The sequence below is a fragment of the Gossypium raimondii genome, chromosome 6 (assembly GCF_025698545.1).
Source record: "Gossypium raimondii isolate GPD5lz chromosome 6, ASM2569854v1, whole genome shotgun sequence".
Lineage (NCBI taxonomy): Eukaryota > Viridiplantae > Streptophyta > Magnoliopsida > Malvales > Malvaceae > Gossypium > Gossypium raimondii.
This window is the reverse complement of record NC_068570.1, coordinates 7,572,082-7,644,170: the sequence shown is the minus strand read 5'-3', so window position 1 is coordinate 7,644,170 and position 72,089 is coordinate 7,572,082. Positions and strand designations below refer to the sequence as shown.

General features: G+C 32.5%; 3 protein-coding genes across 5 annotated transcripts; all 3 read right to left on the bottom strand.

The window, feature by feature from the left end:
• Nucleotides 1-2,549: 2,549 nt before the first annotated feature.
• Nucleotides 2,550-5,871, bottom strand: LOC105773879 (uncharacterized). Its single transcript, XM_012596057.2, has 6 exons — nt 5,535-5,871; nt 5,304-5,437; nt 5,084-5,198; nt 4,880-4,994; nt 3,779-4,684; nt 2,550-3,089 (listed from the first exon to the last, which is right to left on the bottom strand). The coding sequence occupies exons 2-6, from the start codon at nt 5,402-5,404 to the stop codon at nt 3,037-3,039; spliced, it is 1,290 nt and encodes a 429-aa protein (XP_012451511.1). The 5' UTR covers nt 5,405-5,437; nt 5,535-5,871; the 3' UTR covers nt 2,550-3,036.
• A 23,226-nt stretch (nt 5,872-29,097) lies between these two features.
• LOC105773942 (actin-related protein 6) lies at nt 29,098-31,545 on the bottom strand. Its single transcript, XM_012596162.2, has 8 exons — nt 30,795-31,545; nt 30,465-30,672; nt 30,316-30,379; nt 30,128-30,212; nt 29,973-30,023; nt 29,818-29,880; nt 29,586-29,717; nt 29,098-29,493 (listed from the first exon to the last, which is right to left on the bottom strand). The coding sequence occupies exons 1-7, from the start codon at nt 31,478-31,480 to the stop codon at nt 29,588-29,590; spliced, it is 1,287 nt and encodes a 428-aa protein (XP_012451616.1). The 5' UTR covers nt 31,481-31,545; the 3' UTR covers nt 29,098-29,493; nt 29,586-29,587.
• A 10,042-nt stretch (nt 31,546-41,587) lies between these two features.
• On the bottom strand, nt 41,588-50,831 carry LOC105773057 (topless-related protein 4). Of its 3 annotated transcripts, none has more exons than XM_012594669.2 (26): nt 50,665-50,831; nt 50,380-50,469; nt 50,072-50,251; nt 49,798-49,911; nt 49,533-49,691; nt 49,269-49,446; nt 49,065-49,188; nt 48,635-48,750; nt 47,845-48,016; nt 47,589-47,698; nt 47,428-47,497; nt 47,246-47,319; nt 47,021-47,116; nt 46,842-46,937; nt 46,008-46,135; nt 45,659-45,893; nt 45,410-45,574; nt 45,216-45,308; nt 44,924-45,070; nt 44,384-44,494; nt 44,078-44,257; nt 43,671-43,799; nt 43,490-43,585; nt 42,900-43,088; nt 42,461-42,627; nt 41,588-42,334 (listed from the first exon to the last, which is right to left on the bottom strand). In XM_012594669.2, the coding sequence occupies exons 2-26, from the start codon at nt 50,457-50,459 to the stop codon at nt 42,136-42,138; spliced, it is 3,408 nt and encodes a 1,135-aa protein (XP_012450123.1). In that variant the 5' UTR covers nt 50,460-50,469; nt 50,665-50,831; the 3' UTR covers nt 41,588-42,135. The 3 variants fall into 3 exon arrangements, with proteins under 3 accessions (XP_012450123.1, XP_012450124.1, XP_012450125.1); XM_012594670.2 differs by having other exon boundaries at nt 47,845-48,013; XM_012594671.2 differs by having other exon boundaries at nt 47,845-47,965.
• Nucleotides 50,832-72,089: the final 21,258 nt, after the last annotated feature.

The following is a 72,089-nucleotide window of genomic DNA, read 5'->3' as shown; positions in this document are numbered from 1 at the left end:
TTTGGTGGAATAAGAAAACATAATCTCTCACGAATTATGTATAATTTGCAAGTTATTTATCTTTGTAAAACACCTCATAAAACTTTTTTTCTTCAACTTCATTTGTTGAGAGGTAATTCATCCATTTTAGAGAAGTTTTTGAAGTGTTATCGTCTGTTGTCGACAGATCCTTTAATAGGTTAGTATTGTCCTCTAGTCGAGCCAAGATTTTGTCTCCTAACTCTGTTGAGGGCTCGAATGCTAGAGGCGAGGTTCACAAAGAGGGAGTTCCTTGTCGGATCGGATCATGCGTTGCACATGCCACTTACCGCCTGATCAAGTGGTAGTACATATTCCCTTAGAGGCAATACAAGGGGCAATGGTTTAAACCCTACCGGTTGTGCAATACTCTAGTCCCCTTAGTAGGTGGCTGTATGCACTGCCTAATCCAATCCAACGAGGAGCTTTCGCTTTGCAAACCCTGTTTTTGACACTCAAGCTCTCAGTTGAGATAGGAGACGAATCTCTTACTCAATCCATGGATAATACCAACCGATTGAAGAGTCTGTTTGCTCTAAACGGACGACACTTCAAAAACTTCTATGAAAGGAATACACCTTCCCTCAACATCATTACATTTTTTATTAATTTATCTTTTTAGAAGTTAATAATTTTTTTCTTTAATTATTTTATCTACATAACTAAACTTTTATAGTTCAGTATAGTCATAAATTCTTAATTTGTACAAATAAAACAATATAACATATTTAATAAATAATCTTACATTCGTGTAATCTTATTATCAAAAAGATATTATTTCCATGAATCAAATACCTCCAAAATAAACCTATAATCAAAACATTACATCCATACTACTCTGCATCACACTATCCTATTCTTATTAAATATTATAATAAAATGTATTATACTTTTTTTAAATATCGAAGAAAAAGAGTCATATTTTTTCCTATGTAAAAACATTTTCGGTAATAATAATTTCGAGTGTGATTCGATGCTATACTTTGATACTGTTTAATGAGAGATTTATCCTTCTACTCTCAAATCCAAGGTTATCAATAGTTGAGTTCAAATCAAGTTCAAATATTAAGTGTTCAGCATGATCATGAATCTACTATTTTTGCTTCTTATGTTTTTTTTCTTTGTTATATTATAGAGATATTCATTGTAAATTTATTATAGAATTTATATCGTGAATTTTCATCAAATAAAGAAAATGATAATCATATTCCAAAAAGTAAGAATCAAATCGACAAAATTAAAAGACGTGCATGTATTATTGCTTTTTATGCATCTTTTATTTTATATTCTTTCACATGATTAATTATAAAGTTAATAAATCTAACAAGTTCAATTAATCAATGAATTAATTAATTTATCATGAGTCAATAAATTCAAGTAGTCAATTTATAAGTTTATAATGTTTCAAATTCATGGTAGAATAGTTAATTAGGATATTGAATTGATATTTTAATTCCACTAATTGAAGGTTAATAAAATATGATTAATAGATTTCTTCACATGAGATTTAAGCATTTTATTAAAATAATATTTTAATTAAAATCATTTTATTTAATAAATTATAATTAATAAAATAGATATAATTTTACTTAAAAATTTAAACCATATATTATTATAGAGAATTAATTTAATAAATAGCATACTTTATAACCATGGTAAATATTGTTGTTACAAGTGAAAAGTTGTTATAGAGAAAAAAAAAAACAAAAAATAATTTTCTAAAAAATTGATGTTATAGCGAAATGCTGTTATAGAAAGAACTGACTGTGTTTGTTGTTGTTTGCTTCTTTATTCTACTGCCTTTGGACAACCGTATGCATGTACCTTTATACACACCTTTGGCCTTTGCAATGAATTATTGTGCTCACATGTGCGTAAAAAAAAAGGGGGGGTATCCTAATCTGAATATGAGAACATTACAAAGACAAATCCCAATGGGACCATCCAGAAAATTTGACTTTGGATTCCGCTACTTCCATCACCCTTGCCCATTCATACCCTGTTATTTCATTATTAACGGTTTGTGATTAAAACTTTGGAGCCTCCACTTGGCAACTACTGTCATGCATTTAACCTCCTCAACATACTGTGAAAAGACAAAAAAAGAAAAGAACCTACAATGCAATGCAACAAGCTCAGACAATTTTCTTGGCTGGAACCCACAAAATATGGCTTGCGGCTGGGGAATGGGAATGGCTGCCCTAAAAACAAAACAAAATGAAAAGTGGAATAACCTGTGGTTGGATAAGGGAAGTTCCTCGTGAATCAATTAGCTGATGTTACTGTCATGTAATGACATAAGGTGAAGAGATGAAAATATACATACACACACATATATATATTTATAAATATATATATATATATATATATAAAAGAAAAATGGAAATCCTCACCAGAGCTCAGTCATTGTCTTTTTCACAAAATTGGGAGAGAATGAGATGGCTTGTCAACCACATCTTTAAAGCTTGGTGGAGTCAGTCACCCCACCACACATCACATGGGGAAGAGTTTACACTTTACACACTCTACTCTTTTGAGAGGAATCTCCGTCAAATTTAAAGCTTAGAGAGGTCCAAAATCGGATAAAAATGGTAAAAAAAGGCAACCTACCTTCTCTTAGAAATTTAAAAAGGGAACCACCAATTCCCAACGTCTTTAAACATGGATCAAGGGTGCTCACCAGCATTTGCCTTGTTCTACACATCACAACCCATAACAAAGTAATCCTCAAATAAGTCCTTTACATAGGTAACCATCTCAATCACAAAGGCTAATGCATAAAAGCTCATTCTACAAAACACCCAACACAAGTCCGCAACCAAAGAGTCTTCTAGTATGCATTTGTGCCTCCTAAAAACCTAATAAGTTGAATGTTACCCAAGATGAGCATCTGACTACTCAAGTGTATCACACCACAAAGGCATGCATGTGATCCTTGCTCCCAACCCAGCGCCATATCCCCTGCATCAGCAGTAATCCATTTCCAGTCCTTCAAGCTACCTCTGTTTCTTACAACGCTTAGATTCCTCTTGCCATCCTGATCTCCGAGAAGTGATATAGCAAATGCTTATCTACATCACAGAAGTGACAAAAATGTAGTGGCTAATTCCTTACCTAGCAGCAAACTACACAGGAAAATAGGGCTCAACCAAACCTAATGCCAAGAACTAATAAGTACCCTCCTGTGAATAACTCTAGAAGCATTCATATCAACAAGAAATTCTAGTGCTACAAACAGGCTAAAATCAACCCTTGACCATTCTCCGAAGGCAAATAGGAACATGAGCTCTGGATGTTGGATATATCCTTTGTGATCAACACTTTTCTCTATGTTAGTTCGGGTATATATTTCACACCACTTTATAGTTTCAAATAGCTAATTAATTTGTCTACAATGCATATATTTTTCGTTCATTTATCTCCAGATCTTTGTAAATCTAGAAACCTACAACTCATTCTGCACATGCTGAGAAGGTAAAAATATTCCTTTTATGGTCCTCAATTGATCAAAAGTTATTTATACTAAAATTTTCTAAGTAATTAGACGTGTAATGAGAATTAAATCATCCAACTATTAGATATCAATCATGCTCATTTTATTTACAGTTCATTCTCTGCTGCATCCCAACAATGCAACTTGTCAGCACTTACATTTTACAACATCTATTAGAGAATAAAGATTGCAAGCAAGATTCACTAATACAATCAAAAGATCATTAATTTTGAAGGGCAAGCTACAATAAAACTATTGTTTACAAACCTGGTCCATGTCTTCTATTATTAGATGAGGACCCTGGTTGCTTGCAAAATTGTTCATCTTCTGAGTTGCCTCCAAATGTTGCCTTACGCTTTCTCGTTGCTGCCCCTACATTATGACCTTCATTTTCCATAAAGCACTTTCTTGAAAAGGATTCAAAATGGTCATTAACAGTCCTCTCTGGAAAAAAGGGGATCTCTTTACTCTTTTGTTGAAAAACATCACTAAGTTTGCCCCCATCTTGAGTGTTGCTGGGACCAACATCTGTGGTTTCACAAAGTGACTTCTTTTCTACTTGCATACAAGGGTCAGAAAATAGACCCAACCGCAAGGACAAATCACATTCTTTCCCAAGTAACTTCTCATCAGTGTGTCTGATATCTTGCAGCCCAATTCGCTTACCACCAATATCAACATTGGAAGAGGAAAAGAAATTCTGCAAGGAACCCATTTCAGCTGGCTCTAACACGGATGAACCAATAGGTCTCCCAACTATTATCGTATCAGACACTAGATTTTCCTGCACTGGAGAACCTGTTTGGGACTCTGCATTTTGATAGTGAATTCCATAATAAAGGGGGTAAACTTGACCTGAGTTCGATGGACTGTTAGTTTCCATCCTCATCAATTGGTCATGGCCAGATGGGCAATTTTGAGGTAGAAACGGATAATTATGACGGTTAGCTTGTGAAACCGAAGTGTTCGAATTCACATTGGTTGCTATTCTTGCAAGCTGACTACCAGACTGAACCGGGGATAACTGAGGACACCTATCCTCACTACCGTTATCCAAAATCCTAGGAGTTGCAGGAACAGTTTCGGGTGCTCTTGGCGTAAGGTAAGTCCTAGGATTACTGTGTCGTTGGCTCCTTGAAGCTCTCACTGGATAGCACCCCAGGTTAAGGGCCGCTAAAACAACATATATGTGCTACAATCTATCAGTCCAAATTGTTCTTGAAACAACTTTCAAATTGAAAGCTTCATTAAGTTGTAGCTAAATGTAGATAAATAAAAAATAAAAAACGAGAAAAAAACCACAAACATAACAATAAACTCGAAACCAAGAATTTACCACAGAAGAACATGAAAAGAAATCTACAGTACCTTCAACACAAGGTGGCAAAAGCTCTCCTGTTTCAGTGCTCTCATCTCGACGGATAATCGTGTTGATGGCATCATTAACACGGTCCCATAAGGTTTCCGGGTTGGTGTATTCAGCCTAAAAACCCAATAAGAGGGGGGGGAAATTGAGTCCAAAGAAGTAGATACAAAATAAAAAGATCCACAAATTTTAAAGAAGAAAAGAACCTCAGAATTGGCTTTGGAATACATAATCTCCTCGGCTTTGACGATGACAGTAATAATTTTATCTTGCCACTCCTTATTCTTTTTAGTAGCTGTGCTATGAGTTTCAATAGCTAGCCTAAAATCAAACACATGGCGGGCAAGGAATTAAACCCCCCCAAAAGGTAGAAATAATGCTGATTAAAACGTAACAAAATTAAGGAAAACAAAGAAGACCCAGAACCTTAAAATCTGCTGAATGATGGAACCTCTCATGGGTTGGTGTCTTTCGCTATGCCAAGCTCTTCTTACACACTCGTAAGGTCTAGGGCCTGGTCTCGGCATCTTTGATCTTTCTTCTTCAATGGAAGACAAAATCTAGAGACAGAGGAGGAAAGAAGGAAAGGGAAGAGATATATGAGGCTAACCGAGAGGAAAGTAGGAAAAAAAAGGAGTGAGACGGTAGTGTTATTACATGGGGTTTGATGGAGATTAGTCAATTTGTTTATGATATCTTTTGGCGTTTCTTCTTTTTTCTTGAATTCCCAGTCTGCAAATCGAGAGAGAGATCAGAGATGGATGGGGCCTTTCCTCTTTTTTTCTCTTTCTTTTGGGTAGGGAGCAGTACAACATCCAACAGGAGTGAAAGAAATAGCTCATGCCTTTGTTTATGCCCCCCAATAATTTAACACTTAACCATTGTTTTCACTTTACAGTCAGCTTTTGGGTCATTTTTATTGATAATAATATGGTTTTGGGGGTTGGGAATCCAAATCAAACAAAACAACAAAAGTGTTCAAGTCGCCATTAAAATCTCCCTGGCAATCGCCTGCCTTTGCCCCCATCTTCAACCCCCCTCGCCTGCCTATGCTATTAGTATTGGCACATTAACTCCTCAATCTCTGCTCTGCTTGTATTAACAAGAGAGTTATTATACCACCACCAATGACAATACAGGCATAATAGAAAGCTACCTGAGATACATACTCCACCCGCTATAGATTGGGAGATCACTAGAAGTCCTACTTCCCGATTTAGTCATCCAAGCAGGCAGAAAGTAGTTATTTAAGGAGGCTAACTACCTACCTCAAAATGTAGCCACCACCCTCTCCTCCAGACATTCGGACTTCTACCAAGAACATGATCTTTTTAGTCACTAAACTCATGTGAGTTTAGCTGCTTCGTACATTGAACAAGAAAGAATGACATAACGTGTTTCATCACAAACATTCTCGTCACATCGAAGACATTCGCTCCACGTATCTCATAATAATGACCTGATTGCAGGTCTATCATGTTAATGTTACCTAACACAGGACCTCGCCTATAAATAGCCCCCAAGATGATGATGATGTAGAGATCGACTCTCCAGCACACTTGCCTACACTTTGTCAATTTATTCTCAACATCCACTTCCACCATCTTCACTTTTCTACTCTCCGGCTCTTTGCCCTGACAAAGCGAACTGGCCTCCGTTAGCACCACCACATCCTCTTCCATCTCTCCTTATTGATCCCACACATTAACAAAAGTATTAGTTCCATAATAAATTCTATTAATATTTAATTTCATTCCGAGCAAAATAAAAATAAAGTAATTTAATATTAAAGTGCATCAAATGTCACATCAAATGCTTTAAATAGATAGATAAGATACATTAATCATTTTTACATCATGGTTTTGTTTGAGTTGCTACATGGTTTTGTTTTCATTTGCATTAATTAAATTCTCATAAAAATAGGAACGTAATAATTAAAATAAATTTCCCTTCATGTGAAACTATGAATGACTAAATATATTATTATATTAATTAAAAATGATGACGTGGTAGAAATGCATTAATGATGGAATTGAAAACAGAAACACGTAATTGAAGAAATAAAGTAGTTGATTTTACTTAACCTAAGAGTTGATAATGTTCCTAAAAGATACCATTCATTCAATTTGGTTTAAAAACAACTAGATTGAACATCCCTCTTATCCTTAAACAGCTATACTACTCATAATTAATAAATACAAGATTGACAAAAATGAAAAGCAAATGTGGGTGAGTTTGAATAGGTACCAAAAATCCCAAAGTTGATTTGACTTGCCTCCCAAAAGATGGTCTTTTCAATTTCTTCATTCGGAGCTTCTATTCTATATTCATAATTCAATCCTTTTATAAAATAATAAATCTTTTTTACATTTTCTTATATCATAATCTTGACTATTTCAACTTTATTTTTTAATAATTTATTACAAAATTATTTTCATCCATAGATATAATATTTATGAATTTAAAAAAACTTCTAAATTCATTATATTACTATATTGATATTAGAAATAATTTATCAATACATTTTCAATTAGTATGTTATAATAACAAAAATGCAACACGTCATCCCTGACCTACACGTTAGGACCAAGTTTGGAGGTTACATCAAAATCTTTAAGGGAAAAATCAACCTTTAAATATTTTAAAATTTGTCATACAGAAAACATTTAACTAGCTAAACCAACATGGAAATCCAAGCTTACAAAACCATAGTCCAAAATAAAACATACGTTAGTTCAACTTTTAAACAAACAGTAAACTATCTACAAAATAGATATGACCGAGCTCCTAACACGCCGAGCCTCCTAAGTTTGTGGGTTACCTACAATTCAGTCAACAAACAGAATGAGTTTATAACTCAATGTGTGTAACCGATATTATGCAAGACAACAATATAGATATAACAATAATTGCCCAAATTCAAATATAGAATTAGAAACAGATGATACACAGTATTATCGTAACAGTTCAAATAAGATAAAGAACAGATCAGATATAGATGCAAAACATATCAGAATTAGATACAGTTTCCTACCCTCATCCGCTACACACTATCTTCAACCATCCTAACACACCATATAGGGTATCAAGGACCCATCCCGCCTTACACACCAATTAGTGTCGGTATGACACATTTTAGAGTGATTACAGACTAGCTGTCAGATCAATATGCGATAAATCACCATAATCATGTACAAAATTATGGCTTAGCCACTCAATTTAGCAGATTATTAAAATGTCATCACTTCCTTCTTTATACCATTCCCACCCAATGCAGATGCAGATTACAGATATCATATATCAATGATATACATACAATTATCCAAACACAATTCACAATCAGTTAATATAGATCATTGTCATTTAACAATTATCACATCAATTGTACAGCCTAATTCAGATCATACGGACCCTACGGAATGCCTACATTCTATTTGAATGACACTTAAAGCCCTAGGGAAAATTTTAGTATTTTGGCTCATACGCTCGTATGGATTCACATGCGTGCGGATTCACTGGCACATGGTTGGGTGGCTCAAAACAGTGAGTTACACGATCTGGCACATATCTGTATAACTCACAACCCCTCACATGACCTGGACACAGGCCCGTGTCCTTTGCCCGTGTGACCCTAAATTCAAAACAGTGAGTTACAAGCTTGTGTGACCCAAATTAAAAACAATAAGTTACACAGTCTGGACATACGCCCGTGACCCTAGCCTGTGTGCCTCTAATTCGAAAATAGTGAGTTAAACGGCCTACCACACGGCCATGTTTTACAACATTTGAAAATCATAGAAAATCGAGTTTTCGGTACACACCTGATGTAGTTTTAACGTAGAAACAACAAGAATGGCTCCAGAACCTCGTACGTAGTAGTGAATTACGGAACTAACGTGTTGGAGAAACGTCTCTCGTAAGATCTTCGCACAAAAACTTTCTAATTGACGCAACAAACAAATTAGGTCCTTTATTACAACCGACAACAAGATTACAATAGCAATCAAATGAGAGAAAAAAAAAGAAAACGAGAAAAATAAAGTAAACTAAATAAAATAAAATAAAATGATTTACTCAAAAGCGTTAAAATATTTCTTCATTACATGCACAAGGACTCGAACACAAAACTAGAAGATATACAAAAGTTTAATCATCAAAGTAACAGGCTCATTCTTAATACAGATTCGCACAAAAATAAACTTAAGTCCAACGTTCAAGGATAAAGGTCAAATCAAACAAAATAACAAAATTCCCAAAAGTGAGATTTAAACCTCTAACCTCTAACACACAAGCAAAGCACTTAACCATAAATACAGAAACTTAATTATATAATTTAACAAATAATACTCAAACTTTTGGGGCGTTACAAAAAAAATAATATTGATTCATGTGACATCATAATTCTTTTATGAGTATAAACAAAAGTAAGTGCAAGTACAAGTACATGTCTAAGCAACTAGAAAGTAGAATCCGTTAGAAACTTTGATTGTTATACTTTGTTGTTCTATTATATATTATAACATCAAGTATAACAATTGTTTGAGACAATCAAAGTTATTTGATGAGTTGAATTTTTTTACTTGTATATGTTTTTTTGTATTTTAATTAATATGTTAATTAGGCAAAAATGCCTCTAACCTCTAACACACAAGCAAAGCACTTAACCATAAATATAGAAACTTAATTATATCATAATTTAACAAACAATACTCAAACTTTTGGGCGTTACAAAAATAATATTGATTCATGTGACATCATAATTCTTTTATGAGTATAAACAAAAGTAAGTGCAATTACAAGTACATGTCTAAGCAACTAGAAAGTAGAATCATTAGAAACTTTGATTGTTATACTTTTTTGTTCTATTGTATATTATAACATCAAGTATAACAATTGTTTGGGACAATCAAATTTATTTGATGAGTTGAATTTTTTACTTGTATATGTTTTTTTTGTATTTTAATTAATATGTTAATTAGGCAGCAAATGCAAAATAATTGTTGTACAAAGGAACTAGATAAAAAGAGTTTTGAAAGCTTATCTAATGGGAAACATTTTTTAAAGGATGTGAAAAGTTCAAAAATGCATGGATTCTATCCTTATCTCAGTTGATTAAATTACATGCTATTTAAAAATTTGGAGGGATAATTTTTTTTTGGAGATCTTAAATTGATTTTTGAAGGATGGACTCTATCCTTAATTTCAAATTAAGATAAAGTTTTTCACAACTTATTTATAGGCTGCTTATTCACACTTAGGGTATGCTTTTTGGGCGTTTCACTGTATATTTTGAGAGTTGATTATGATGTACTCAAACGCTATTACTTAGTTATTTATTAAAGAGTTATTCTTAATTATAAAGTGAAGTTTTGAGAAAGTGATTGTAACAATTTAGGGACAACTTTGAGACTGCAATTTGTAACAGCCTGATTTTCAGTTGTGTCAGAAACGACGATTTCGGAATCTCATTTTCGTAAATCAAGTCCATAAATATTAATATTTAATATTTATGAGGCTATTATAGAAATATATTAAAGTTGGTCCAATAATTTTGGCGATTTGCTAGTTAATTAAAGTACAATGATTAAATTGTAAAAGTCTTACCACAATAGATTTTTAATCAAAATGACAAATTGATCATTTTAACTTTCCAACTGGTGGTGGATGAGCTAAAATCCACTAAACTTTGGCTAATCATGCTTATGGTTTTATTACTTAAAGTTTAATTAAATTAATTAAGATTAATTAATTAATAATTAAAGTATAAAAGAAAAATTAAAACAAACAATAGTCTTTTTTTTTTCTTCTATTCATCTTCTTCACCGAAACCTAAAGAAAGAAAAGGATTTCAACCTTCTTCACATTCGAACCTTTGATTAATAGGTAATTTCAAGTCTTTTTTCTTGTAATTTTTATGTTTTTGAAGTCATGAGAGCTTGATTTAGCTAGCTCATGTACCAATTTTTAAAAATGTTAAAGTTTTTGAAAGTTTTCATTGATGATTTCTTGAAGAAATTGATGTTAAATTGTTAGATTTTAAGCATAGATGTGAAAAGGACTAAGTTGTAATGTTTAATTGTTAGTTTTTGAACATAAGAACTAAAGTGTATAAATTTTGAAATTGATGTGAAATTTTGTAATAATAGATAATATAGGGTCATAAAAGGATGTTATTGATATTGGTTTCAAAATCGAAGCTCAAAATTAAAAGATATAGTTATTTCGGTTTTAGGGACTAAATTTTATAAAATGCAAAAATTCATGGACATTCAAATATGAAATTGAACTGGTTTATGCATATTATAGGATGTTATAAAATGTTTTATATTGATAAATTGAATCGAATTATTGTATAGATCGATAATTGAACCAAATCAAAGATAATTGAGGAAAAACAAAAATTGTTGATTAGTCCTTAAAGTCTCATTTATTGCCATTTTTCCAGGTAAGTTCATATGGTATGATTGTATTTGAATTATGAATATGTGTATGTTTGGTTGTAATTTGAATTGTTTGCGATTTGGTACAAAAGGTGAGATATAGGTTAAATTGTAAATAAATGGTTGTGTGTGTTAAAGATGCACGAGTGAACATAATAAAGGATAGGATACAATTGACATGCCAATAAGGTTATATGCGTGCTTGTACATGATACGTGATTGTAAGAGATAATTGATTGTAAGAAGCTCATTAAAGATTATATCAGGATCCAGCATTTATTGTGAATCATCAAGTTTTATATGTCTCTACGGAGACCCTGGTGTGGTGGAGGGACGTATTGTTGTACGATTATACGAATGATTGCCTATGGGATTTTCATTTTGATGCCATGATGTGGTGTAGTTACTGCTCGAACGAACAAACTGGTGTGGTATAGTTACTTGTGTATTTGAATCTGTTCACTAGAGTTCATTGGGCTAAATGGTTAATGAAAAGTGAAAATTTGCAATAAAATGGTACGATCTTGATATGTAAGTGGCTAAATGTTGGATTGATTATTAGAATGGTATTGAAATATTGATTATAAGTGAACTGAAAGGTTATATGTTTGAATTACTATATGATATGGTTAAATGTTAAACTCATATTATTATTATGTGATTTGTCATGTTTAGGTAAACTTTACCAAGCTAAGTAGCTTGTTGTGTTTAGGTGTAAGTTAAGATAAGCTTTTCTTTAATACCTATGAACTTACTAAGCATTCGATATGCTTACCCCATTGTTTTTTACTTTCCCTATAGATTGTAACTTGCGGAATGTGTCCAGCGGGTCATTCAGAAGCTCACACCATCTCATTTTCAAATTCGTAGCTTTTCGATTGTTTTAAGTTCGAGTTTTTTAGCATGTACATAGGTGTTTTTATATGTTAAGTTGAAATGATAATGTTAGCTTACAACTTTTATAATGATTGATTTTGGTAAGGTTAATGCTTATATGAATTAGTATGTTTTTGGCAAAGTTAGTGCCTAATTGAATGTATAGGATTTGGTAAACATGTTTAAGATATGTATGTGACAATTGAAATGGTATAATTGAATGTGAATTAGTAATAGAAAGGTTAGATGAATTTTATAGTTGAACAAGTTGAAATGGTAATTTTTGTGCTAAATTGAACTTATATTGAATAGATTGAATCAAAATGGTTAAATAGTTTGTTTTGGTATGTCTTTAGTATGGTTTGAATCAAGTAAAATGGTGATTTGTTGTCTAAATTGAATAGGTTGTTTGGAAGCATTGAAATAGGTACCAAATAGTTCATTCTTACCAAAAACGAAGTCTACGTATCAACGAACAATCTTCCTTGTCGCAACGTTGGCCAACAGTGAGTCACGTCACGATGTCAAGTGGTCTGAGGTCACAACATGAAAAACTGTTTGGCGATGTCACAACATTGAAGAAGTGATGTCACAACATCAACCCTTAAATTTTAAAACTTTACAATTTGCTCTTAATTCGTGCTTGGGTCAACAAAAGAGCTTTCACAAGATTAAGACTCAATTTTGATTGTTTAACCATAAATGGATATGTTTGGTATTATATTACATATGCATGTGAATATTTTAGTGTGATTTTATTGTAGTTGCTCCAACAACTAATGTAACATCCTATAGCTCGGACTCGACGATCAGGTCAGGCAAGGGGTGTTACATAATTATCTATTGTAGTGAGGGTAGATTGTACTTAAATCAATAGTTCTATCAAATTAATTGTTGAGTTAAATCATTCTCTAAGCTAGGCTCCTCAAAGGTATGATTTTTGAATTCGAACTATACTAACAAACTTACTATTTTGATATTCTTTCTCTATTCCCTTATCTCAAAACAATGTTTTATTCTATTTCTTGTTATAACAACAAAAGTACAAGAAGTTGTAACAAGGAAAAACCAAGGAAATTTCAATTGGTATCATAGCATAATTTAGATGATTGTAAAGGAGATATTGTGTTCAGTTAAAAGTCACGGAATCCATGAAGGAAGACAGATCAATTTCTTAAGTCTTGTTGTCAATTTTCTTGTCAAGTTATGCTTATTAAAAGATTCGTATGAGCGCTTTCATCATGTCAATAGATGAAAGAACATTGTTAGTAATAGAAGATGGATGGACTCGACTATGTTTGCTTCTATTGATGGCAAAGTACGACCAAAAGAAAGAACCAAATGCACTAATGAAGAACAGAGAGCTGCCCATAGCAATTCTAAAGCCCTAACAATTCTAAAGCCCTAAGTGCAATATTCAAAGGAGTTTATGTTAGAGTATGCCCAAAGACCAATCATGAGATAATTGTAATCACATACCTGTTTTACCTTGTTTGTTAATATAAGGCATTACAATTGTTATTTCAGTTTCTTTTTCTGTGTGTACAAATAAACTAGTTTAATAAAATCCTGAGAATAATATGATTATTCTTAAAATGTCCTTAGTCAAGTATTATTATGGGCTTGGACAATGATAATGCATTGAGAGTAATGTGTATTTGATTGATAACAAAATGTTGTCATTGACATAGGGATGTCAAAATCGATACATGAGTATGTGTTAGAGAACAACATACTAGATTGACCTGCTATGAGTATGGTTCTTGGATTATTATATGATAGTCACAACATTACTCATAGTGATAACTATGTATATGATCCTTAGACTTGAGATCATCATTGTCCCAACATAGTGAGTTGTATATTTTGACATAGTCAAACGCCTACCATAACAGGTTATACTATAAGTAATGATGTTGGGCATGTCGCAATCTATGTAGAGGGATATGGTTTATCAAGATAGGATTTGTCCCTCCTACATAATGGGAGTAATATCTTAGGCCTCTTGATGGTGTGAGACTAGAAATACATGGTCTTGCTCGAATAAGTTGATATGAGATATCGCAGTTATATGTTTATTGTAGTCTACTCAGAATATCAAGAAATATGATATTGAACTATACAAGTGTGATTATTCCATGACTTATATCCAATCTAGATATTAAAGATAAAATAATATAATACATGAAAAAGATTATCACAGAAAGGTTATGTTGTAACTTGGGTAGCAATGATGCATTGTTAGATGCCACTCATTGCTTATAATATTAGAAACGTTCTAGTATTACTACTAACATTACAAGAGCCTACAGGGTCACACCCTATAGTTGAAGCAAATAGAATCCAAATACATTTGGTATTATATTTAGTTGTCACATGAGTTAAATTAATTATTGAATTAATTTAATTTGATAGTTAAATATTGAACACATTATAAGTACAAGCTTGTTGTACACATATAGAGAACATAGATAAATTAATAGATGAATTTGATTCATACAAAATATTGATTGAATATAGTTTAAACAGTTATAATAATTTCATCAAAATATAAAAGGACAAGGAAATTGATTTTTTTTTGGAAAAAATATAAATTTTATTCTGACTTTCCATTTGTTTCTCTAAAAATAATCTTGTTTTTACCTGATATGTGTTATCAAACAAAAATAAAAGGAATATGAATCCCTGATGTGTTAGGGTTACCAAAACATAAACACAACTCAAAAGATCTAGTAGTCGTTCTTGAAAACTATCTCTGAAATGTTCAAAAGAATTTTGTTGTTCGTTCTTTAATTGGGTGGATTACATAGAGGTCGAGACGTTATTGTTGTGACTTGGAATCGACATCTTCTAAAGGGATCTTATCAACAACCTTACACGTCATTTTTCAATTTCAAAAGGTGTATTTTCGAGCCTTTTTTCAACTTTATTTGTTCCTCGTACATGGATCCATGGTTGATGATCGCCGAAATATTTTTTTCCGCTGCGCCACGGGGTGTACTGGTGATCCAACAATTTATATAAAGCAATTCAATGTGATTTCATTGTTTGAATCTACGATTGAGGCATGGTCAATTTTGTAGAACCAACATGAAGGGAATGTTGCCATTTATATACCAAAACGATAGATTTCAACAACAGGTTTGGAACCTCTTAGTAACAATTTGTAGCCACTGTGAACAAAGTACTCCCCAATAGTCTCCACGCACCACAAAATACAACTCTTCTACGAAATTGAGGAATGGGGGTGCACAAAATCAAATCTACCTCATTAAAAGAAAAATAGGTGCAAATTACATCTTGCTTCCATCTTCTAATTTTAGAGGCAATAAGGTTCGAAACCCAAATTAGATCACTGACCTGTAGTGATTGGATCTTAAATGGCTTAAAACACGTGAGCTAGTAGTTATCATACATTGAGATAAGAGTATCATTTCCAAGATTCCACCTCTCCCCCATCTCAACAAGGTCCTTCACACTCCAAATGTTGTGCCACAAAAAGGTTGTCTCCCTAACTCTACACTCATTAAATCTTTGCTCACAATACTTTTAAGACTAGCAAAGTAAGGGGCAGTTCTCTATCTTCAACGTCGCGACTTGCCATGGTTGAAGTCGCGACATCATGGTTTTTCCTTCAATGTCTCGACATGTCCCCTTCATGGTCAAGACATCACCCTTGCATTTTGAAAATTTTTCATTTTAATCCCTCTATTAACATCGATGTTTCATAAGAGCTTTTCTAAGCTCGTTTATAACCCGAATATAAATATATAATGTGTTTTATTAAGTATCAAAATGAATTTTTTGTATGACTAGTTAAATATTGAAATAGAATCGTAGTTGCTTCGACAATAAATGTGGCATATCATATCTTGGATCCAATGATCGGGTCTGGTATGGACTATTACATTTAGTGGTATTATACTGCTTAGCTAGGAAAGACACATTAAACTTACCCAGACCTCTAAAGTCAAATATCAAAATTCCTTAAGATCTCATAAAGCACTCTACAAACAACAATGAATCCCATTCTTACTATGGAATTTTTGCCACAATAATGCGCCAAAATGGTTTCCATCCCCTTGCACAATGAGTTCATTAATAAAAAAAAGTCATAGCATAAATCATAATCACTTGCAAAACATATTTAATAAAAACCCCCTTACCTCTTTGGAATAGTGTTTGATTACAACAAGTATTTATTCAACTCTACACTCTGTCCTTAAGACTTTGGAACGCTAATTTCTTATTCTTTCCCACCATAATAGGCAAACCCAAGTATCTTTCTGGACTCTCAAACCTTTGGACATCAAGAAACTAGGCCACTCGAATCTTATCTTGTTCGTTTATATTTGAGTTGAAGAAAATAAGAGATTTATTCAAATTTATAGACTACCTAAATCATTCCCTATACTCCTTAATAATCTCATTGATTACCATAACACTTGAATCTACAACTTCACCAAAAATGATGCTATCATTAGCAAAAAAGAGATGAGTTACCAACGGTCCATTTCTTCCAACCCTCGCCCATTTCAATTGTTAGATCTAGTGCCCTAAGTGTAGTATATTCGTTTGTAAACTTGTAATTTTTTTGAATAGATTAGTTAATGAAACAAATTCGTTGATTACATTAATATACTTTGTATAATTTTCCTCATATGGTTTTTGCACAGCAAAATGAAAGCAAATGTTGCTTATTGATTGTCTAATGTTTATATAAATACTAAGCGGTATTACGTGGTTGAATTGTAATACAGAAAGATAGCTTATATTAGTAGACGAACCTAAACATGTCCTTAGTCTAATTGGAAATGACCAAACCGAATGAAAAACTAATATGACATCTACCAAGTCCAATTAGGGAGATGTTTTGTCTTAGGAATCGGAGTGGATGACTCTCAGAAGATAGATACCTAGATGTGATTGGCTAGACTGATAGTATATCAGACTAGACCCAAGAAGAATAGATCCTGAATCTGTTTATGGATATATTCACTTGTGACATTCATAGTGTGGCATACCTAAATCCTAAGTGGATAACAGACTATGTATGCGTGACTCGTACACTTTGATGTAAGTAAAAGCATGGGTTCGAATAGATAAGGAATCGAAAGCTGGTGCGTTGAGTGTACGACTTCTGTAGTATGTAGCGTCATTCACAATAGTGGAATTCATAGCCCGAGGCATGGGTAAATTATATCTTCTCATTGGCATTACATGGTTAATGAAAGGTAAAAGTGGTCACAGGTCATTCGTCTTTATGATGGATGACTTGATCACCATTTGATAGTGGTTGCCTTTTCATAAAAGAAGATGTAATGGTTACCATGAGATAAAATAGGATCACATTAGGAGAACGCATATTATCCCAAAGAGATTAAGGATATCCTATAAAAGTAACATACTTATGAAAATATCATTGGACGAGCATGAATCGAGTTGCTTTCGTAATGGCATGTCGTTGAGGAGAGCTCAATCACGATATTATAGTGGAATTAATTCATGACTAAATGAGTTTATAATTAATAGGCAAAAATCTGAAACTTAATTACAAATCATTTAAGCTCCGATTGCATATGTCCAATTGATCCCTCTGCTAGCTTATTCAAACCAGAAATGAATTGGATGATGAATCAAATGAACATAAATGTATAAAAATGAAGAAATAGGAGCTATTCAGGAAATGATTATGGTTTTCTCCAAAATAAAAATGAAATTGGAGAAAATAGAATCATTTGGATATGAATGTGGTTTTATCCAAATGGAAATGAAAATGAGAAATGAATTCATTTAGAAATGAACAAAGAGTTCTCAAAAATGATTGTAAGATTTAGTTTATGGTTTTAAGTAATTTTAAAGCCCAAAATGAAAAAAATTAAATATATTTTCTTGGAAACTTTATCATGGGTAAAATCATCATATTTTTATCGAGGATAAAATTGGAATGAGAAAATTATTTAATATAAATATTGATAGTTTATTTTGAGAAATAGAAAAAAGAGTCGGGTTTGATCAGATTACAAAGTATTAGGTCAAAAAGTTCGGGAATACTCGTAATTAGACTCGATGTGAGAGAAGCCCAAAATCTCCTATTGAAATATGAAAGGACAGAAACCCTAGTAGGAACGCTGGTAGGGCTATGAACACAACTTTAAGATATCGTTATTCTGCCTAAAAATGGAGAGAGTTTTATTCTCTTAGAATTAAATAAATTTTCCAAAATAATGATTCTGCCGATTTCTATTTGAGAAGAGAATTTTCATTCTCACCCCAAAAGAAAGAAAATCATTTCTAGTTTCTATGTTTGATTCGATTTTATCGAGTCCACACTCGAGGCAATTCATGGTGCGAGAATAAAGGAGAAGATTGTTTGGCTGAAAATCAGGAATGAGAAGGATCCACCTATTTGAAAACAAAGGCACGATTTCAGTCTAGGGTTTATTGCTATAAATAACACAAACCAGGTCGATTTTCAAAATTTTTATTTTTCACTATGCAAGAAAGCTCCCTGCATTTCTAGCAAGCTTTAACAGTGATAGAAACCCCTTAATGCAAATAAAAAAAAGATAGGGACTCAATGGGTCGCCTTAACATAGACCTCTAAAAATATTGATGTTGCCATATACTTTACCATTTACCATAGCGAAATAAGTAATTGTTTTGACACATTTATCACCAAATCCACCTAGTTACTCGCAAAACCCATGTTTCGCAAAATATCCTCAACAAAATGCCACACCACTCGATTGTATGCCTTGCTCATATCCAACTTTAGTGTAAAATACCAGGTCCAAAAAACACGTCAACTCATAACAACAATAATATTATAAGTAATAAGCCTAATAGGTACGAAAGCACTTTGGGTCTCATCGATACACATATCTAAAACCAACTAAAATCTATTGACAATCACTTTAAAGTTAATCTTATAAATAACGATGCAAAGGCTAATAGGTCTAAAATGAGTCATATTTCGGGGACAACATTGTTTGGGGATGAAAACGATATTAGTATGATTAATCATATCAAAAGACATTATCATTAAGGATAGAAAGGAAAAAAATTATAACACCAAAGCCAATAATATGTTAATGATGTTGATAGAATAAAAATGGCATACCATCATCTCGTAAGCCTTTGGTAGGATGCATTCTTCTAGTAACCCAAACAATCTCTTTCGCCTGAAAAGTTGATGTAAATACGTATTCATCTCATCAATGATGCAATTTTCAATCCCTAGAAAAACCCTCTCCAGAGCCTACTTCCCTGAGAGATAAATAGAGTGGGGAAACAAGCTATACTCCCGAATTCATCAACCTCAGTAGTGGAGTTCCCAGGCTCATCCTCCATTTAGGTGATCCGATTCATTTCTTCATATTGGATGTAAATTTGTAGAAGAAAACAATGTCTCTATCCTTATTCTTTAACCAGCTCACCCTCGCCATTTGCTCCCAATATTTTTCCCTTATATGAATCTCCATTATGACACCCTTAACCCGTAACCGACGCTGGAAAAGGGTTACAGAGCATTAACAGAATTATAGCTCAATCAATCAAACATTTCATATATATTTCTCATTCAAATCAAAAACCATTCATGACGCCCAAAATAAACATTAAAATGGTTTAGGACTAAAACGAGTACTCAAGAATTTTTTAGGAAAACATCAAAATTTTTCAAAGTGCAGGGGACACATGCCCGTGTGTCTGACACGACCAAGAGACACGTCCGTGTCTCAGGTCGTGTGGGCATTCGAAATAGGCCACGTGACCGTGTCCTAGCTCACGTAACTCACTGACTTGGGTCACACGGCGAGATCACAAGCGCATGCGCCAGGCCGTGTACCCGTCAAAATGGCCTCACACACCGGTGTGTCAGGCCGTGTGAAAACTGGAAGGTATACTGACTTGTGCCACACGACCAATCAACACGCCCGTGTGCTAGGCCGTGTGAAGCTACTAACTTTATGTCTATAGAAGTATCAAGGGACACACGACCGTGCCACCTGGCCATGTGTCACACACGGCTGAGACACACACCCGTGTCTCTGCCCGTGTAGACAAAAATAAGTCATTTTCCAAGCCATATTTCTCACCCAAAGTGGTACCAACCTAAGCTCAACAATTTACATACAACCATGACATAAATAGGCATTCAAAACCAACCCATATGAAATTTGTAACATGTTAAAATATCACACACCATCATGATATCCATAAGAACTTCAATTGACTACATATATTCATGCAATCTATGTATCTCAAACATACCTAAATGGTCAAAATACCTACATGCATCATTGTGCCTGAAATATAACATATATGTCACTTATCTATTTCAACCATTTGGTACCCAAAGTACCAATTCACAAACAAGGCATTCACATGGCAATTATACATTATATACAAAGGCTATTTACATATTTGCATAACCAAAATATGTTCACAAAACAAGCCAAAACACAACAAGACATATAGGCTACCATTAGCCAAAACGACCTATACATGCCGTTTAACCCAAAATATAAAGTCAAACGTACCAAAATAAATTTTGACAGTGTGATGCGGTCTCCGACAACTTCCAATCCGAAAGAGCTTCCGAATCACTATAAAACACGAGAAAATAAACAGATTAAACAATTAAGCTTAGTAAGTTCGTATAATACAAAATTAAACTTACCATTTAACCACAAATTTAGGTAAGTAACTCAAAGTATAACATAATTCAATTTGGCCAAAGCCTATCACATAACCATTAACCAAGCTAGCCATGTATTGATATAAAATCGAGAATCATGTATGAATTCAACAATTATTAAATTCCATGTACATTACCATCTATACCATGTATCCGTATATTATAAACCATTTCCATGTAAATACCTATACTAGTTCGTATTTAACTTGTGTAATCTCGTAATAACACTATGCCCGCTGAACCACTTAGAATATCGTTAGATACACGGGTAGTACACGCAATATGTACTAAACTGTAAATCCATCAATTCTTATACATACATGCTCATACGAGCGATAAACGGTAAGCTCATTTGAGCTGAATATCGGTAAACTCATACGAGCTGTGAATCGGTAAGCTCTCACGAGCTAGAGCTGCGAATCAACCTTTGAAAACACCGTTTTACCTTTTATTTGATCAAACAAACCATCGATTTGCGGCAATAGATACATATTCTTAATCGTAACCTTGTTAAGCTGTCGATAATCGATACACAGTCTCATTGATCCATCTTTCTTCTTTACAAACAAAACTAGTGCACCCCAGGGCGAGAAACTCAGTCGTGCAAAACCTATATCTGTTAACTCTTGCAACTGAGCTTTCAACTCTGTAGGAGCCATTCTGTACGGAGCTATCGATATCGGTGATGTTTCCGGTACCAATTCAATAGCAAATTCAACCTCTCTAATCTGTGGCAACCCTGGTAACTCTTCTGGAAACACATCTGGATATTCACAAACTACTGGTACTGATTCAATCTTTGATCCAGACACTTTAGTATCCAGCACATGTACAAGGCAAGTATCGTAACCTTTTCTCACATACTTTTGTGCTAACATAGCCGATATCACAATAGGCAACCCACTCGAATCATCGGATTCAAACGAAGAGTCTCACCGTTCTAACATTTCAATACAATAAGCTTTCGTCTACAGTTTATAGCCGCATCATGCAGAGTCAGCCAATCCGTACCCAAAATCACATCAAATTCATCAAACAGTAAAAGCATCAAATCGGCCAAAAAATTGTAACCCCGAGTCATTAAAGGACAATTCTTGCAGACTTTATCAATTAGAACATACTGACCTAAGGGGTTTGACACTAACAACGAATTCAGTGAACTCAACCGATGAATTCTTACTGGACATTAAATTAGTACATACATAAGAATGTGTTGATCTGGGATCAATCAAAGCAGTTACATCAGTGTTATAAAGATAAAAAGTACGGGTGATAATATTTGGCGCCGGTGCATCTTCGCGAGCGCGAATACCGTAAGCTCTAGCTGGCGCCCGTGCCTCGGATCTCACTGTAAAATCCTTCGTTGCACCTTGACTACCACTCATATTTCTAATTATTTGGGGTGGTCTCCCTCTAGCAATTGTATTGCTCGGCCTCGCGGTTTGTGTTTTTTCTTCCTCAGACTTCTCAGGGCAATCTCTAACTCAGTGGTCAAAGGAACCACATCCGAAACATGCTCCAATTTTCACTCGACACTCGCCATAATGTGGCATAGTTACAATGTTTTCACTCGGGTATAGCATTTTTAACACTACCCACACTAGCTACAGATGTAACCTAGGGTTTAGGGCTGGAGTGTCTCGCATCTGTATCTCTATTAGTATGTCCCACAGAAATAGTAGAACGATAGTGATGTTTTTTAAATTTCTTCGATGTTAAGTGATGAGACTTTCTCATAAATATCTTTCTCGAGTCTTTAGCTTCAAATCCAGCTTTTCTCTTTTCTTTATTAAGTTCCTCGGTTTTGTGTGCTCTGTCGACTAAAACCACAAATTCTTTCAGTTCAAGAATTCTGACTAAAAGCTTAATATCTTCATTCAACCCATCCTCAAACTATTTACACATAACCACTTCAGTTGGAATGCAGTCTCAGGCATACTTGCTTAATCTGACAAACTCTTTTTCATATTCGGATATGGGCATACGACCTTGTTTCAGTTCTAAAAATTCCTTGCGCTTTTGATCAAGGTACTATTGACTTATATACTTTTTTTTCTGAACTCTATCTAAAATAATTCCCAAGTGACTCGTTCTCTTGGTACTACAGAGATTAAAATGTTCCACCACTGATATGTCAAATCTTTCAAAAGAGATATAGCGCATTTAACACATTCGGTTGGTGAACAAGACAATTCATCAAAGACTCAGATTGTATTCTCTTGCCAAAACTCGGCTCTCTCAGGGTCATCATCAATAGTAGCCCTAAACTATTTAGCCCCATATTTTTTTAAATTTTATCTACGGGCGGTTTGTTCATGCGTACAGGTTCTAAAACTTGAGGAGCTATAGGGACTAGTTGGGGAAAATGTGGGGGTGGAGGTTTCTGAGCAGCCAGTTTAGTTAGGACAAACTCAGTAAACCACTCGTTCATCATTTGAAAGAATGCTTCATTAGCCTCTACTTCATGACCCTCAGATACGAGTCTCGATCTAGACAACGCTGCTCCGCGAATGGAGGCTAGCGCGTTCCTTTCTACATCATCAGTCTACTCGGTTGGAATCTATTACTATATGAAAACATGATTTAAATTGTCAAGAGACATCACACTATCACATGTTATAAAATGGCATGTATAGCTAGACTCACATACGCTACGTTAGTTCGAGAATTGACTAAACCATAGCTCTGATACCAATAAATGTAACACCCCAAACTCGTATCCAATCCTGAAACAAGGTTACGGAGCATTACCAGACTTATATCTCAATCAATCAAACATTTCATATACATTTCTCATTCAAATCAAAAACAATTCATAATCAATCATATTGTCCCTAATACGAACCCTCAAGGCCTCAAATAGATATTAAAAATGGTTCAAGACTAAACTGAGTACTCAAGAAATTTTTAGGAATTTTTCAAAGTGCAAGGGACACACGCCCGTGTTGCCAGACCGTGTGTTTCAAACGGCCAAGAGACACGTCCGTGTCTCAGGCAGTGTGGGCATTTGAAATGGGCTACATGCCCGTGTCCTAGCCCATGTAACTCACTGACTTGGGTCACACGGCCAGACCATACGCCCGTGTGCCAGGCCGTGTGAAAACTGGAAGGTATACTGACTTGTGCCACACTGCTAATCCAAATGCCCGTATGCTAGGCCGTATGAAGCTACTGACTTTATTTCTATAGAAGTATCAGGGGGCACATGGCCGTGCCACCTGGCTGTGTGTCACACACGGCTAAGTCACACGCCCGTGTCTCTACCCATGTAGACAAAAATAGACAATTTTCTAAGCCATATTCCTCACCCAAAGTGGTACCAACCTAAGCTCAGCAATGTACATAAAACCATGGCATAAATAGGCATTCAAAACCAACCAATATGAAGTTTGTAACATGTTAAAATATCACACACCATCATGATATCCATTAGCACTTCAATTGACCACATATATTCATGCAATCTATGTATCTCAAACATACCTAAATGGTCAAAATACCTACAAGCATCATTGTGCCTGAAACATAACATATGTGTCACTTATCCATTTCAACCATTTGGTACCCAAAGTACCAATTCACAAACAAGGCATTCACATGGCAACTATACACCATATACAAAAGCTATTTACATATTTGCATAACCAAAATATGTTCACAAAATAAGCCAAAACACAGCAAGACATATAGGCTACCAATAGCCAAAATGACCTATATATGCCGTTTAACCCAAAATATAAAGTCAAAAGTACCAAAATAAAGTTTGATAGTGTGATGTGGTCTCTGACAACTTCCAATCTAAACGAGCTTCTGAATCACTATAAAACACGAAAAAATAAACAAAGTAAGCAATTAAGCTTATTAAGTTCGTCAAATATAGAATTAAACTTACCATTTAACCATAAATTTAGGTAAGTAACTCAAAGCCTAACATAATTCAATTTGGCCAAAGCCTATCACATAACCATTAACCAAGTTAGCCATGTATTCATATAAAACCGAGAATCATGTATGAATTCAACAATTATTAAATTCCATGTACATGTACCATTTATATCGTGTATCTGTATATTATATATAAACCATTTTCATGTAAATACCTATACTAGTTCATATTGAACTTGTGTAATCTCGTAATAACACTATGCCCATTGAACCACTTAGAATATCATTAGATACGCGGGTAGTACACGCGAGATGTACTAAACTGTAAAAATCCGTCAATTCTTGTACATGTATGCTCATACGAGCGATAAACGGTAAGCTCCTCTGAGCTGAATATCGATAAGCTCATACGAGCTGTGAATCGATAAGCTCTTACGAGCTGAAATCGGTAAGCTCATACGAGCTGTGGTGTGTCCGCAACACATGCAAGAACACAACCAAATCGATAACCCTAATGACATGTCATTTGTATCCTACGAATTCCTAAGGTTCATACAGGGCTCGATATTCTTCGTATGTCATCGGTTACGGCTCGATAATTATACATAATAATTAAACCATTCACATACATATATTTCAATTAAAGCATATAAATACGCAATTTAATTACACGAACTTACCTCAAACTCGTACGAAGATAAAACGATTAGTTAGTCCACTATTTTGTCTTTTCCCTGATTCAATTCCGGATGTTACTTTTCTTGATCTATATAATCAAATTTAATCATTTTAAATGTCACACTATTTAATTCAATCCAAAATTCATGTTTTGGAAAATTACTATTTTGCCCCTATACTTTTAACCTTTTTACAATTTAGTCTCTAGGCTCGTAAAATAATTCATGCAATTTCATCTATACCCAAGCTTAGTCGATTTCTATACATGAATATATCAGCCCAAATATTTCACAATTTCACCCATTTAGCACACAATTTACACATTTTTCAATTTAACCCCTAATTGACAATTTCATTAAAAATCACTTAACAAAAGTTGTTTAATTAACAACAAGGATTCATTTTCTTCCATTAAACTTAAAAAACCTATCATATTCATCAATGGAAAATCTCAAACTATTCAATAGTTTTGTAAATTAGTCCTCTAGTTAGCTAGGTTAAGCTACAACGATCTCGAAAACATAAAAATCAATAAAAACGGGACAAGATAACACTTACATGCAAGGGACTTTCTTTGAAAAATTTTGAAGCTTTTCCAAAGCAGCTCATGCATGAATGGAAAGGATGACCCCCTTTTGTTTTATTTAGTTTTTACCTTTAATTACCTATTTACCAAATTACCCTTACTTAACTTTAAAATTTTTATAATTGTCAAGTCATGCACATCCACTATCACCTTTAATGGTCCAATTACCATATAAGGACCTCCAATTTAATGATCTATAGCTATTTAACACCTTTAGTTAATAAAACACTTTCGCACTTTACGCGATTTAGTCCTTTTTTCACAAATTGAGCATACAAACAGTAAAATTTCTTAACGAAATTTTTATACTATCATATTGTCGTGCTATAGATATTAAAATAATATTAAAATAAATTTTTTAAATTCGTATTTGTGGTCCCAAAACCACTGTTCCTATTTCATTGAAAATGGGTTGTTACATCCATATTAAGCTAAAGCTTAGTGTTAATAATTTCCTCAAGAGTAGTATCATCAGGATCTAACTCCTCAACTCTATGTCGCAATTTTATTTTCAAATTCTTTGCCCATCTAAGGAGTCATTGTCCCATAAGCACCAATTTCTCCGGGACAGTTCCCGAGGCTCCAAAGCATAGCCTTTTGAGCTCTCATTTGCATGTCTCTTCCAAAGTCCAATTGGCATCAAAATTAAATCTATTTTGTTTTCTCCTCGACTGTTCAACTTCGATACCCATGACAATTAAAAGAGGGCAGTTATCTAAAATAGAATGCACCAAATGTTTAACATTGTAATTTGAGAAGTAGTCATGCAATTCTAAACTTCCGACACCTCGATCAAGTTGCTCTTGAATATTGTGTTTGAGTAATCTACCCCACTCCAGACGATCCTTGGTAACGCAGATCAATCAAACTGCATTCCTCCAACATTATGCGAAACTCAACCATCCTTCATTCACTTCGAGCCCTACCTCTATCTTCTCAAATCAATAAATAATCTCATTGAAATTCTCAACCACCAACCACGACAATTCTAACACAACATGCCATTGTCTCAATAGATTCCAAAAAGGCTTTTTTTCGACTACTACTCCAATGGGCCATAAAAATTGGTAAGCTTTCACATATGACCATCTGAGTCGTCGTCCAACACAATATCAATATGACTAGATGAAAAACTAAAAAGAGATATAGACACATTCCAACCCAACGAAAGACCACTACTTGAACTTACATCAATACCATGAGGAAAACCCTACTTCCTTCTTGTCTTCTCCATAGGGGAGAGCAAAAATTGGTTTTAACCGAAAAAAATAAAAAAAAAATCAACACAATCGATTTATTTTATTAAGGTGATTTTATCGGTTTCGTCATCGATTTAGATGTTTTTTCAGTTGAATCTCTATTTTTGAATCCCAGAACCGAATTGACCAAAAAAGTGACTTATATTATATTATTTTTAATTATTTAAAATAAATTTATTTTTTATAATATATAATAAATTTATTTTTTATAATATATAATAAATATATTTATTTTTTTAATCATTTAAAATTTGAGTTGATTAATCGAATAACTGACTAAATCAATGTCGACTCAATTTTGATTTGTTCAAGTTAATTCTTTAAAAACCAACCAAACCGACCAACTAAACTAATTACTTATCCCTACTTCTTCACACGTGAACTCTGCAATTTCATTTCAATCAAGAAAACTATAGATGGGTTAACAACCCTCAAGAACTGCTAAAGGCGTCTAATTTCCTAAAAGCTCTCCAGCCCCTAGACATTTCAGCATAAGGTTTTCATTATGACTAACGAGCCTGTTAACTATATATTAAAAATGTCTAATAATGTATTTAATATAAAAAAAAAAACCTTTTCACCATTATGTATTAATAAAAGGGCTAAAAGTTTAGTGTCCTTAAACTTTAAAAAAAAATCAATTAAGCCCCTATGAAAAGACACAGCTTTTGACTGTTAACTTTAACGATTGACCATAAAAGTGTAACGATCTTTTTCATTTTTGGGTTATTTTCATCGCGTGTCACCCACAATTGTATCACATGACGAAAATTAGTATTTTCTTTAAAATTGTTAAAAATCTTAAAAATTATAGAAAATCATAACAAATGTAAAAAAATTATAAAAGTGCAAGAAAATACTAAAATATATAAAAATTGTAAAAAAAATACAAAAATATAAAAATATTTAAAATTTTATATATAGTCTCGATTGCCTTTGTTGTGCTATTCCGTAATTATAAATAATTATAAAATGTTAGAGGGAGCTTTGGAGTGGCCAAACGTTCTTTTTAACCCTACCACCATTGTTTTATTGATCCTTGTGCTTGTCCGCCACAGACCTTGTAAACTTACACCCATTTGTCCATCTTCACGTTGTTCACCAAGGTTCTCCCTCCCCAGTCTCACCCGTCCACATTAATCCCCATCAATATACCGGGAACAATGATAGTGTCATCATTTTCAGCTTGGTTTTTGCCACTTTCTTTCGTGGTTTCTATGTATGTTAAACATAGATGGAAACCACGAAAGAAAGTGTTAACATAATAATAATTGTTAAATTAATAATTAAAAAGGCCGATTAAATCTTAATTAGATTGACATCGTCATTATTATCAGTGCAAGAATACGTGAATTTGAGTGCGACGAAACGTATTATCCTTTTATTTAAGAGTTGAGAAAGAACTATGGATAGTTTGAAGCATTGTAACAAAAACCAAATATGATAATAACTTATAACGATATTAATGTTAAAAAACCTTTCAAGGGCCTAATTAGGCATGATTTTTTGCAAAGCTTAATTGGTTTTTAAAAGAAAAAGTTCAAGGACTTATATAGACCCTCTAACCTAATAAAATTATTCTAAAAATATTAGATTCACTTCAAACTTTACTTGAAAAACGCTAATTAAACGAACAAAGATCAAGTAGTATAGCTAACAAACGAATAAATTTGCTGATGAAAACCCACAATATGGGTGAAAATTTTATATAAGAAATATAATTCAAGTCCAATTAAATTTATTTTTATAAATTTTAAGTAAAAATATAAAACAGAAAATAACAACAAAAACACCCTCAAAATAAAATCTCATAATAATATTTATTACTTTGTAAACAAAAATAAATTTCTACTCATTTCCCAACTGAATTGATGTCCAATTAACCCAACACCAATTTAGTCGAGCAACTACCTATATAAATACAAGTCCATCAATCGAGTCATATATTCTTCAGTGATTGTGGCCCATCGTTGCATTTTCACAAAGCTAACCTCTTAAATGCCTGGCTAATTGTGGAGAAATTCATTTCCACAAGGAAAACACATTGATTCAAGAGCTCAAATTTTAGTAATTTACCAAATCAAGTTTGATGCGAGCATATGAGATCGACCCTTCGTGGAAAGAATGCTGTTCACCATGGAAGATATGCTCAAGCTCTTATAACAGCCAGTTGATATCCAGCAACATCTTCCTTCATGTACAGTAGAAGAGAATCCAAGAACCTTAAACCCGAAACCTAAATGCTACATACACAGATGCATTGCATTGGTTCAGATAACATACCTTCAATGAAAGAATCTCCTCCGACATCGAGCCGATCCATGCTCTTCATACTCAGCCTTGGTGACACATGTTGATTCAAAATTGGGACTCGATGCCAAAAGCGAACCTCCACGCCACACATCTAGGATCGGACTGACAAGCATATCCCCGAAGATTTTTACCAAATGGATAGAAATAACTTTGCAGAGACATGTAACATATTAACAACTTATATACAAGTTAGAGAATTTACTCGTTTTGAGTTGTTATCTTCACTTGATACTCATGTGGGACAAGAGGGCGAAGATCCTTTTGTCTGAAATTTAGAATATAACTATGACTGTAAATCACAGTGTCGTCTCTTAAATTGGGATTAATACAGTCTAATGGTGCAGGAATCAAGCTTACAGTCTTTCGGCAAATCGAGGAAACAATGTACTTCCACCGGTCAATATAATGCTGTTCAAGCACAGGACGAAAAACACTTGTAAGTGGCATGAGTTAATTAAACTTGAAAGACATGTATATTTTTCAAGGTTGCACTTAGAAGAACATAAAACCACCTTTGATAAAGTACAGGGCGAAGATAAGGATGGCACGCATTGACAGCTCGAACAATGCATTCTGCTAGTCCGGCCTCATTCATTCCTGCAACAAGAGATGAAAAAACAATGTCCGCATTTCTTACATCATTGATCTTACGTCATTGATCGATTCCCAAATGAAATGGAAAACCTAAAGCTATACATACCCAAATCTGCAGGTTGGAAGATCATCTCCGGAACGAGAAACCGTTCATTCATTAAGTCAAACTCCTACACAAGGAAGCCAAGAACATCATTGAAAATGTGCAGGCAGAAAATGTAACACATAAGAAGAAAGAGAAAGTTGAAACACTACATTTTTAGTTAAATCCACCCTCTTCCTCTCCTCAGTCTTGGCGATAGTTTCCAACTGATATGCCTCTTTGTTTGGTTCCATGGCAGCTGATGGAGAGGCTCTGAGATGCCTCTGGGCTGCTTCAGGGTCTTCAACATAACCCTTTTTGTGAGTCACACCATCAGGCAATACATAGGTACATCTAAAAAGGTTGTCTTTTCCTTGTTTCCTGTAATGATTTGTCTACATCGTTTAAAAAAATAGCAGAAACAATTGCTTATTCATCACATATTGCAATCGACATTGAAGGAAATATGTATATAAAGAAATGTAGTAATCTCTGTTTTATACCTGGCAATCTGGAGATCTGTTTCAACATCAAGAGAAACAAAGCAGAGCTTCTCTTTAACATCGTCCATTAGAAAGGTTTCATCCATCACATTAATGGAGCGATACGAAACCAATTCCTTGAGATAATTAGTCAAGGCTTTCCCACCCAAATCTATCCTCTTCACCCCATAATTCAAGGTATAGTTCTGAAAGACAGGGGCCACGTGGGTAAAGGAGAACCCACAGTCGACCACCAAACTACACTGCGCCTCGGAAAGCAGGCTGTCAGGACGGCGGCTGGACTCGTAGAGGTGGACGAGGGAAGGAGAATCGGCGACGAAGAGGGAGTTGAAGCCGAAGTCTTCGAAGATGAGTTCGTCGGTGGAGCGTTGGATGGAAGGGAGGGAAAAGAGGGGCTCGGTTAGGAGGAGGGAGGAAGAGGAAGGGGAGACGTGGAGGAGGGAGTTGAAGAGGTGGGACCAGATGTCGCGTTGGAGATCGGGGTTGATTAGGTAGCCTCGGTCGATGGGGCGGCGGATAGCGGCGGAGGTAAGGTCTTCTTCGGTGGTAGTGGTGGGGTGGAGGAACTTTTTGGAGGTAAGAGGTCGGTAGAGACAGTTGGGAATTACGACGGCGGGATCGCGCTCGCCTCCTTGGCCCGCTTTAATCAGGCCACCGCCGTTATCGAGTACGACGACGTTTGACATTGGGGTGAAAAGGAACGAACCAATTTGATTCTATAATTCGATTTATTTTTATTGTTAAAATAATAAAATTTTATATCCTTATCCTGAATCCTGGTCTTCTAGCGTCTACACTTGTTTACTCATTTTAAAATTTTGGTCATTTTGCCTTATTTATTTAAAAGTAAGTAAGAGAGATTTATTTAAAAATGTGTTGTTAAGTGAGGCGAAATTAAAAGATGAGTAAGATTAAATAAATGTATCATGGACTACATTTTACTCTCTCTACTTAAAAAAATAGACAAATTAATCTATATACTTTAGATTAAAGAGCAATATGGTCATTTTGTTAAAAAACTCATCCATTTCTACTTTTAAGTGATGACCTAAATGACGATGCAACCAAATAGCGATACTTGGTTGCCATGTGTACCTCATAAGGATGTTACACATTTTGCCACATCAACAAATATTTAAAAATTAAAAGATTTCAAAAATATATAACTTTTAAAAATTATTAAAAAAAACACGTTTAAAATATCTTGAGATTTAGTATCATTAGCGTACTTTTTCATCATAATGTACTTGTAATCTTTAAACAGTATGGTTTAATAAAGTTTCATCTTTCACATTAATATCATTTGTATTTGTCCTCAACAGATTTTGCATGCAAAGTAAAATGAATAAGCAAATATTGGATCACTGATTACCTAACATTTAATAATATTAAGTTGCATTATGTGGTCTAATCATAATGTGAGAAGACAACTTATATTAGTAGATAATCTAAATGATCCATAATTTGATGAAAAAAAATTGAGCAAATCGGTTCAAAGACTATTATGATGTCTATCAAGTCCAAGCAAGGAGATAAATTGTCTTAAGTATCGGAGAGAATGACTTCTAAAAGATAGAGACATAGATATGATTTTATGGACTGACAATAAATTGGACATAACCCAAGTGAAATAAATCTATATTTTTTTATGGATTTATTCGCTTCTGATATTTATAGTGTGATTTACATCAATCCTAAGTCAGTGAGCACTATGTGTGTGTGACTCGTATATAACTTCTTCATGACATGACTTCATTTACAATAGCGAAACTCATAGCCCATTAAAGGGTAAATGATATCCTCTCATTGGCATTATACAATAGATGGAAAAATAACATAGCCAAGGGTTATTTTTCTAAGATTGATGATTTGATTACTATGTGTTATTTATTGACCTTTCATAAAAAAATATGTAATGATTATCATGAGATAAAAATAAGATAATATTTGGTGAATGGATTAAACCCAAAGAGATTAAGGGTAGCCTATGAGTGTAACATACATATGACAAGGTTATTGGACGAGCACTTGATAAAAAGCTTTTGTAACAATATATAATGGGGAGAGTTCAATCATGGTACATCTAGTGGATTGACTCCATGACTACGTAATGTTGTAATTAATAGACGAAAAGTTAGAACATGATTACAAATTATATGAGTCCAATTTATATATTCAGTCGGTCCTTCTGCTAGCTCATATAACCATGTATGATTTACATTTGAACCGATATTGTAACATCCCTCACCTGGTTCGATCGTTGAACCCGAGTTATAAGATATTACCACAATCAACGAAACAGTTACAAGCAAAAACTAAATTCATAAATTTCAAATAAACATACAATTATTACAAATATCATGCGTTACAAACAAAACCGAGTCTAAATTAAGCTCACGAAAGCTCTAAAATTAACCCAGGAACAAACAGGGATAAAACTGCAACATTTACAAAATATAAAGGCACTCATGTAAAATATGAGTTACACAACCATGTGTCCAGAATCCATGTGGATCAATATACCAAAAATTTCATCAAAAGTCACACGGTTGTGTGGCTAGGCCGTGTAACAAATTGAGTCTGTGTGAAAATTAAATGACAAAATCTATGGTACTCATACGGATGTGTGGCCAGCCCTTGTAACTATCAGGAATCGTATGGTACAATTGCTTCCTAATTTCCAATAAGCACACGACCTTGTCACCAACCCATGTGTGATACACGGTCGTGTTTCAACCCGTCTGGTGCAAAAATAGGTCATTTGATGCTTGTTACAAATCCAACTCTTAAAAGTGACCTAAATGCATTTTGGCCAATATAAACTTGTTCAAAACATATCAATACCATGCCAAAACATAACATACAACATTTCCTTAAACATCTAACCAATATGCCACATTTGACACCAAATCACAACAATGAAACATGGTTCCATGCTAACCATTCCACTTATTTATAACATTACATAACACGTATCCAATTCATACCACAAGTTAATTCATATGTACATAACCTATCATATTTGTTCACCCATATTTGCACATTCAGAAACCAAATATGAGCATAAGCAAATCATCACATCTATAATTTACCATGGGAGCTCAAAATTCAACAATACCACAATATGCCACAAAACATATTTAACATTACAATCACTTGACAATCCTATGTACATGCCACATATAACCAGTTTAAAATAATTAAAAGTCAACCGAATCGGGAGACAGAAGGTGTAAGCTTCTCGTAGATCCGATGACACATTCAGAACGTCCAAAATCTACAAAGAAAATAGTAACAACGGAGTAAGCATTACAAATACTTAGTAAGCTCATACAATGCAAACAATTAACTTACCTAAACTAATATTCATATGTTAAACTAATGTGCAAGCTAAGTTTACCTATAATACCAACACAATTCCACAATGTGAGATTATATAATTTATCAAACATAAAAATACATCAAGTACAAAGCTTGTTATTTCATAATATTTAACTAACATTTAACCACATTTCTTTCATCTATGTATACTCAAAATTTTATTATTTAAATATTTCATTCCACTTTATTTGAACATTAAGTTTATTTCGTAACTTATCAATTTTAAATTTCACATCTTTTGTGTTACCCAACGAAATATCGTAAAGGAGCTCAATACATAGGTGTAAATCACGTCTGATGCTCGTTCAAGCTAATTATATCCATTGGTGTCAAGTTATCCACCCGGGCTAAACATTTTATCGACACATCAAATAGCTGTAAAGATACATGTCAGGTTACCCCTACGGGCTAAAAAATGACATTAGGTTACTCGTCCGAGCTAAACTTGTGTCACATGTATTTTCGATTCCGCAACAAATGCTAGAACTTGGTAATCATCAATAAATAATCACATCTATTGCTTGTCCGAGTTGAACATATATTTGTGTCAGGTTACCCGTCTAGGCTAAACATTTAAATCAACACATCAAATAGCTAGGCCAGAGTTGTATATACATGTAAGGTTACCCATCTGGGTTAAACCTTTAAAACGACATCAAGTTACTTGTCCGAACTAAACCTGTGTCACATGTATCTTCGAGTCCGCAACAAATGTTGGATCTCAGAATCATCAAAAATCAACCTGTAGCCATGTGTACAATACATTTATGAAGTTTAACGGGGCTAATTCCATCTTGTAAGTTCATGTTATTCCATTTCAATTTAATCAATTTTCACCCTTTTGTATTAAATTGTAAACAATCCAAAGTTCACTAAAACATATATTATATATATAACATTCACAATATAATATACATGAGAAATCAAAATATAAATACACCATATGAACTTAATTGGCAAAAATAGCAACCGATAAGATGTCGGGACAAATCTACAATTTTCTTTTTTTGATTATCCTCCAATTGTTTTAAATCCCAATCTATATCATAATTTAATTCAATTATCAATAGAAAACATTATTTAACAGCCTACTATAAACATGTATCAATTAAATTTCACTTATCAAATATTTCCTCAAGTTTTTCATTTTATTCAATTTAGTCTCTAAAACCAAAATTGTAATATCCTTCACATTTGAGCATCGATTTCAAAATCAATCTCAATTATATCCTTCTACAGCCCTCTATTGTCAATAATTATAGAATTTCAACACCAATTTTGAAATATTTACTCTTTAATACCTATGCTCAAAATTAATAAATTTCATTTTACAAATTAGTCATATTTAACATCTAAGCTTAATATTCAACCATTTAACATCAAAAACTTCAAAAAAAAATAACAATGGTAGCTTTTAGAAACTTTGACAATTTTACAATTCAATACCCGGGTTAGCTTAATCAAGCTACAATGATTACAAAAACATAATATTTACGAAAAACAGGCCTCAATTGGCTTACCATGCAATACATCAGAAGCTTGAGAATTTGATCATGGCTTCATTGGTTCTTTGGATGAGCTTCCGGTGGAAAGAAGATGAAAAGAATAACAAATGTCTTTCATCTTTTTGTTTTACTTATTTTTTTTTATAATTAAAAAGGTGTTTATTTTACAATTTTAATATAAAATTTACTAATAAACTAACCTAACCATCCATCACTATTTAAATGACCTAATTGTCACATGGAACCTTGTTTAATTATTAAATAAGCTTCTTTAACAAATAAAAATATTTAGCGATTAACTTTTACCACTTTTATTATTTAGTTCTTGTATCTTAATTAGTTACTAATTCGGTAAACTTACCTATCCAAAATTCAATTCACCTTTATAACAACTCTGTAAATATTTAATAAAAATATTCATGGATTTGGTTTACAGAAACGAGGTCCCGATACCTCATTTTTTGACACCACTAACCATAGGGTCAATACACTTATACCTTAACTACTATCCGATTAACAAATTCACTAGACTAAAATTCAATATAATACTATAATTGACTTGTGAATATTATTCAATAATATTTACTGACTCGATCATCGGAGAACGGGGTTTCAAAACCACCGTTTCTGGGACCACTGAAAATCGGGTTGTTACAGATATGATGAACAGAAACGATGAATTGGAGAAATCTAACACGTATCACTATCCACAATGATGAGCAAAAGATGACTTGGAGATTAAATTAACTTCTTCAAATTATTATTTAATTGATTTTAATTAAATAATTAAAGTTTAAAGTGAAAATTAAATTAATTAATCGTCACAATTTTATTGAACAAGACAATTAAATTTATTTACTCAAGATTTTGGTACAGTAAAGTTGTCATGACTTTAACGAAATTGAAATTGGGTTGATAAAATAATTTAATTGAGTGAATTAATTGAATAAAATAATAGTTTGAAAATATAAAAACAATTTATTGGGTTAGTTAAATTATATGAGTTAGTTTAAAGGTTAAATGGATCATATAATTGTATCTAATTCAAGAAAGGTCCATTAAGGCCTACTTGGCAAGGGTGGGTGGCACACATAATATATCAAAAGGTGCGTTGCCACCCACCACTATTATCTTATTAGGGATATGTGTTTTTCTACTAAAATATTTTTATTTTTTGCTTCTTTTTGAACGAAGAATTTTGCGATGTTCTCTATAAATAAAGACCATGGGTTAGATCAAACATGTGACACTAAGTGTTGTTACTCTACCAAATTAGTGAGATATATTCTAGAAAAAAATTTTAACTTTGAGAGTTTTTTTTAGGTTTCTAGCCTATAGAGAGATATTGATCTTCCCCATTGGAACATCAATAAAGCTTTTATTGTGTTTATCGGTTCATGAATTAGGGCCCACATTCTAGGCAAGCCAAAGTTTGAGAATGGCAGAGAATATCATGTTGGTAGAAAGTTGGGAAACGACCTAGACCGCCTATCCTAAAACACGGGTACAATTTTAGTAAAAGGTTTGTTGCTATGAATAACACAAATAATCGATTTAGAAAAATTTTAATTTTTCGCTATGCAACAAAATCAATTTCTAAATCAAGTTTTTCAACAATTGGTATTAGAGTCGAGCTATGCTATGTTTATAGTGTAAATCAGATTACTTCTCTCTCACTTTTGATTAGTTAAATTGATGAGAAGTGACATTCTTGCATTATATGCATGTTTTGGATGAATGAATATTTATTATTTTATATTCGTTCATCATTCAATCTCCGTTTAGTTTGGCAAATAGTCATGGTCGACAACAAGCACAAGAGGTCGAGGCGTCGCGCCTTAGTTGGATGTGTGGAACGAGCAACAGTTAGGGCATAGTGCCCCATCAAGTGCCCCAAGGCACTCAAAGTGTTGGGGCTTTGCGCCCCAGCAGGCACGCATGTAACGTGACAATAGCCAAGCATCATGCCTAGCCAAGTGACGACTAACCAGGTGAGACTGGTTAGAGCACCGCGCCTTAGTCAATCTAAAAAAACCAAGAGCAACACCAAGGACTGGAAGACCCAAGGTATGACGCCCCGACCAACCAAGTGAACCATGTAGCATGCTAGGGCTTCGAGCCCTATGGGGCGTAGGAGTCGTGACACCAGCACAACAAGTGTGCAGCTACCCCGACCAACAAACAAGTTATAGGCGCTAATGCAAAGGCACTGGAAAGTGGGTTTAACAGGGCAAACGGACGTGGGCAGCGATAGCATGGCAGGGTGGCTAGTCGACTGTAACACCCCAAACCCGACTGAATTAGTTCGACCCTAATCTGGTGAGTTATATTAGTCATCAGGGTGACTCTCCATTAACTCACAACCTAACCTCCAACACACCACGTATATACAACATATAATATTCTAAGTTATAACACAACAACGAAATTAAATCATACATAGAATGTAAAACATGCGAACTTACAAAAATAAACAGGGAAAGGATTCGCATGTCATTTAAACAGTGAAACTTAAATGTTTGCATGAAAGAAATAAACAGGGAATTTTAGGGTATGCATACTCAAACATAAATACAAGTACATAGAAGTTATTATTAAGGTTCGTACGGCAACATAGGTTGGCATAACAACGAAAAACATGAGTTCACACAATAACACGGGTGCGCAAATTATCATAGGTTTGCATACTACCTAATTTTGCACATAAAAAGACATCATGAGTTCGCATACAAAACAAGCATCGCAACAAAAGGAGACGTTCATGCAAGGGTTCTATACTTTTTATAGGGTTCACTAAATAGTAAGATTATTATTTCCAAAGGTTCACATGCATGTTGAGGGTTGCAAACATTTAGGGGTTGCATGAAATAGTACTTCGCAATCCAACTGACTTGCATTTAGTTTAAGACATATTCTAGAAAAATTAAAAGAATACAACATAGCATGTATGTAAGGAGGAATAATGAACTTAAACTTTATTTGTACCGAAAAGAAGAATTTAACAACAAGGGTTTAATTTAAGGTTTTGCAAAAATAAAATTAAACTTTAAGGAAATTGTTTTAATAACAGTAGCAACTTTAATAAAACTAAACCCACACAAATAAACCCATCCTTTTTCCCAGGTCCGTAGATTTCTGTTCAGGAATTAGCCTTGCCTAGATCATCTACCTCGCCACTACCATCTGTGACCTACTTACCTGCGAAGTAAGAGAGGAGCTGGTGAGTTCATTGAGAACTTAGTGAATATACAAGAATTGATAAAACATGCCTTAAAAAATATGGTGTTTAAAATAGAAGCTTAGTTCAAAAACTGTTTTACGAGTTGGGCTCACTGTAAGGCTGCAAGACTCAAATTCCAATTACCTACTTGTCATATAACTTTGAAACAGATTCATATGTACTTTGTTGCAATTATACTTAAAAACTTAGCTTGTTTCTAAAAGGAAAACTTAAAACATAAACATGTGCTTGTGCTTGTTCTTATTCTTATTCTTATACTTGTGTTGTTAATAACAATTTCATAAAAACTTGTTCATAATCACTTGCACTTGTTTTTTTTTTTTTTTGGATAAGCAAACCTCCTTATAGTGCCTCACTTGTGACTCAGAGAGTCATTAACATGTCTCATAAGTGTAGTGATAAGCTAAACACTCTCCTGTATGCCAACATATCCCTATGAATAGAGCATAGCTTGACATTCCATTATCCTTCCACATGTTTCAGAGCCTTAACACCCAAATCACAAACTTGCTTATGAGTACTCAGAATCCTATGGCATGTCATTATATCCAACATATAAGCTCGCATAAAAGCACTTGTTTATATAGAGCTTGCACAAAAGCTCGTAAACACAGTTTATAAAATCGTACCTTAAAAACATATCTTAAAACTTAGGCTCACATAGGAGCACGCATAAAAATAACTTTAAAAACATAGCTTGAAAACAGAATCTCAGAACTTGAAAACAAAGTTTTATAGAAAAGCTTACTCTTGGGACTTAGTTTAAAAACCTAAATTTCTTGGAAAATATAGCAGTTCGCACACAATAACGAACCCTAAACACGCACTGAAAAGCTGAGAAATTTAAACGAGTTTTGCTTTGCTTTTATCTTTGATGGTAGATGGTCCGGCTAATTTGCAACATACATACATGAATATACACAAATTACTAAACAAATAGAACATATACAAATATACAAGCAAACCTAGCTTCCTGGACAATCAACCCTAACAGGATAAAGACTTACCTTGGTTTCTACAAACTTGGTTCTGAACAAAAACTTGACAATAGAATAATCGATGAGAGAATTTTTATGGAATAAGGGTTGTATTTATAGGAATCAAGTGTCTTAGTATTCTTTGAATACTCTACTTGACTTAGGAAACCCAAATCGGTTTAGAAGAAGGTTATGTGAACAAAAAGTATCCTAGATACACAATATCTTAATTTCTTAATTTAAGTCTAATTCAACTTTCGCCAAACCAACTGGTGAACACAACTTGCAATGAATTTAGTGCACCCTCTTACCACATCTTTTGGCGTACATTGCTTCGTCGTATCTCTGGAGATCCTTACTAATATTTTTTTGGCGAACCCTCACTTGCAAGGCCAAAACTTTTAGGCCCTATCTCGGGATGTTACATTGATAGTCTGACAATGGTGATGACCGATCAGCGGAGCTCATAACAACAACGAAAAACTGTTAGGCTCACAAGATTGTTCACTCTTAGTTTTGGTTATCGTGGTGTTGGTACACAAGTTCTTTTCGGATATTCAGGATGTCTGGCTTTAACCTAGAAAACCCAAAGAATGCTTTTGAAATTTTTTAATTATTTTACTCTCTTTTTTCTTAGGATGAAACCATGAAATTTTTTGATCGATTAGAGTTGATTGATTTTAATTAGAATTTTGGTATTTATGAATATTATGAATAATTGAATGTTGATAAATTAAGGACAGTGTCTATACATACATGATTAAGCATGTCATTTAGTTTAGGAAAGAATGTCATATGTACTTGTTTGCATATTTAATCATTCATAATTGAAACTGAAATTAAAAACTTGTATCGTTTTTAAAATATTAAGTGGGAGAAGGTCCTGAAACAAAACCTACGGCCTCTATCAGTAGTCATGGTATAATAACATAAAATACTTTGAGCCGGTTAACCTTAGTTGAACCCTATGATTAATATTATCACGTTGGTTCACTAGAGAGATTTTTTTTTTATGAAGACAATCAATCATATATATTAATGATTGATGGTTATATATTTAAGATTATTCTAGTTAACTAACTTTTTTATGAAATTTTTATTTTTATTTTTTTTAACAATTCTTCAGTTTGCTTTTATCTTTAATTTTGTAAATATGCATTTCTTAATATTTTAATATTTAACATTTTAAAATCTTTTAAAATTTAGTATTCTTATAATAATCATTATTTTATCCATCTTAAGTATTTGTTTGAACCATCCAATTCAACCGATTAAGAGATTGAAAGTTAAACTGATTCCACCTTCTATCTGTTTCTTACAAAAAAAAATGTTAAGGGCTAAAATGGTAAATTCGATTTTACTTTTAAAAATATTATATTTGAATAAATTATATTTTATTATATTTAAATTAAACTATTCAAATTAATAAAATTAAAATCACAAAACTAACATTTTAAAAATAAAAATTACATTAGCCTATATTTGGATTGACTTTATGATATAAACTAGTAAAGTAAGGAAAAATAAATATCCTTCAATTTACTACAAAACAAATTTTTAAGATGCGTGTTTTTTTTTTTCATTTCTTTTCCACTATTTATGATTTACTTCATTTAACTTTTAACTTTTACTTAAATTACTTTCAATCCATAGTATTAATAAATCAGAAATGAAAACACACATAAGGGAAATACCAACTCAACTCATTTATAAACATTCTATAATTCACCTTATTTGTTTGTGTCGTCTTTATATCCTTTTTTTTCCGTATCATATTTCGTGTCACATCCAAATATTACACGGTACGGACAAATAGTAGCCGTTAAAACAATTTCTTAATTTAAAAAAAAAATAACCGAAGCATAAGCAAAAAAATAAACATAATTAATATAGTTTCTAAAAGGCTAAATAATAATGGGAAACCCGCCAGGATTCCTAGTTATAAACCAACAGAAATTTTTTGTCTGATTTCGCTCCCTTTTTTTTTCAAGTCTATAGTCAGACCCACCTTCTCTAAGCCAACATCTCCTAAATTTACACCAAAATCCCTGAAATCAACACTATATGCCTTGGCTGCAAAAAGGACGTCATGCGATTCATACCAATCCATTATACTTCTGAAGCTTCCCCTTGAGAATTTCTTTTTAACATGACACCAGGGAGCATATGATAAAAATGCATGCTAGAAATGGATGCTTTGGTTATATCCTTTCTATCAATACCTGCACGTGTGCTGGTCACCGCTGGGGAGGTTCTGAACCAGTTACACCTGATGTGGTACTTGGTCCAGCACCATTTTCAGCTGGAGGAGACGTGCCCCATTTTCCTTCCGACTCCAATGGCTCAACAATTTGGACTCCACCATCTGTTAATCCCAAAGCAAATTGATTTGGGTCGGATGGGTGTGCCGCAATGACGAGTGGAAAAACTCTCAAGCTGTTCAAGGTGCATTGTTAGAAACTTCCACCACAAAACGTATTGGATTGAATCACGATATGATAATTAACTATTAACTCAAATTGTGTTTATGACTGCTTTAATAAATAGAAAGAGAAAAAGCACCTTGGATTTGGAGGTAAATATGCTGCGGGACTAATTCGACATCTCAATCTGAGTGTTGAAGCAGTAAGCACACCAACACTTCCATCTTCAAAACTCACATATATCGATTGGCTGTCACAGGAGTATGTTGCATGAGTAATTGGACCGCTGGCTTCTCGAGGGACCCACTGTTTTGAGAAAACAACTCCAAAACAATATTAATAACCTCAAAATAAACCCCCCCCCCAAAAAAAAAGGGGTTGTATTGACAAATAGCAGACTGTACTAGCAGCGAAACGATTTCTAAAAGGTTGAATTTGGCATTGCCTGCCCACTCCTAAATACATGCATGAAAATATTCTAAATGCAATTACCTCCTGAAGTGCACTTGATTTAAACATAGATTTTAAGCAATAAAAATCTAGAAAATATATATTATACAGCAAATAAGCTCAGACACCTGCTTTAGGCATTCTAGTTTTGGTGCTTCAAATATTGCAATCTGTGTTTCATGAACTGCCAGCAAATGTATCTGATCTAGGTGAAACTGAACACGAGTCTCTGCATGAGGAGATGCTGCCCGGCCATTTGGGATTTGCAAGAACTTACTAGCTTGCTTCTCCCATCCATCTGTGCTCCATACACAGAGCTGTAGAGAAAAACGAACATGGAATAATTAGCAGACAAACGGAGAGTTAACTCCATAAAAAGTACTAAAAATCATTTTTATAAGACATCCCTATTCATGGTAAGTCCTATGAAGTTCTGTGTAGTGTTTAATATGATAAACTACCAACAAACCAAGTAGGAAAGACCTTATATAAGCATAATAAATTAATATGTTTTCACAAGCATAAATTCAAGGGAATCATTCCCTACCCAAGCTTTCTCTACGGTCCTTAACAAGATTAACTCGATCCACGCCTATGACTCTAAACTTCACCTTAACCATATCTCTAAGTATCAATTATTCTAGCTTTCTCAAAGTGGATTGTTGAACTGCTTTAGGATACAAGCAGCATGTGTGGGAAAGAAGCTAATATTTTGCACCTGACTGTCGGCTCCCGAAGATACAAGCACGTTCAGAGTATGAGAGAAGGCAAGACCTGTTATTCTTTTCTGATGACCTTTTAACTTTGTTTTCACCTGTTAAAAATAGAGCACATAGTTAATCAAATAATTTCCACTTTCGTATCAACAACCATCGAAGTTTTAAGTCAATTAAAAGGACCTCATCCACCCGAACATTGTAAATTTGGATCGATGAATCATCCATGCCTATGGCGATGATATTATTGTCCTGAGGATGAAATGCAAGAAATGTGGCTGCTGGTGGTGGGGGCATGAACGTTGTCATTGTCTGCATATTAAGAAAGCACAAAGATACAACAATGAATATAAAGAAGTACGGAATCAGATTATGCAAACTACGATCATCACAAAAAATAACCTCATTGTCAGTCAGTTTCAACCTAAAAATCTAACCAATTAAACATTCTCAATTAATCAGCATTCCTTAAACTTCATGACTATAATATGAACACTTATCCTTTTAAATGGCCTATTAACCTAAAAATCCAAAGCTTTCCTAAAAATGTAATGATGTCCAAAGAATGAGATGAGTGGAGAATGCCCTACCTTAAATGTCATCATATTGAATAGTGAAATTTTACCCCCTGAAGCCGACATGACGTAAGAATCATTCTTTGAAAGTGCAAAGCATGGAACAGCATCTTCAGGATTTGTATCACTTATATCATTGGTCATCAATATTCCACTTGAAGGCAGCCATAATTGTGGTGCTACACTAGTTGTGGCCTACAACAGGCAGGACTTAGTTAATATCTAGCTTATAATAACAATAAGAAAATAAAATCAACTAAAAATAGAATTAGGAAACCAGGTATGCGACCTAGCAAAGAGTTGTTAAAGAAATTAAAAGACCTTCCCAGTTACGTTGCGATCATTCCTCTGCCATTTCCAGAGCTTGTGTACAGCATTAGACGCTAATGCCAATATGGCAACTCCAGAATTTGTATATATTAGTCTAGAAACCTGAAATCAAGCAAAAAATAATAATCGCTTGTCCTTTTTCTATAAATAAATAAGTACATATTATCAACAAAAATTCGTTAAATTTCACATAACTAACTGCCTAAGACGATACTCTCTCGTGGTATTTTAAGCATCTACATTCATCAAGTCATTGAAAATTACCATATTAAATAGAGCACTCTTTATGTTATTTATCATACTCTACTCAGATTATAACCACAGCCTAACCAAACTGCAAATATTTATATAGTTAACTTAGGTACCAAATTATTAACCACGATAGCTGAAAAACACAATAGTTTTTGCCACACAGAAGAGGATAAAATCTTATTGAACTATTCATGAGAAGCTGATTTTAGAAAAAAGGCATATTCAGGCACAACTATGACCAAGTTCTATAATGTTACGCAACTAGAGACTGAGCTTTACCCTCATTGCTGTCAAACTATCAGGAAGCCTCAAGGAGCGGCACTGTGATGGTTCATTAATTTCTGTAAGTTTCCAGATCCTAGATTTTTCCGCTGACTCATCTGTAATCCTGGGCTTTATATCAGCCAAAGTTCGAGCATCATTGTTCTGGAGAGACACAGAAAAGCAAAGGTTAGATCATAATAGATCATAAATTGTTTCATACAAAAATTACTTGTTAGAGATTGCATTTAAAAGATTATGTAAATTTCTGCCAAATGTATTTAGGGTAAGATTATGAAAGGTAACTCACTGTTCCAACTATAGCAGCTACTGGTGCAGCCCGGTCACCAATGGTTGTTCCAATAGTTGCATTGTTAGAGCCAAATGGACCAACACTAGGAGTCTATTACATAAATCAGGCACTCAGGAAATATATTTTCATAGAACAAATATGCATAAATGATTGCATAGTTGTACGTATTCGTATATATAAAGAGCTTTTACCTTTACTATAGCAGCAGGAGCAACTCTAGAAGCATCAAATGAACGATTCTCCACCGTCCGTAGGAACCTAACCCCATCTGAATTTGCTAGAATTTTAACCCCATTATCATCAGTTGAAACAGCTAACAATGTTCCTTCCTTGTTAAATCGAATGCAAGGAGACGGCTGCATTTTGTTATAACAATTAAGGTTAGTAGGGAGAGTAAGCATCAGACAGCCTAACATGAAATGAGGCATGCGCTTATGTACCGGCAATCCACCATCAGCTGGAGTACTTGTTAATAGATTAAGATTGTCCATGTCCCAGAATTTGACAGAGAACTCATCACCAGCAGCCAAGAACCTATTCTTTGTTGTGTCAAATTGAACAACTCCCACAGATCTCTTTCCAAGACCAAAATATGTCCTCTTGACAGCTCCTTCACTTTCATTCCATTCCACCAAGAATGATTCCCCTTCTTTGTTTGTCCCACATGAGAACAACCTATAAGTGGCAGATATAAATTAAAGGATTAATATTACTGTTAAAGAATAGAAAGAAAAAGAACAACCCCAAAAGAGAAAGACCAGAATTATAGAGTACAAATAAGACATGAACCTTGTTCCATCAGCACTGTATTGCATTGTTGTGGATGATTGACCAGGAGCGTTATAGTCAACTCTTGAGCCCATATTATCATACAACCATGCCTTTATTTTCCCATCAGTTGCTGTTGAGAAAATGAACTGAAAACACAGAAGAAAACAAAGAAGAAAATGGAAGTCTTTAAGCTTGACAGCAAAATAAACATGAAACTTACAGGAAACCAATGATTAAAAATGTATAAATTCCCAAAAAAAGAAACCCCAAAAGAAAGGTAGATAAGTTCTTAAGGAATGTGAAAGAAACCATAAGGGAGTGGTGGTTCCATAACAAGCTCAATATCCCAATATTTCAAATATTTTTACCATGTCGCATATTGAACTCCATAGAAGATTATGTTTACAACCCTCCTATGTTTATTTAAACATGACTTAAGCAGAAAGAAGAGGTCATTGGAGGTAAAACCACTGAATTTACAAACAGAAACTGCAGTTTTCATGCTAGAACTCAAGCAAAAAAAGTTTGCCTTTCTGCTCCAGAACATTGTAAGACAAACCACTCCAAAACAAGTGATTGAGGAAAGCTAAAAGCAGACTTGTATTAAACATAAATAACATTAAATGCATAATTATCTAATTCTATGCATTCCATCTGTTAAGATTCTTTGGATAAAATGGTGAAAAAATTTTAGCTTAGTTTCCTAAACAAATTATTGGCTTTTTTTGTAAACTAAGAAAAAATAAGTGTACATTTTTCGGGGTTTAGGATTTTGGGTCTCACTGTTGAAATGGAAAAGAAATCTAAACTAACGAACAAGTGAGTATCAATCTCCAAGCTACTGTTTGTTACCTGAATATTTTCCTTGTGATGAGGGCATATGGAATAGACAGGTGCTTCATGACCCTCAAAAGTATGTTGTTTGGCCCCAGAAGCAGCATCCCATACCTACAAGATGTGAGCCTGTTAGAAAGCCATATCAAACAGATGGAGTGAGATTATTTTATAAAAATAAAAAGACGACAAGCAACCTTAATAACCCTGTCCTCGCCACAAGTGACAACAGATAATTGCTTGTTGGGGTAGGAGAACGCAAGATCATTAACACTTCCAGCATGAGCCTCAATCTAAAATAAAAAATATTTCAGTGAATATATTTAGGAGAAAGCACCATGTCCTGTCTGAGGCCGCATAAGTAATTTTAAATAGAAACTTAAAACTAGATGAGCCTAATCGAATTGACTGATCAGACAAACCTCTAAGCGGTTACGTAGATCATCACCACCATGGTAGGAGTATATGTGCACAATATGCTTGGAGTATGCAACACCTGAAATAGGGAGAAAATCTCAAATCTAGTATTCGATTTACATGAAAAAATCTCCTATGTACAGAAGTAGACTATCAGAAGTCCAATTGTTATAGCTCCAAGAATTACCAAAAAGAGCTCCATCAGGGCTCCACACAACACGGTTGACCGAGACTGTATAATCATTCGCCAAAGATGCCTGTGAGAATCAGATGGTTACATTTTAAGAAAGCACAAAATAACTACTTCATGTTCAGTATATCTTGTTAAAAGGTGAAACAAAGAAATACCTGCAGAGGCATTGAACAGGCTGAAAGGTCCCAGACCTTAAAAGCTTTATGAGCTATCTTTTCACCACTACCTACTTCCCACACCATGATATCACCGATGTTTGTTCCCACTGAAATTGCAAACCAAATACAGAGAAAATACAATTAGCACACAACATGAAAGGGAAGCTAAAACCAGAATACGGAAACGTACGCAATTTAGAGGAAATGAAATCTAAGCATGCATGAAAATTTTTATATCAGTGGGTTGGCTCACCTAGAAGTAGAATTTGTTGTGCTGGATGGAAATCCATGCTCTTGACAGCAGACCCCTGACTTAGAGTCATAACAACAGTCTTGGGCAAGTCATCAAGTGAGTATGAACTCTGACCGTGGGTCTGGCCAGCATATGGAACAGGCAAAATAGTTACTGGCAGATTATTGACCTGCTGAAGGAGCGGCTAATCAGATGCCCTTCATTAAATATCATTTCATGCAAAAGGTGGAAGGATGATGCTATGTTACAAGATGGAGCAGATCTCTTACTACTCAGAATTGAAGTCATAAGACTAATGGCAGAAAAACCCTTAAGGTGATATACAAGCCAACTAAAATCCACAAAATTGTCGAAACTGTATAAACTGTCTATTACCAGTTTTTCCCTTTCTGGTGATAAAGAGCAACCAAATATGAGCAATTAATGACAGAAAAGTAGAAGTAACCAAGAATGGAACTCAAAAACCAAGCAAAGCAAATAAAATTTTTCATTCGGCCTCATGGACCCTGTTATACCACATTTCATTGATTACTCATAATTTAGGTAAAACGAGGGAAGCAGCAACTAATTAACAAAAATTTTCAACTTAGTGTAAAAATAAAGTTTTATATAAATCTAAATCATTACAAGAATTAATTAATTTCCTCTAAACCTCAACAAATTGCATCACATGCATCTCAAAGCCATACTATTTGATGGATATAAAAAATTGATATGCATGTCTTACACAGAGGTCATGAGGTAAATATAATTGTGAACAAGAACAATGGGTATTATTAGTATGTGGTACCTCGTCTGGCATTGCAAAGGGCCTTGATCTCTTCAAAACATGTTCAGAATCTGCTGACTGGTAGTCCAGAGCTGGGTTATTGGTTGGAGGAGTTCTAGGTCGTTTCAAGATTGCAGCTGCCGTTTTTTAAAATATATAGAAGGTAAGATGATAGTCCATCAAGATATGCATTTCACTAAAAGCACTATGCAGCCTGTATCCTAAAATCTCAATGCTCTGGCGAATTTCCAGTGTTTCTTGGTTTTACATCTTAAAAACATACTAGCAACAAATATGCCTTTACCTAACAGTTTCACGTATCATGTCCTGTCTGAGGCCACATAATTCTAAATACAGATATAGCTTCAAAACAATCCCCGACATGAAAAATGTAGAACTTAGTAAAGCAAAAGCACTTTGAAGTCAATGAAAACATCCTATCAATAACCACCTGCATTGTTAGGGGCAGTAAGTCCTATTGGTCCAGCAGAAGCCACAGGATGAGGCACAGGACTTGGGTTAGCCATCCATCCCGCAAGAGAGGTTGGAAGAGCAGCAGGTGTGGGCTGAAAGGGCTGCAAATACATGTACATGAAGTCAAAAGAAATACACACTCCAAAAACAGCTAAATTACTTATGACTTCTATTAACTTACACCATGAGCACCCAGTGGAGGAAAACCCCCTGCCTTTGGAACAGCACTCATTAAAGGATTAGTGACAGGGGATGGAGCTCGAGCACCATTTGGTTGCCCACAACTGTGGTCTACAAATAGAGTTTTTATGTCTGGATTAGGTCTTGGATTCTTACAAAGCTGATGCTGCCAGTTCAAACTGCATTATAACGACAATAAATAACTGTTAGGAAGCTCACAGAAGGAAGGAATCAGGTATAGAATCTAGACACCAGAATATGAGACCTCTGATTTATTAGTGTCCGCAGTCTTGAATTCTTCAACGTAGGAAACTGAAGCTTATCACGGAAAAGGGGGTTAGCCTCTATTAGCTTCTTTAATTCAGCAAGCATTATACCCCTAGCAGATTTTGTATCTCCATATTTTGATAGTTGCTCATTTTCTCTGTGTATTAACATAAGCCATCAAATCTCGTGAACACAAACACAAAGAAGACAAAGTTCTGCCATATTAGACAAGCAGAATCGGAGAACTAATATTTCAGTTGTACCTAAAGTTTTCCAACGTCAACAGATGTGTAATTTCCTTAAAAAGTTCCTCATTAAAAGCTGAAAACACTTTTAGGTCCTTAACTAAAATCTCCACGGCTTTGGTGCGATCCCGCCTGCATTTATGTCAGGAAAATACAGATGAACTTACTATCATTCGCTTTATAATGACAACTAAATTAACCTGCAAATTTGATAATCCAACTCACAAGGCTGACCAAGTAGTGGACGGAATTAGAAGACTATCAAAAATGAACTTTTAAAAAAAGGGCTTACTTGTCCAGTGCTTCAAGGTACTTCTGTTTTCGAATCTCAAAGAAAATTTTCATGGAATATCTATTATCATCAACTTTTGTAAACCCTGAAAGATACTTCTCCACTTCATCCCATTCTCCATTTGTCACCATTTCCTCAAAATATCTCAAATTGAAGAAAAACCCCGACTCTTGCTCCAATCTATTAAATTTAAATATATTAATCAACAAATACACAAAACAATGCATGAACAGATTAAAAAATTTAAATTCTAAAAAGACAGAAGAAAAGAAAAGAAAAATAAAAGGAGTACAAAGATAAGAGCATACTTATGAACAGTGTCTTTAAATTTCTCCTCATCAAGGAATTGAAGTATAAGGAACACAAGTTCTCTGCTAAGCGAGGACATGATTCTAATTCTGTAAAAAGAAATCAACAAAACAATAAAAGAACAAAGAGATCTGAGCTTCTCATAATCAATTATACTTCAAAAAATAACCCAAAAAAACCCTAAAAAATTACAGTCCCAACTCTTAAAATTCAACAACCCAATAATATCATCCGAAATTAAAAAAAAAAGATTATAAAAAATATAGAATGAAATGAAAATTTACCAGATTAATTGCACAGATCGGGAGAAATTTTTGGAGAAAGCGAAGAGAACGGCAGGTCGTTTTACTGCTTTCTCTTCTTTCTTTTTCTTTTTTCTTTTTTTTTTTTTTCTCCTTTTGGAGCTGTTTGTCTCGCCTGTCTCTCTCTCTCTCTCTGTTTTCTGGGTTGATGTTTCTGGTGAAGTATTTATACAGAAGAGAAAAGGGTTAGGATTTGAAAGATGAGAAAATAAATTAAGAAACAAACAAAATGAAATTAATAAATATGCCAGCATCAGACAAATGAAATCCGTAAACGAGACGATACGAGAAAATTGTAAACGAGACGAGATGAGAAACGAGATCTATTAATATGGAAATACTATATAGGCCTTTCCTCCCAACCAATCAAAATTCTTCCCTATTCAATTATTTTTTCATGCAACCTTCCAATTTATATTGAAAATTAAAATAAAATCACAACAACTAGTAAACTTATTCAAACATATTAAATTTTGGGTGATCTAAAATTTAATTTTTTCGTAAAAAAAGTAGAGATGAAAATGGGGATTTTCTTTCCTTTTGTTTCCAATAATTTACGTTTTTAAAAAATGCAATCTTATCATTTAAAAAAGAAGAAGAAGAAAGTTGAACCATTAATAACATAATAAGAAAGGGGTATATAAATAAATTTCCCTAGAAACGTCGAACTACTTATAGTGATAAGTGGAAGTACTTATAATAGTGTATTTTATGGACTACTTCCCAAGGCATAATTACCAAATTTATCATTACGTATCTCCAGTTTCTGATTTAATTTATTTGACAAGAAATTTAACTATTGTATTATATTTATTATTTATAATTATGGGACTTAAAAACACTTTACCATAAAAAATGAGATTTTAAGATAAGGGAAGTATTAACTGATTAAGGTAACATATATGGTAATTAATCTTTTACTAGAAATATGTAATTAAATGTGGAAAAGTAAGCTGACCTTAATTTTTTCTTTTTACTATTTATATGAAACTTACTATAAGCTTTCCATATTTAAAACCAAATCCATAAATAATATTCAGATAATTCCTTAGTTGAAAAACAAATCCATTAAAAAATAGTTAGGTAATCTATAACTATATATTAATGTTGTGTCCAAATCATGCCTCTTTTCGGCATCTGTAACAAAATAAACCATGTTATAAGGACTAAAATTGAATCAATATGAAAATGGATTGAGTTAGGTGTTTCTTTTTATGATTTTTAATGATTTATTTAATTAAATTGTACAAATTACTGGCATGACTAATTCGACCATCGATCTAGTTCTAAAAATTTAGACTATATTTTAGTTTTCAATTTTAAAAAGCTTGAATGAATCGTACTAGTACCTATATATTAAAGGAAGGTCCTTTCTTGTGATGACACGGCTCTCTCACTCATTCTCTTATTCTTTTAATTTTACAAAAAAAATAGTTAAATTTCATCTTTGGTCCCTCTAATATGCTTAAAGTTGATATTTAATCTATATACTTTACTTTCTAGCATAATTTGTTCCATATATCTTTATAACGTTATTAATTAGTCCAAATAGTTAATGTCGTTAACTTTTTCATTAAAATGTTATGTGGTTATATATAATTTGAATACCACGAGAGTCTTAGAGACAAACATGTGACTTCCTATTTATTTTAGGTTTACATAAGTGCTTACATTTTCTTTTGTAGTTTTAGAAAATTAGTTAAATTTTAGTTTTGATCCCTCTAGTATGCTTAAATTTGATATTTAACCGCTACACTTTAAATTCTAATGTAATTTGGTCCTGTAATTAGTTCAAATAGTTAATTTCATTAATTTTTCAATCAAAACATTATGTGATTATAATAATTTGAATACCTAAGAGTCTTAAAGACGGATATGTGTCTTTTATTTCTTTTAGATTTGCCTTGCTTCTTTTTTATATATTATAAAACAATGATTAAACTTCGTTTAGCTCTTACACTATGTTGAAACTTGGGATTTAATCCATATACCTTTTTTTACATAATTTGATCCTTCTACTTTTATAATGTCATTGGTTAGTCTAAATATTTAATATTAACTATTTCAATTAAAATGTTGACGTCAATTTTCTTAGGCACACTATTCCAATAAAAAGTTATTTTTATCAAGACAAGTTCGAATGAATGTTTTAAGAAAAATCTATATAAACATTTTCAATATTATTTTATTGTTATGTGACTATCAATTTTTTTAATTTTAAAATGTTATATTAGCAAATTTAATAGAAGGATTTTAATAGTGGTAATAGTTGGACCTAAATTTTAAATCTAAAAAGTAGGTGGTTTAAATTTTGAAAATAAAAGTAGGATGACAAGATATTCTAGGTTTCAAATTTGTACTCGCTAATTTAACACAAATACATAATTAACCCAATGCAAAGCATTGGAAATCATCTTAGTTAAAATTGATACTTAACTTGGCTAGATTAATCAACATAAAATGCATAAAATAAGGAAGTTGTTGTAGAAGATATATGGAAAGCAAAATAGTGTTTGGTAGGTCATCATTTAGGGTGAGTAATTATAAATGGTTGGTAAGTTTGAGTAATTATTATAATTTTCAAGTTTTATCCAATTGAATATAATTAGATATCCTAATTAATTGTTTCAATCCTTAAAAGAAAGTTGAGAATTTGAGCATTTACATGGGTTAATTAGTTAAATTAAAAAAATTTATATTAGTCGATTGAGTCTTAGCTCGTTGACATCAATACTATTATCAGTATAAGAGGATGTGAGTTCGAGCGCGTTAAAGCACATGTACTTTGAGAAACTAACTTTTATTTAGGAATTATATTTCCTTAAAAATGGAAATATGTTTCCTTTTAATAAAGGTGGGAATGTTGAAATGTACCATTGAGACTAGGGATGGAAATGGAGTGGGGCGAGGGTGGATATTGTTAAATCCACCACCGCTCCATAGTTGGCACGCTCTGCTTCACCACCCACTCCGCTTCACTATGGATGTATAATAATATTGAAAACCACTAACACCTCTATAGATGTTGGATGCATCATCCATTTCTACCCCGCTCTGCTTCAATTTAATTTTGCTACTCCTCTTTAATATTTTCAATCTTTTTAATGTCATGTATATATTTAAACATAATTCTTCAAAAAATATTTAAACATAAATATATGGATTTTTTCTATATTATGTTATTACATTTTTACCCTTTTAATAGTTTATATATATAAGGATAAAATGATAATTTTATAAAGTGGAGCAGCTCAGGATGAGCAATCACCATAACTGCTCCATATCCACTATCTAAAAGAAAAAATCCACCCCACCCTATCTTATATCCACTTTTCAAAAAAAAAAATCATTCGAAGCGGATCAATTCAGAATACATCAAATAATTCAAATTTTTTCATCCTAATTGACACAAAATTATTAACAACAAAAAAATCACCACTTTAATTTAATACAACAACTAGCCTAATTCCCCAACTTCCCTTAGGAAACCTTTTTATAATTTTTTCTTGAAGTTTTATAAATGACAAATGATATAAACCAAAAGTAATTAATATCAATAATGAAATATGAATAATTTTCATTCAAACATATTTTTTATTACTTGTAAAGGTATATATATAACAACAACAAAAAAGCTCTTAAGAAAATAGAAAAAAATCAATTAAGTACTTGTATAAAATTCATACTCTATTAAGCCCCTGTATAAAATCCGTACCATGTTAAGCCCCTGTCATTAATTAAAATAATTAATTAATCCCCTCCGTTGATGGTTTCTGTCATTGACCACGTTGACCGTTAAAATAAATTGACAGATCAATTAGATGGTGGCACATGGCACCTTCTTATTTGATCTAATATTTTTCCCATAAATGATTAAAAATCATAAAAATAAGAAAAATATTAAATATTAAAAATATGAAAATTGATATAAACTTATAAAATTATAAAAATTTAATTTTATAAAAATTCTAATAAATGATAAAAAATATAAAATTAATAAAGTATATTTAGAATATTTAAGATTTTATAAAAACATATTAAAATTCTATAAAAAATATTAAAAATAATAAAAATGATTAAAAATATAAAAAGTATTAAAAGTATTAAATTAATATACTTATAAAATTTATAAAAAATCATAAAAACTTGAACTGGACCGGATCTGTAACAGCCCGTTTTCAGTGAAATCGAAACAGTGATTTCGGGACCACAAATCTGAGTCCGGAAGGAAAATCATTTTAATATTATTTCATGATCTGCATTATGATTGAAATATCGTATGAAAATTTCATAAAGAAAATTTTACCAATTACATGTCTAATTGATAAAAGGACCAAATTGCATAAAATACAAAAGTTGAGTTCTAGTATCTATAAGTATCAAATAGCTATGGAATTCAAAATTAGAGGTCTTGATATGGTAAATAGACCATTAAGAGGAGTTATTAGATAAGTATGATTATTCATCCATGGAAATTTAAGAAAAGAAAAGGACTAAATTGGAAAGTAAATAAATAAAAGATGATAAATAAAATAAATATCTAATATCATCATTTTATATCACCTTTCCCAATTAAAAGACATGGAAACCCTAGTTTTTGGGTGTTGAGTTCAAGCAAGTTGTTTTGGCTCAATTAGGTATGAATTATTGTCCCTTTTTTAGTAATTTTTATGTTTTTGAGATCGTAATAGCTTAATTTAGCTATCTCAGGGATTAATTTGCAAAGTTATCTAAGTACTAGGGTTTTTCCATGGATGATCATGTATGAATTATGAAATTTATGGTAGAAAATGAAAGGTTGTTGATAGATAAAGAACTTTTGTAAAGTGAATTTTGATGAAATTATGATTTAGGGACTAAATAGAAAAGATGGAAAATTCATGGAAAAATTCTAAATTTTATGAAATACATGGGGCTGCTATTGTTATATGTAAAAATTGGCTAGGCTTGGAATAAGGATTAAATTGCATGAATTTCATTTTCCGAGCCAAGGGACTAAATGGTAATTTATCAAAAATATAGGGAAAAATGGTAATTTTTCCTAAGATGTGAATTGAATTGAATTGATTAAGAATTGTATTAAATTGAGTTAAATTTACTCTTATAGATCTGGATAGACTAAATACAAAGTTAGATCGTGGAAAAGAAAAAGTATTGGATTAGTAGATTACAATTCACGAACACTTCTCAAGGTAAGTTCGTGTAACTAAATTGTGTATATTTATATGTTTGAATTGAATGTTGTATATGTAAATTGTGAAATTTCTATTTATATGAAATTGATTACATATCCGACAAAGCCCGATAAATGTTAAGTTCCATTTGAATAGATGAAATTTCAATGGATATAGGGTTCTCGTATTGGTTGTGGTCCTGGATATGTTGCAGACACACCACAGCTCGAGAGAGCGTCCAGTTACTAGCCCTCTCGAGCTTCTCGTTAAATGGTTCTTACGAGCTTCTCGTTAATAGCTCTTCGGAGCATCCTAATTGGTTGTGGTCCTGCATGTGTGGCAGACACACCGCAGCTATTATGAGCGTTCCGATATATGGCTCTTCGTGAGCTTCCCAATTAAAGGCTCTTTGTGAGCTTCCTGTTTAATGGCTTTTCGGAGCTTCTCGATATGGCTCGCTTGAACTTCCCGATATATGGCTATCTGGAGCTTCATGATTAATGGTCCTTCAAAGCTACCCGTTATTGTCTCATATGAGCTTCCTGCATATGACTCTTATGAGCTTCCTGTTATACAGCCCGGATAAGCTTCCCGTTATATGGCTCACATGAGCTTCTTGTTATATGGCTCGAGAGAGGGCTTCCCGAATATGAATTGATGGATTTCAAATTCGTACACTTCGAGTGTACTACGCGTGTATCCATCGATATTTTAAATGATTCAACGGACAAAATCCTGATATGAGAAAATAAATGAATTCAAAGTGAATCATTACCCATATATACATGAAGTATATGGAATTGATATATGAATACAAGAAGTGGAAAGTTATGAACGTGGAAACTTGATATTGTTGAGCTCATACATGTTCCTTGACATTTATATGAAATATGTGTCTAACATGGTTAATGAGGATATGTGCTAAGGGCTTTTGGCCATCTTTCTTGAGTATGCTTTATATACTTGCTTGAGTATGCTTTATATACTTACCTTAATTGTGATTAAATGGTAAGTTAAATTTCATGTTTTAGTAACTTACTAAGCATCAAATGCTTACACTGTTTATTTCTTCTGATTTATAGTAACTCGGAAGCTCGTTAAGGATAGAAGCTGGTCGGAGCCACATCACACTATCCATCGGCCTTTATCAGTATAATGGCATGTATAGGGTAAATTGACCAACAATGTTGGCTTAATAGCATTTTGGTTGTAACTAGCCATTGGAATGGCTTGTGATGAACATGTTTTGTTGTGTATATAAGAGGCTATATCATGTTAGATGTGTGTGTGTTTGGTATGGTTGATAGATGAAATCATATTGGTATTTTGATGAATGGTTTAAGATACTATGGTTAAATTGGTTGGTAAAATATGCATATATGTTATATGGTCAATTAAGTAAGGTGGAATACTTGAACATACAAGGTGTATTGATATATATTTAACTTGAGTTTGACTTTATTTGAATGTCTTATTATGGTCTATTGATGTCCAAAAATGTTTGGCTAGGTTGATGTCAAGTTTGGGTGAGGAATGTGGCCTTGAAAATGGCCTATTTTCGTCCACACGGGAAGAGACATGGGCGTGTGTCTCAGCCGTGTATGACACACGGCCTAGCACATGGGCGTGTGGTTTGTCTGTGTGTCCCCTGCATCTTTAAAATTGCAAAACAGAATGCTCAAAATTGATCACACGGCCTGGCACATGGGCGTGTGGCTTTGTAACAGCCCGATTTAGGGCCTAAATGGAATAGTGGTTTCGAAACCACAAATTCGAAGTAGAAAAATTTATTACGATTAAGTTTTAATATTTACTATGTGATTGAATGACTGTGTGAAATTTTTGCTATGAAATTCTATCGATTGGGTGTCCAATTTGATGATTAGGACTAAATTACAATAGGTGAAAAATGTGTGTTCTAGTTCATAAAGGTACTTGTTTGTAATGAGTTTTTAAAGTGGAGGTCCTTAGATAGTAATTAGACCATTATACTTTAATTTGGATAAAATACCCAAGGAAGGATAAAATACCATAGTTTTTAATGAAGGGTATTTTGGTCATTTAGTTAATAAAAGAAATAAAAAAAGGGAAAATAAGGCGAAAATTGTGTCCATCTTCTCCATGCTTGGCCGAATTTCTCTAAGTCCCCATAGCTAGGGTTTTTTTCAAGCTTCCAAGCTCAATAGTAAGTGCATCCTAGCCCTATTTTTAATGTTCTTTACATTTTTGAGATCCTTGTAACTCGATTTAGCTATTTCTACCATTATTTTGAACTAGGGTTTGTGTTTAAAAATTTACCCATGGATGACATGCATGTGTTTTGATGTTTTATAGAAGAATATGAAAGTTTGGGGTGTGATAAACAACTTTTACTAAGTGATTTTTGATGAAATTGCGTAAAAGAACCTATTTGTAAAAGTTGTAAAGAAAAAGTGATTTAGTGAAAATGTGGGCTACTATACGAGGGAATATGAATCATCTAGGCTTAGGATTTGAGAAAAATAAGTTTTTTTTTCATTTTATGAGCCTAGGGGCAAAATTGTAAATATGTGAAACTTTAGGGGTAAAAATGTAATTTTGCCATAGTGTGATTTTTGGACTAGATTGAATAATGTGAGTATTAAATGAGTTAAATGTGTTATTATAGATCAAGAAAGATGAGGAATTAACATTGATCGGGGAAAAGAAAAGGTTGTGGACTAAATTGCAAATTCGTCATACCTTGCACCGAGGTAAGTTTGTATGTAAATAATGCATCGTTTTTACTTACGTTGTCATATTTTATCATGTTTTATGAAATGTGGCTGAATATTGAATGAAATTGACAAGTATCGAAAAGTGAAAAATTTCCCGGTTGAACATTAGGAATATAATAGGATACAAGTAACATGTCACTAGTGACTCAAGTGTAGTACTATGTGAAGGCCACTTTGTGAAGAAAGATAGCTTTGGTCACAAGTGTGGTACTATGTGAAGGCCACTTTGTGAAGAAAGATAGCTTTGGTCACAAGTGTGGTACTATGTGAAGGCCACTTTGTGAAGAAGGTAGCTTTCGCTACAAGAGTGGTACTATGTGTAGGCCACCGGGTATCCGTTATTATTTCGATGTGTTCAACGGGAAATGACTAAGTGTAAACGAATATGACTATGTGACGAATAAGTGCAGGTATGTGTGTGTAAACTTATGAGCAATGTACTCGATATATGATCAAACTTTGCTAAGATTGATACGGAGTAAGTGTTACAATGAAAGTTACTATAAAGAAAACATGAAAGAGTGAAATTTAGAAATAAAATAGTTTTGGACAGCAGCGGTTGTGTGACTTTTAAAAATCACCAAAAATGGTGAAAACTAAATTAAAAGTTGAATACAATATGAAATTAAAGCTTATTGAGTCTATTTTCACATAAAAGAAACGGTGTTAGTAAAAGAATTTCATATTATGAGATATTTAAATTTTGGTGAGATAGGGTCAGAATGATTCAGAATCCCCTGTTCTGACTTTGGAAAATTATTAAAATTTGTACAAAAATAGTTACGAGTTAAAATTTATATGTTTAAAATCTTAAATGAGTCTATTTTCAAGAGAAACAAACATGAACATCATTCGAATTCTGTACAATAAGATAATTAATTTTTAGTACAGAAAGATCGAAACTGTCAAACAGCAGAATAGGGGAAAATTTAAAGAATAAACTGTACTTATTGGCTAAACCAAAAATTCTAAAAATTTTATGGTAAGAAGATATGTGAGTCTAGTTTCAAGAAAAAATTGCAGAACTTAATTTGGAGTTCTGTAACTCAAGATATAAATAATTTAGTAACTATAACTTGAGTAGACAACTAGATATGAACTTAAGTAAATATTGGAACTATGTACAATTATGATTGTATTATTTTGATAACATATTGTGAAGATTGATAAAAGCATATTAATTAATTGTTTATTATTTACATATTCACTTACTAAGCTATATGCTTACCTCCTTTCTTTCCCCTTGTCTTATAGTGTCACTAAGCTAGCTCGGGGTACGAAAATCGTCGGAGATCCATCCACACTATCAACACTCTTTTGGTATTTTGAAATCAATATTTTGAATTATGCATGTATAGAAGGCTTGGTTATTTTGTTATGTGTCATAAATGATTTGGCCTAAAATGTTGGTCTATGCTATTTGATAATTTATTTTGTATAAAGCCATTGATGTTGGCTAATATTGATCAAGTTATATGTTCATGATGATGCATTTCATGGATGTGCAAGCTTGCATGACTTGACTGAAAAGTTTTAATTTAAATAATAATAATATAAGTCTTGGTTTTGTACGATTGCATGTGTTTATGTTCTGGTAATGTCTCGTACCCTGTTCCAGCGTCGAACACAGGTAAGGGGTGTTGCAGGCTTGGCCGTGTGACCCAAGTCAGAATGATCCCAATTTTGGACATGGGCTGGGACACGACCGTGTGCCCTATTTCGAATGCCCACACGGCTTGACCACATGGGTGTGTGTCCCTTGCACCTTGGATAAATTTTGATATTTTGTGAAAAATTCTCTAAGTTTCCGATTTAGTCCTGACTTATTTCTAATGCATATTTTGGGCATCGAGGGCTCATATAAGGGACAATATGATTGATGTTGAATTATTTCTGATGTAAATGCTAAGTGATACGAAATGTCTGTTATATGTTCTGTAAATTTTGATAATGCTCCGTAACCCTATTCTGACGACAGATAGAGGTTAGGGGTGTTACAGGATCAATCAGTTGAACCAATTAGACTGAAAACGACAAGGGTATCGGTCTGAAGAAAGCCATTAGACTGGTTGACCTAGGAACCGGATGGTTGAATTGATTTTTTTAATATATATTTTATTTTTTAATGTTTTAATGCTTTATTTAATTGAACTAGACAAATCAGTCGAATTGGCAAATTGGTGGCCTGACCGGTTCGAGCACCGGTCTAATTCTGAAAATCTTGGTTAGAATATTTCATTCTGACATATGCTAATAGTTGGATAATGAAATTTTAGTTTAACAAAAATATTAAAAAATAAAAAATCGGTTCAACCACTGAGTTCCAGGTCAACCGACCTAATGGCTTTCCCTAGACTGGTACCCTTGTTGATTTTGGGCTAATCGGTTAAGTTCAAGTTTTTATGATTTTTTATATAATTTTTTATAAGCTTATGTCAATTTTAATATTTATTTATAAGTCTTTATATTTTTTTTATAATTCTAATAAGTTTATATCAATTTTAATATTTTTTAATATTTATATTTTTTTTGACTTTTTATGATTTTTTTATCATTTTTATGGAAAAATATTTTATTAAACTAGAAGTTGCCATGTCATCATCTGATTGGTTCGTCAATTTTTTTAACGGTCAACGTGGTCAATGACGAAAATCATTAATGGATAGATTATTTTAACTAACGATAGAGGCTTAATTGAGCATGAATTTAATACATGAGCCTAATTGATTTTTGTGCATTTTCTTAATAGCTTCTTTTACCTATAAGCCATTTTTTTTGTTATTTTTAGTAAATATTAGTTTGTTATCCCCATGCATTTATGGTAAATATATAATTAATTGTACCAATTAAATTAAAGTAAACCAAAAACAATTTTTTTTTATAAAATGACAAATAATTGTGTTAGGCATAGATTATTTTAGATTGAATTATGGTTATGATCTCTCTACTATGTTTAAATTTAGAATTTAGTATCTATTCTTTAATTTAATATAATTTGGTTTATCTACATAATATCATTAGAAAAGTGTTTTTAAGAGAAATTCATGTAATCATTTTAATTGATATAGCTAAAGATGTTAATTATTTGGGCAAACTATTGCCGTTATAAAAGTAGAAGATCAAATCATGTCAAATTAAAATATAAAGACTAAATCTCAAATGTGAGCATAATAGAGATCTAAACTAAAATTTTATTATTATGTTATAATGAAAAAATATTTTAAAAATCATGTCATTAGCACCCTTAATATTTCTGGTAGCTTATGTGAACTTATTCCAATTTTTTGATATAATAAAAATATAGATTGAAAATTTTAATCAAAATAGCTAAAGGTGTTAATGTGATTGTAAAAGTAGAGAACCAAATTATAAGAAATTAAAATATAAATATTAAATCTTAAATGTGAGGGACCAAAACTAAAAATTTACCACCATCAGCTGAGTTAAACAAACCTAAGGTGAGAAGAAATCAACCCTATTCCCATTTGGTATGTTTAAATACAGTTAATGCCTAGACAAATGTTTATTAACTTTACAAACCCAACCTATCCTACATCACCAAAATGCACATTTACTTACCTATTCATGCTGAGAATTAAAAATAATAATAATGATAAGAAACAAAAATATTTAAAATTTATATTCAATAAAAGTTAAATTAAAAATAAAAAAAATATCACCTCTCAATCTCTCACCTTCCATCCTCATCTTCTCTAAAAAAATTTCTACAATTTTTTGAAATAAACTTCAAACTTCTTTCATTAAAACAAACCACCATTTATTTTTATTAAAATAAACCTCAATCTGCTTTGCCATTAAAACAAACTCCAATTTTCAATGTTACGAGCTCAAAAAAAAAAAAAAGTCAGAAAAGAAGTCCCCCATTTTCTCCATTTTGAGTCCATGATAGATTCCACACGACTAAAAACACCTTAAGCAAGTTATTGCTATTGTTATGATTTGTTATAAGCATGTTAATATTACTGTAACATCTCATATTCAGTCTAGTCGTTGGACCCGAGCTACAAGATATCACAACAGTAAACCAGAACATTTATATACAATACGTATCAACAACATTCAAAAAATCAATATATACAAGTTAAATTCATGTTAAACATGTATCACAATCAAAACTAAGTCTCAATCAAGCTTACAAAAGCCTTTAAACAAGTTCGGAACTAAATCGGGACCAATCTGAAACATTTACAAAATAATAGGTAAAAAGTTAAAACATGGGTTACACAGCCGTGTGGGGCTATCACACATCCATGTCTCCAAACTGTGCAACAATCTGATGCCATGTAATCCAGGGTCACACAGCCGTGTCGCCAGGCCGTGTAATAGACTGTAATTGTGCAAACTAAAAACCACCTTGAATGTCATAGCTCACCCTCCTTTAATTTCCATCATTACAGATAACCCACCAGGTTAGAACGCGGACATGACACCCGAAGGGTCTCGGCTCAGGTTTTACTTATAAAATTATTTTAGGCTCATTATTTGATTATTTTATTATTTAAAAACCATATTATTTTATTTAGAACTGTAGCATGAGATATAAGATTTGGGTTTTTATTTATGTTTTTATATTGCATGACATTTAATTTAATTTTAGGACATCGAACTATGAATAATTAATTAGTTATACATTAATCCCGATTTTCATTAAAAACGTAAATAAATATCACTTTTCTACTTCTATAATATAATTTAAAATTTGAGTAATAAATAATTCGATAATTAACTAAGTTTTCTTTTAAGATAAACAACTGTTTTAAAAACTCCGATAGCTTACTGGGACATTTCAGTAGCTAATGTAATCTTCTGAATTCGAGTCTAACGTCTAGGCCAGATTGAGGAGGTTACATTGTTGCTATTGTAATAAAGAGGACGAGAGTTCAAGAGCGCTTAAACAGATTTTCTTCCAATAAAATTTGAGAATTATAAAAAAAAAATTGTATAAAAATCAGTTTAAAATTTTTGAATGAATGTTAGATCCAGAAATTGAATTTAGGAAAAGAAAAAAGAAGGGCTTGTTTAAAAAATAAATTGTGACTTGGTTTGTAAGTCCGAGCCCCATTTGTTTTGTTTTTCGATTATATCATTTTTCATATTACATAAAGAAAAAAAATTATAAACCATCTATTTACAAAGAAAAATAAATTTAGATAAATTTAAATTTATATTTCGAATTGAATTTATATACTATATATTTATGAAACGTTGCGTATTGATTTTAATTCAATTCTGATTTTATTATTGCGGATAATTCTTTTAATTTTGTGGCATATTTTTAATTTATTTATTACGAACAATTTTTAAGCTTAGTAGCAAGAGTATTATGCTCTAGGCATAAAAGCCTGGTTTCGATCTCAAGTAATCTTATATATAAAAAATATCTAAAATCTCCTTATTTTTTAAATCATATAAAATGATCAAATTTTAATTCTAATCTTTATATTACATTCAATTTGAGATTTAATCTTTGCATGTTAATTCTTGACATAATTTAGTATCTCAACATTTATAATACCATTAGTTAATTTGTATAATTTATTCTGATTAAAATGATGACATGAATGTTAATAATTGTTAAAACAACATTAATATATTTTAGATTTAGATCTATTATAATGCCATTTTTTTTCAAATGGCTACCAAATGATACCTTTTTTATTTTTATAATGTCACGCTAGTGAATTTAACAGAAAATTTTTAATAATATTAGCAAACAATAAAAAACTAAATTTTAAAAATAAAATATGAAAAACAAATCTTAAATATAGAGAAAATACAAAAGTTTTGCATAATAACTTTGGCATAATAAGAAAGCAATTTATTATTTCATTTTATTACAATCTAAGGACATGCCTACCTTTAACTTGTGGTTTATTTTATGTATTTTATATTTCTATAATTTATAATTATTTCGTGTTAAAATTATAATTATTTAAAATATTTAAAATAATAAAATGTATATTATTTATAATATTATAAAATTTTGACTGAATTTTGTGTCACAATTATTTTTTTGTCACAACCATTACAATTTAATCAATTATTACAAGCAGTAAATTGAATAATTAATTTAATTTTTAATTAATCAAAATAAATCTAGAGGAGAATCCACACATCTAGGGGAGCTGGTAGGGGGCCAACACCCCTTAAAATGAAATGTTTTCTATTTAGGGCCCTTTATAATTTATAAAATTTTAAATTAGTAATGATAAAATAACACTTTAGCCCCAAAAAATGATAAAAATTTAATTTAATCCTTTAAAAATTATAAAGATATATGCTATTAAAATGATGAAATTGCATTTTTACTATTGTAAAAATATACAATTTATGAAACCTTCCCAACCCGGCCTAGACGTTAGACTCGAATTCGAGAAATTACATTGGCCACCGAGATGACCCGTTAAGCTACCAGAGTTTATAAAACAAACATTTTGAAACATTTGTTTATTTTTAGAAGAAAACTTAGTCTATTTTCATAAAAGCTCGCGAGTTATCAAGAAACCAAATTAGATTAACTATGCAACGATGCATACATTTCTTTTAAGAAAACTTAGTTAATTTCCTATTTAATTGTTACTCAAAATTTTAAATAAAATTTAGTAGCAGAAAAGTGATAATAGTTTGTATTTCTATTAAAAACCGAAGTTAATGTATAATTAATTAATATTCATATTTCAGTAACCTATATTCAAGTTTAATTACCATACATGATATATAAACCCCAAACCTAAGTCCTATGCCACAATTTAATTAAAGCAATAGAATTCCCAAATTAATAGAAATTTCAAATAGTAAATTTAACTGCTTTTATAATAAAAAGGTCAATCCAAGTCGAGCCCTTCGTATGCTGAGTCTGCGCCCTAACTTGGTGGGTTATCTATAAAGATGGGAAATAAAAGGGGAATGAGCTATGAAGTTCAATGTGAGTTCAATCACGAGAAACCCAGAGCAACCACTAGATCATTCAAGCAGAAAAAAAAAACACAACACATAAAATAAATCGCAATTGATTAGTGATACAGAATATCGGTAATTCAATTCATCGTCACAATATTTCAATGTTCACCATTATGCATATGCTTAGGAATGCAACGCAATTTCAATTATAAAAAAAGGGGTCCTACCCCACCGCTACACATCACATTAAGAGTTCCTTAGAACTCCTCTACTTTTACACCAGGTTGTGGATAAACCACTCGTTGTGGATAAACCACTGGTAATAAAAAAGGTGGATGAACCACTAAGGTTATTAACAAAAAAAATTTTACAGGCAAGCTGCCAAAAGGTTATGGATGCACAACATGTTTGCAGATTAAAGCTGCTAGTACAGTGTGGTTAAACAACTCAAACGGTGCAAATAGATTGCTCAACTTCATCTGTTCATATCGTCCCACCCCATGCAATGCAATATGACATGCTCAAAACAAAGCAACACAGTAACATTTAATATGCTTTTAACAAAAAACTATAGTAGCAATCATTATGCTTATAATAGTTCGATTCAATGGCAAATATTATGCCTATAACAAATTGATTCAGTAGCAAAAAACATGCTCATCATGTGTTCGGTTTAACGGTAACATAAGGTAAGCTGTACGTGCCATCACAAATATAGATACAATAGACATGTATATCATTCACAATTTATGCAATTATATATATAACATTAATTCAATCAATCAGGTCATGGATTCTAACATTATTCATATTATCAGGGACTTAATTGAACCTAGGACCTCTAAGGAATTTACAATCTAAAGTTTATTTCTTACTTATTTATTACAACTAAACCCCTATATTTTAGGGTGTGGTAATTTAATTCTGACCCCCTAAAATGAATTTCCTGACTTTCCCCTACACACATCTACACAAGGTGAAACTTGAATTTAAAATCTCAAAGATACGACTTATTACAAAAAGTCAAATTAAATAAATATTTTAATATTTAATAAGAACTAATATTAGAAATAACTATTCGATTAAAAAAAAGCTTTGAAATATAAAATTTAAAAACAATGTTTTTAATGGGTGTGAAAAAAAATTGTAATCCAATAATATGTAGCACATGGATGGTCAAAGTTGAGGCAAAGAAAATAAAGAGGAAAAGGCAGACGCTGGGAATAAGAAAAGTATCAATCATGTGTCAACTTTCTACTTCATGTGCCTTCAAATTTTAAAATTTACATTTCAATGGCTGAAAATTATATGTTTATTTAAACTCTGGAAAAAAGTTATCCAAATAAGACACGCAGCTTGCATGATGAGCGAGTACAGCAAAACCTTATCACACTCGAGCGCGTGAAGAAGCATGAGAGCACTTTGGACAAACGAGAGGAATTTCTTTAAGTTAATCGCGAGATGAGAGATTTTGATTTTTTGTCGGATATATATTTCTTTTCATTTTCTCATCCAGTTTCTCGTTTAACGAAAAAAAGGGAAAAACAAAGCGCACGTCAATTCACTGTGACGCAAGACATTTTTTTTTAATTAAAGAAACTGAATTTTTTCTTTTCTTGGTTTTATTTTAAGGGAAAAATCACATGAGACGCTCCTTCTCGTAAATTCGACGTGGTTTCCCATTCATCTCATAACTTTGAATAACATCTTATTTACACGGTAAAAATACGAAAATTAAATTCATGACATAAAATAAAATACACTATTTATTTAATTTAAGTTATGAAAACTTTTTTATTTTAGTCCTTTTGAAAAACTAATAATTTTTAATTTAATATTTTATAATTTTGACTCTCCAAAATTTTATAATTTTATTTCACCTTAAATAATATCAAACTGTAATCTTTTAGTTACTCATCTCTTAATTGTGGTTACTCCTTAATCAAATGATGATTTAGCACGTTAACTTAAGGTTAGTATCTAATTTGGTCTTGAATTATAATTAAAATATCTAGTTCAGTGCTTTTATTACAAATATTTTTAATGATAACTCTAAGAAAATAAAAATTCTAAAATTGATAAAAAATGTTTTTAAAATTATAATTATGTAAAAGTTCTAAACCTAAAATGTTATTTTGCTTTGTGCTCAAATACACTTGATCTCAAGAAATAATATCACACATGTAATCACACTTAATTAGTATATATATAAATCATTTAATGATAATTCATTAGGACAAAACAACGTATTCATGAGTTAATAACTCATAAGTCTAACTTATATATTCACATGCATCTACACACAACATTTTCAAATATTAATCACATTATGATAATTTGGCAACTTGGAAACATGAAATATAAAAATGAGCTCTATTACCACACATTAGATACACAGATCTCCATCACACTAATGACTCAAAGAGTCTAACATATGCCATAAGTTTAGCATAAAGCTAAACACTTTCCAACACACCAACATGTCCCAATGAATGGAGCTTAACTCACATTCCCTTATTTCTCCAAACTGTCTCAAGGCTTCACTACCCAAATAAAAAAACACCAAGGTGAGTACTCATAATCCTATGTCATGCCAACTATATCCAACAGTTTCAAGAGATCATAAGGCCAAAATATCCACAATTACACAAATTTAATTACTGATTTAATGCACAACATCTCTGTTCATATTCACCAATTTACATCACAAACTTGTACACAATTCATGCTTATCGAATTCACATTTATTTGCACTTTAAGTGCTACAATAATGTTTATTGAGCCATCACATATCCAACCACATATGCGTGCATTAAAATCAGTACATCATATATCACATACAAGTATTATCACATATTACTTCTCATAATAATATCACATTCCATAGTTTAACACATATGTACTTACCGAAATTCCGCTCACTTCTGCTACATATTTGAATTATTAACATATCATTATCACTGTCGTTTGGCATGTGTATCATGCCCACAACACAACACAATTCACAATATCCATCACATACATCTCATGTCACAATATCGCATCATAATACTCAATCCACAATTATTCACATAATCACACATTTTGCCAAAATAAATCAAGGGGAATAGAAAGCTTACACTCGGAACTTAGGATAAGGTTTTAGGCTATTCCTAAGCTCCCAATTAAAACTATGAATCGTGTCTACTAATAGCGATTCCAAACACTCACCGATCACGCTTTCGCCTAATTGCCGAAAGCTTAAACTAACTTTTCCTTACCTTTCACCTTGCTCGTAGAAGGCTCCAACGATTCTGATGCTTCACACATAATAGCCACACAATATACACAATCAATTAGCAGCCAAAGACTCAACTAAACCAACAAAAAATGCAAACCTAAGCTATATTACTCATGAAACTGAAATTTTGATTAACAAATTTGAAACTCAATTAACTTGGTCTATACTTAATATTTTTGCCTAAAATTGATTCCATTCATCTAATTTTTCCCTACGACTGATTCTCAACCTTTGAATTATGCAAAACTCTCAATTCATGGTATTGAAATTTTTTGACATATCATGACAATTTTCATAAAAATCCAATAAAACTTAAGAAATCTTTAACGAAACTTTAAGCTCGGTTTTAAAACCTTCTATTCACATCAAAACTAATTGAAAAGTACTTTGAAACCACATTTTTATCTAAAATCCTAAAATCCACTATTAACGACCCAATTTTCGGCTTTTATTCAAAACATGCGATTTAATAAGTAAAAACTCAGTTAAGACTAATAGAAAAATGAATCGTTACCTTAGTTGACAAAGAACCGGGTGTTTGATCAAAAATCCAAAAAACTCAAAAGTTAAGGAATAGAGAAATCTATGGTGTTTTTGATGGTTTTTATGAAATTCTAAAGAGGTTTAAAGTTATAAGGTTGAGAACAAAATTGAATGAATGGGGTTTGGGAAGACAATGGATGACAAAACAAAAAGAATGGGAAGAACTAACGTGGGTTTTGTGAAGATAAAAGGGGAAAAATAGAGTATTTTTTAAATTTTGGTAAAATTGCTTTAAAACTACTACTAAATTGAACTCTTTTACAAAACAGTTTACAATTGAATGTATTTTCGGCATTATTTTTAAAAATTGATTTGATTTTCAAAAAACTATAGACGAAAATAATTTTGGGTTACCATATTTCAAAATTTCCGAACACATTTTGAGCCAAAATTCCTAATTTACCCTCAAAACTTCTAGGCCCAATTTTGGGGTGTGACATCCACGTTAAATTTGTGTGTTCAAATTCTCAATTTTTTTGGCTATTTTTTACTTGTTTGTTGCTTAATCGGGTCAATCTCCAACAAAACTAGAGAACCCTAATCATGCGATTAAGCCTTGGACTAAAATTGAGAAGGCTACAACTAAAACTAATGATCTTCTTGCACATGCACTTGTTCTAGAGCATGAGTCAATTTCAGAAGAATGGACAGAAACCTTGATTCAAGCAGCAATCCAACAAGGTATATTTTAATCTACCCTTGTTGAACAAGATTCTGATATAGATGCTAATCTTTCTGCTGTTAATGAGTTTGTTAGAAATATTACTGAATCTGCTGCTAACCCTATTGAAGAGAATGTGGTTGTTGAGAAACCTTGTTCTGAGCTAGAAGAAGATGACTTTTGCTTTGGGTTCTTTCTTCTTTGCCTCTTTCTTTTGTTATTCATCAATTTTTGTTTCTAATAAATGATTATTTTTATTTTTGTTTTCGCATAATATGGGTTTTTTTGTTGTTTTATATTTAAAATTTCAATCATATTAGATATATTTTTTAAATTAGATAAGTTATAAGGTACAGGGTTAGTAGTGAGTTGCATACCTTCAACACTATCCTTCAAGTATGACACTAGGAAAAGAAAGTCTCAAAGGGACAAGAGAACAAGTTATCAACCCAAGAAAACATTTAAATATTAGTTGACAAATATTTTGGTCTTTTAAGTCATTGAGCATTGATTCTAAAAATAGAAATTCATCTTTAATCCAAAGATAAATTGCTAACCAAATTGAAAATAAATATATAAACAAAAACCAAATTTGAAATTTTTGATAGTGGAATGTACCTTCTAACTCTATTTTACTCTTTTCAATTATATGTTGGAAAATATAATAATATATCAATAATAAAATTTTGATTTTTTACTGCAGAATATATAAATATAAATCTATGATAAAATTATTTTTGAAAATTAAATATACATATTTACATCATGTATATATATTGTGCAAAAATTAAATTATAACTATAATAATTTAAATACTGTGCAAGTTGTTTTGATAGCTCGACTTGAATTAGGTTTGAATAAAAATGATATATAGGGAAGAATTTCACTTAGTAGGGAGCAAAGAATGTGGGCAAAAATTAATAGTTATTTTATGTTCTTTATATGAGTTATTAGCATTAATCTATAGAATCATTATTGTCATTGCTACAAGTACTATTATGTAAAGTCTTAGACCCCTCATGAAAAATATCACCTAAATCACAGTAAGAAAAGAGAAGAAATTAGGTCACTTGTTTATTACGATGAGCAAATTTGTATCGACCAACTTAGGATGTCTAGATATATGAAAATTGATGAACAAGTTGCTATGTTTCTTTTTATTTTATCCCACCACGTAAAGAATTGAACTTGTAAGGATTGGATTGGTAGGTTTGGTGAGTCGGTCAATAGACATTTGAATAAAGTCTTAATTTCGAATTCATCATCTTTTATTTAAAAGACCTGAGCCCATTACAGAAGAATGTTCGGATGAAAGATGGAAGATGTTCAAGGTAATTTCATTTTGAATTTTATATTACCAATTGTTATATTATTCATTCATTATTGTGATAGAATTACTTAGGAGCTTTAGATGAGACACATATCAAGGTTCAACTTCCTTTAATTGAAAAGCCAAGATATACAAGATGGTTGGTTTCAACTTATCAAAAGTTGGAGCGGATTAGGATACCTGAGTGATGAGTAATTCTAATATCATGGTAGTATTCAAATTCTAATATGTTTAGTCTATTATTATTGGTTCTAATATGCTTAGCCTTAAAATATTAGAATCTAAGTATTGATGTGAATGATTTTAAGATATATTTAGTAGGCGTGTTTTTTCTCAACTTCGTAGATTAAAAAATATTTATCTTTTTGGTAAATAGTGAACATGGTTATTTTAGAAAAGAATCATTTCATGGTAAAAAATCGGGTTAATATTTTAAGAGTTTAAATTTTCATTAAGGGAAAATGAATATTTTATAAAATAACACTTATGAGTAACATTTTAACTAATTTTTTGTGATGTTAAAACATATATATTAAACAAGTTTTTATATTGTAATATTAAGAAGCAAGTGAGAAGTGTTGAAATGTGCCTTCCAACCGGACATTTTATATATTCACGAGTCATTACATTTCTCAATCTCTCCATGAAGAAGATTTGGGTATCTAATAAATAAAATGAAAGGCGAAGGACATGTTTTTGTATGCCGACAATGTTGAGGATCGAAGACTGGAAAGTAAATGAG

Coding starts and splice junctions, on each gene's coding strand:
- LOC105773879 (XM_012596057.2), bottom strand. CDS start 5,404: ATGCCGAGACCAGGCCCTAGACCTTACGAGTGTGTAAGAAGAGCTTGG. Junction 5,199..5,303: donor ATCATTCAGCAGATTTTAAG/GTTCTGGGTCTT, acceptor GTTTGATTTTAG/GCTAGCTATTGAAACTCATA. Junction 4,995..5,083: donor ATTCCAAAGCCAATTCTGAG/GTTCTTTTCTTC, acceptor TTGGGTTTTTAG/GCTGAATACACCAACCCGGA.
- LOC105773942 (XM_012596162.2), bottom strand. CDS start 31,480: ATGTCAAACGTCGTCGTACTCGATAACGGCGGTGGCCTGATTAAAGCG. Junction 30,380..30,464: donor GGGTGGATTTAACTAAAAAT/GTAGTGTTTCAA, acceptor TTCCTTGTGTAG/GAGTTTGACTTAATGAATGA. Junction 30,213..30,315: donor CTTCCAACCTGCAGATTTGG/GTATGTATAGCT, acceptor CTCTTGTTGCAG/GAATGAATGAGGCCGGACTA.
- LOC105773057 (XM_012594669.2), bottom strand. CDS start 50,459: ATGTCCTCGCTTAGCAGAGAACTTGTGTTCCTTATACTTCAATTCCTT. Junction 47,117..47,245: donor ATCTACGTAACCGCTTAGAG/GTTTGTCTGATC, acceptor TTTTTATTTTAG/ATTGAGGCTCATGCTGGAAG. Junction 46,938..47,020: donor GCGAGGACAGGGTTATTAAG/GTTGCTTGTCGT, acceptor CACATCTTGTAG/GTATGGGATGCTGCTTCTGG.